We start from the raw sequence: 72,089 nt of genomic DNA, 5'->3' as shown, positions 1-72,089 counted from the left end.
TGGTCTTGTTTCTTGATTTCTTCATTCTCAATCATTGATAACCTATACATAACAATTTTAGGAATAGGGGAATCTTGCTACAATTGGTTCTTATATTGTATCTCTCTCTTGGGAGGTAATCCTTTGAGTCCTTGAAACACTTCATCATAGTTAGAATCAACCTTAATTGATTCATCTTTATATTTAGGACCACATCCTTTAAAAGCCTCATACTTATCATCATCCTCATCTTTCACAATCATGAGTACACATTTTTTGTTATCATTTACAAGCCTTTTCATCTAGCCTATGGTAACAAGCGACAAATTGGTATTCATTTGATAATATATCACAATATACTTAATCCCACATTTTATAATATGATACTTGTTCTCCTCCCTATAGAAGACAACATTCTTATCATATAAATATGTAATTCCAAAAATAATCCCACAAATATCAAGTGGTATGACATCTAACGCTCCCTCATGAGTGAAGGTAGATGTAATTACAAATCTAAGTTTGCATTGCTTAGGCACTTGTAACTTAGCATTTTCACATACCCATCCAAAAGGATATAGTTCTGGATAGGGCTTGGTTTCGAATCCTAATGTATTAGTAATTTATTTATAATAAAATTAACTTGTGAATCATTATCTAAGTGTGTATCAATATTTGTATGGCTTGAGATGAATCTCATTTGAAATATATCACTTCATTTCTTTTCATCGTGTATAGCTTCAAAATTTGAAGAATTATCACTAGAGCTAGAATCAACAACAGAAGATATACCTTGTATCCCCATGGTTGTGATCTTGGTTTCATCACCTAGATATATTCCAAGGTCTTATTGGAATATAGCAATGGTCTTCTCATCACCCTTCTTGTTCCTAAACCTCTTTGGTCTCAGTTCTTGATGAAGTTTCCAACACTTGGAATCATCATGTCCTTCCTTTTTGCAATTTGAATATGTGGGCTTCTCACCTTATTTCTTCAATTTAGTTCTTATTTTGACCCTACCCATTTCTTTGTTCTTTCCTACAACTCATCGATCTAGTTTCTTTCAAAAGTTCTCATAGATATTCTTTCCCCTTCACTCGAAGTGAGTAGCTTGGAAAGAAACTTCATCAATATTAGTTGGGTTAAAGATCACAATATTATGTCTCAAATAACTATGCAAATCTTCCAATATAGTTCAAAATAGTTTCACACGTATAAAGAGGAATGCCTAATTTTAATTCCCTCTTTCAAAACTCTTGAGTATAATCTTGCACATTTTTTCATCTTCCTTCTATTAGATTTTTCCAATCCGATAATGCTTGTTCCATATATCCTAATGGATATAATTGCTTCTTTAATTAAATATAAATTAATACGAAGAGGATGTCATTTTAGCTTTCATATGAAGCTCTTCTTGAACCTTACTCTACCACCATATCAATGTTGTGCCTCAAAGTTAGAGAGTATCTAGTGGAACCTTTGCTTCTTTATCCACAATTCTTTAAACCTTGCAGTATACTTCAATCTACTTGATCCAATTATCTAGCTTTTGAGCATCAAATTCGTCTTTATATATTGGCAAATCAAATTTTACATCTAATTTTAACAAATGTAATTTTGAAATGGCCTTCTCTAGTTTCCCTTTATGATATCACATAAATGTTCATCTCATACCAATATCAAGATTAAACACTTCAAGCCATACTTCTCCACACTTGAGCTCGAATCTGGTAAGCATTCAACACTTTGCAAAACAATAATCAAACCTACTCTAATATCAAACTTGATATAAAATTAAATGATTAAATTTCCTTTGTATTTATACAACTTTATTAAAATTTAATAAGCATCTAAAATACATAAATAATATACATCAAATAAGAAGAAAAAAAATGAGTTCACCCCTGATAGATTATATATCCACCTCCGCTTCAAAGGTATAATCGACCATTAAAATGATAAGAGTTACATGTAATTTCCCTCTACATTGAAAATTACTGTTAAACCTACAAAATTCACCTTTACAATTGTTCTTGGAAGATAGAAGCACTGCTGGAAACTTTCTCTAGCTTCCTCCCACAAACAAAAAGGTCATATAGCATGTTGTTTTCCAAAACTGCTCCAAAATATACTTTAAAAAATGTACGAGTAGAAAATATTATGTAATCAAGCTATGATGCAATGGTGAGGCGTGCAGTTTATCTAGGACAAATTACAGGTTCAATGCTCCTTTCGGGATAAACCCTTACTTAACACTCTTATACATTTATTTTAAAAATAAAATTTAGAATCGTTTTTCCGTTTTTTAAACTATGGTTTTTTTTATGTTTTCCTTAAAAAATATTTTTTAAAATAATTTAAGAATTTTTTTTCCTTTTTAAACTATGCTTTTATTTTAAAATTTAGAATCGTTTTTCTGTTTTTTTAACTATGGTTTTTTTTATGTTTTTCTTAAAAATATTTTTAAAAATAATTTAAGAATTTTTTTTCCTTTTTAAACTATGTTTTTATTTTTATTTTTGTAATGTGGCTTTTATTTTGAAAGTATTTTTTTTCCAAAACTTTTTAAGAAAATGTTCATTTTTATTATTAAAATGTAGTTTTTAGTTTGTCTTTAAATTATTTTTTTTCCTTTTTAAACTATGTTTTTATTCTTATTTTTGTAATGTGGTTTTTATTTTGAAATATTTTTTTTCCAAAACATTTTAAGAAAATGTTCATTTTTATTATTAAAATGTAGTTTTTAATTTGTCTTGAGTTAATACAATATTGATTTTTTTTTGTTTTTTTTTGTTATATATCCGGGGAGAACTTGAAAACCCTTTAGGACCAAATTTCATGTTATCACAGGATTGGGTTGCTTCACCTGGGCTTTGGAAATTTAATTTTTAAATAAGGGTTATTTTATTTTGTTTTGGGTTTATTTTTGTTATTTTTAAGTTTGTTATTTTGCTTTTGTTATTTATTCTTTTGTTTTTTTCTTTATATATTTTGTGATTTTGTTTATACTGACATTTTCTTTTAGGGTTGATTTTAGAATTTTGATTGCAAGGGTATCAATTGTCAAGGTGATGAATCTCCAAGAAGTTGTAATTTTAGCATTGAAAAAGAATTGTAGGAGCCACCAAGAATGTCACTTTCCAATTCCCATATTGATTTTATGTTTTTGGTTACAATGATACAAGAAGTTGTTACACTATGGTTTCAATCAAGTTGAAATTTTGGCCTTGATTATAAAAAATAACAAAAAACAAATATTGCTACTAGTGTCATTTCTCAATTTGGGGATTGATTTTAGGCTTTTCATTAACAATATTACTAGATTGTTCAAGACTTAGTTGCAAAAAGTGATAATTTTAACACCCTATAAAAAGGTGACTTTAGTAGTACCATTTTTCAAAATAATGATTGATTGTAACTTCGAATTATTCATGGAATCGATGTCAAGCTCCAACACCTTGTTGCAAAAATTAAATATAGAATCATATTAAGACCTTTAAAAAATGGGGAAATAAATGGTGACAAGTTGATTCATATAAAGTTTATACTAAATGTTAATTTAAAGTGGTTGAGGGTGAAGTCAAAATGGAAAATGTGGCTATATATAATAACTTCATTTCGAAAAATACTTTTGAATTCAATGATAACTTTGTTTACTTAAACTACAACTCTTAGAGACATGGCTTTAAGAAATAGTCTCAAACATCTAAGAGTTCTTTCACCAAAATACAAAGATAAACTATACAACATCTATTCTACTTTTGTAATTTTAACATTGTGAAATGAAATGTGCAAGCTCTTTTAACATTATCTCATTTCCTCACATATAACCCTATCCATGAATCCAATGCAACAAATCATACTATAAAAATTACAATAATATTTTGCATATAGAAAAGAATATGAATATATATATATATATATATATATATATATATATATATATATATAACTTTAATACTAGATTAAAAAATATATATAAAAGACTTTAATAATAAGTTTGAAAACTAGAGATGACATATTTCTAACTACTCTAGTAGTTTTGGAATAATGCATCATCCACCATGAACATAAAACACCTTTGTAGTTTTGGAATAATTCATCATCCACCATTAACATAAAACCCTTTAATTATTCCTTTGCTTTCTCGCTTTACATAACCATACAAATGTAAAAGTCACTTTCAGTACAAAGATAAGTGTGTTCTTTATAAGTATTGTGACATGCTCCATCAGTGACCAACTCTTATTGCATCCCAAAACGACAAGTTAGCCTCATTTCACTTTAACTATCTTTGAAAGCTGAAAACCAAGATTGGTGTTGGTGAAAATCCAAAGGACAGATAGATTCCCGATATGGAAATTATTCATGGAGGCTAAGTAACAAATAAATTTTATGGGCCAACCATATTTTTGTTGTAATTAATTTTAATGTTCATATTATACATATAACCTAGTCAACTTTCTCTTTTAAGCTTGTAAATTAAATATCCAATAAGACTTTTCTTAGCTTAGCATTTCCTATCTCATTAGCCCCAAACTCAAGCACACATAAAAAGTTTTTTTTCCTTGACACGTCATCACACAACCATTTCTCTATTAACGCATCATCACATTTGTGACGGCTACCTCTATTCAAATACTTTTATCACACATTATCACAATAGTAAAAAACTTTATGACACGTCATCAAAGTGCAACGCCGACCTTTATTCATCCATACCATCCCCTATTTTTTCATTAACCCCTTTGCTCATACAAAGAACTTCAAAAATATATTTCTCTAGTTTTCAAATCAATTTTTCTATCTGACTTATCATCACAATTGCACCCAAAGTGCAACGCCGACCTTTATTCATCCATACCATCCCCTATTTTTTCATTAACCCCTTTGCTCATACAAAGAACTTCAAAAATATATTTCTCTAGTTTTCAAATCAATTTTTCTATCTGACTTATCATCACAATTGCACCCATGGCCATTATTGGCACACCATGAGCAACATAGATTGCGACGATGACGTCTGCTGAAACATCATCACAATTTCACCTTCACTACTATTGTCATGTCATCATGACAATGACTTGCATTAAGGCGACAAACCATTTGTGACAACGACCTTTACTAAAAATATCAACATTTTACGAACTATCTAACAACCGAAATTGACAGTGTGATGGGAAGCTCCATTAACACGTCATCATTAGAAGTCAGTAATAAATGCTCAAAATTTCATTAACCAGAATATGAAAGCAAAATGACGAGCCAGTGTCACCAAATTCCCTGTATCCATACTTTCGGCTACATGGCTACTTTTTATTAGATAAAATCGATCACTTAAAATCACCCGCCGCAATCTGTTCCTACTGACTCGCTGGCTAAATCGTGTTCCCTGTACAGAGCCGTGGTGGCCACGGCCTCAATCCCTGTAGTCTCTAGGCGTTATGGACTCTGCATGTCGACCACGATACTCTCAGCCGGAACAGCGCCATCATTCACACCGTTGCTTTCCTTCCCCTCGCAAGCGGCGCTCCTCCTGCAAATGGGACACACAGAGCGCTTTGAGAGCCACGCATCCGCGCACTGCACATGGAAGGCGTGGCTGCATGCCGGAATCACGCGGCAACGGTCCCCGCGCTGGAAAACTTCGAGGCACACCGCGCAGTCGGCGTTGCTACTTGCTTCGCTCCCTGAGGAACGCTCGTCTCCCTTCTCTTCATTCCCGTACTCAATGATGGGCAGCCGCTGGAGCTCAGGTGCCGAGAGGCCCTGCTGCTTCTGAGGTTTACGGTTGCCCTCGGACAACCGTTGCCCCCAATTGTTCCTTTCGTCCGAGAAAACGTACCACCTAAGCCACAAATAGACCAAAGCCATGGCCCCCATGCCAGCAGGGAGCAACAAGAACGACATTACCACTACCATAAACATTTTCTGTAACATATACACAATTTTACAATTCTCTGTTCTTTCACCTCTGTAGAAGGTATTAAGAAGTATATCATATTCTAGAACATTCTAGAATTTATTGAATTAAAATTTTGGTTTCTAAAAATGAATCGCTCTAGATGATTCAAAACATCTCAACAAAAAATCAATATACATAATCCAGAAAATACCTAACAAAAATCTCTATACAGGTGGGTATTACAAATACTGGTACAGTCCCAGAAAGACGAAGAATTGGTGCCACGCTCTTTGCCGACCTCGCCAGTGGCCACGCCTTTAACCAACCGGCTCAAATATAAGCTTAAAGCGCGGTTGACATAAAATGGCGAAAATGTACAAAGCTGTTTTTGCCACGTGGATGGTCAAAATTTCTCTACGTGAAATCATCAGGTGTCTCCAGCTTAATGCATTGAATGCTTGCGCTGTACTAGCATTATAGCTCCTGATTGGTTTCACCAACTTTACGTGGCGTTACGGTATAGACTCCTGAATTAATTGTTTCAGTTAAGCTTGACAGCGTAGCCTAATTGCCCACTATCTTTCCCCATTTCCTGTTTCGTTTTCATGGGGAAGCTTTAATTCAAATGGCGGTTAATATATTCGGGCATTTTGAAACTGCAATTTAGGCATGATTTATGGTATTTGATTCTATTTATTTTAATAGATTTACAATTTAACTAACGAATTAATGAGATTGCAGATTTTTTTTGTTCTCTGAATTTGGACATATTAGTTGTTACATAGTGTACGACTAAGCTTAACCAAAGCAACGTTATTTGAATAAATAAATGATAAGTTGATTTGGTTGGATTAATTAATGTTTGTGTTGATTATTTATTTTTTTGGTTGAAATATAATTTCTTTTAGATTTTTGATAAAATATTTTTTAAATAAGAAAACAACATATCAATTAGAGTTATTTTAATGGTTTTTATTTTTTTAGTGACATTCAAATCCTAGTGAGTGAAATAATGAGCTATAATACCTGGATGAATATTGTTGTATTGCCTTTGAGCTTTGTAAGTGAGTATACCTCCAACTTCACTCTAGCCCTCAAGCTACTATAGCCTTAAGTTTAGAGGGTGGCATATTTCTTTCCTTCAAAAAAAGAATAATATTACTTATAGTAAAAAAAAAATAGTTTTAATTAAAAGCATTATAAAACATCAATAATTCTACTCTCATGTGCTTGCTTGGTTAGTTGGTGTGCCCTCTTGTATGAGGGAGATGTATATTTCCTTCCATGGTGAACCTTGACTTGAGGTGTTTTCTTTTTAAAAGAAAAACAAATTATTCTCTAAATATATCAACTATAATAAAAAACCAAAATGAATACTCCCACAGTTAGTTATTGATATTAAAGGAGATGTCTTAAAATTATTTCACTCTTAATCCAAAATAATTTTTCTCTATGTACATGTGAACTAACACAATTTTCTATCAACTTTAAAGAGAAAAATTGAAGTAATTAGAAGTTTAAAAAATAAATTTATATTTTCACCTTGAATGTGAGGAAGATGTATAATTTTTGTATTTTTAAAAATATTTTAATTTAAAACATAAAAAAGCTATTTGAATATATATATATATATATATATATATATATATATATATATATATCTATATATATATAAGATGATAGGTGATGATGACAATTAACGTCTACTAAGACCAATGTGGTTTAAGAATCTAAGAAATTAAACGAATTTTTTAACATATTATCTCTATGCTTAAAGAGAAGTGAGAGAAGTATTCTTCATTCACCATAGTTTTGTTCCCTTAATAGGTCAAGAAGGTTTGTGTTGTAATAGATATTTTTAAAATTAGAACAAATTTGAATATAAGTTGAGAAGTCTAATAGAAGGTTATTTTCATTTTCAACCCTCTTAGTATCGCACAAACTATTTCTTCCTTCCGAGGACATTGTGGGAATAGACCAATACCCAATTTCACTATGGAGCTCATAAAATTACTTCTTATCTTAGCAGTGTTCATTTTCTTCTCAACATTAGTCAAGCCACATAAGTAATTATGGTTTTCAAGATTAGAGTTTATCACCTCCTTATAATATCCTAGCTTCATTCTTCCCTCTAACTCTCTATGACTTCATAACTTCTCCTTAAAATTTGAAGTAATAATATTTTTAATATTATACTTACTCTGCAAGATGATCTCCTCATTTATTCCTGAATGGTCTAGCCAATATTGGGCATCCTTATGCCATCCTCGCTTGAGCTAAAAGTGGGGGTTTTGACTATAACTAGAATAAATTTTAGGAGCCCTCTTGGCTCCATGTTGTATAACGTCTTTTTATACATGATATACCTCATCATGGTCATGCTTTAAATAGGGGAAAGGCTAGCTTCAATCAAGAGGATAGGGTAAGGAGTACATCCTTTAATCTTGAGGTTGTAGGCTATAAAATGCTTTTCGATCTACTCAATATTCCTTTTTTATTCTTCGGATATATCATGAACCAAAACCTCATATCCATATAAAATAAGAGGGCGGATAAGAGTCTCAAAGAGGAGCTTTTATTATCCCAAATCCAAATATCTATTGACATTCAATTGTTTTCAAGCCCATAGTAAGCTTTCCACCCTCCACTCATCATTTTCTCAATGCTATAATTTCAATTGAACTGATGATTGACGTTGATTCCCATATATCTATATGAAGGAACTTCCCCCATGTAACCATTATCGTAAATGAAATTGTCATAATTAATATTTTTGGATTTAATTATCATGAATTTAGTCTTATCCATGTTAAGAATCATACCCATCTTGGAGAAACAATATTGGAAGATGCTTAGTTGTTTTTCGAGATCATCCTTGCTCTTTACTAAAAGAACAATATATTGAGCATAAAGGAGAAGAATTATGATGATACTAGTGAGCGGGCCAACACATATTGCATCTTTTAAATACTCTTAAAACTTATCAGTGTAAATGTCATAAGGGGTAGGGAATAATAGATACCCTGGCTTAAATCCAATATTGTAATGAATTTCTTGTGACCAACCTTCACTAGTCTTGTATGTACACTCACCATAATAAAATATTTCAATGTCTAATGAAAAGAAGTAAATAAGAGTCATTTAATTAAGAAGTAACACAAAGATGTGTATAATAATAATAATAATAATAAATAAAAAAATCAATGTAAATCATAAAGAAAATATTAATAATAATAAAGAAATTCAATATAAGTTATAAAGAAAGTAAAAAAATTATTCTACATTTTGGCACTATATTTTTAGGTCTACCCAATCCATGTGTTCAACTAAAATTTTCAAGGAATTGAATTTGTTCACACATTCAAAAGCCCATCTTAACTAGAAATCTATAAGTGTTGAAATTATTGAAGTGCAATATTTTTTTCAATTTTTGCACTCTAGAATCAATTTGCATCTCAAGATGTTTGATCCCTCTAGGCCCTTTCTAGATTCGTGGTTAAGATGGATCTATAACGGGTTGCAAATTATAAGAAAGTACCTAGACCATATATGCATATGCTCCTTTTCACAAAAGCTTAGTTCTTATTTTCACTGTGTAGATTGTGTTGAGATTTGCAACAAGAAATGCTAAAAATAGCACTACTATAAATAGTCGGGCTATAAATAGTAGTTCAGCCATTATGGATTTTAGCAACAATGAGTGAAAAGTGAAAGTGCTAAAAATAGGTTTTCTAAAAATAGCATTTCGGGATCCCTTCTTATTTAGTCAGTCCCTCGACTAAACATAGGAAGTAAAATTCAAATTTGATGTTAACAATTGTTTGTAAATTGGTTAATTAATTCATGTTGAGTTAATTAGTTAAGGAATTATGAACATGAAGTCTATGTGAGGACATGCAACAGTTTCTCCTTTGATTGAGGGATTTATCCATTAGTTAAAGAGATAAGAGTGAGTTGTAATATTGAGTTGTAATTAGTTGGCTCAGTTAACTGAATCAAATCCAGTTAGATTAATTTAAAAGTTTGTTAAATTAATGAGATTTCAGTTACTTAATGCTTGCATGCATGTAACTATGGTATATTAGATAACTGAGTATTCACTCATGGATAACTCATGTCAGAGACCCAGTTGAGATTAGATGGAGGGATGGTGTACTATTAGTTGCTAGAATATTCCATTGTGAATATTCCTTGCATGCAGAATGAATATTATTCCTTAAGAATTGAGCAGTTGGATCAGAGGTTACAATGAGTGTGATGAGGCTAATTCACACATGTGATATCATTGGACCCCAATCAAAACTGCACAAGGAAATGGGAGGCTTGGAGGGCTTGACTAAGATATATTCTATGTCTATTGAGTCTGTGAGCTGTATTGTTTGATTGCAAAGAGAGCAGAATAGCTTGAGAGCTAATTCTTTTTGTAACTTGAACAAGATTTCCACTTGTATGATAATACAGAGTTGGGGATTTAGGCTGGTGCTTTCCCCAGTGACATATCTTCTGTGTTATGGTTGATTACTTCTCATTCTCATTTATATTTGTTCTTGGTTAGTGTTGCTCATGTTCGATTACGCTTCCGCTAAATTGTTTGTAGAAGTAGATCAAGTGTTTTGCTTTAGTACATTGCATTACCCGGTGATCTACAGTGGGAATTTCTACATGGTATCAGAGCAAAGGTGATCAAGGAAGAACAGTATACAAGTAGGATAAGTTCGAAGTTTGGTTTTTGAATATTGAATTGAGTTCTTATCACATCTATTTCACCAATGGCATTCAGTGGTTTGAGACTCGAATATGCCCTTGATAGCAGTTCGAATTATATAGCCTGGAAGGATCGCATGGAGGCAGTATTAGAAGATAATGGTCTAAAAGACTTCATTGATCAAGAAATCCAAAAGCCAACTGATGCTACTCAACTGGCAGAATGGAAAAAGTGTGTGGTTAGAGCAAGGAGAATCATCCTAGAGGGAGTTCGAGATCACATTGCCTCGAGCCTCCATGGGAAGGAGACTCCATTTTCGATGTGGAAAACATTGAAAGATCTTTATCAGAATAGCAGCAATTAGAGGAAGATGGCGGTGAAAGATAAACTTTGAAAGATCAATTGTGAAAAGGGTGACACAATCTCTACGTTCCTGAACAAGCTCACCACCTACAAGGATGAGCTTGGAAGCATAGGTATCATGACAGTTGATGATGACATGGTGAGTCTTGCACTCCTCGGTCTTCCTAAGAGTTGTCATAGCTACCAGGACTCGGTTAATGGAAGAGAGAAACTGCCATATTCGGAATGACTTTGGTTGGATCTGATGCAGGAGGAGATAAGGCAAAGCACCAGGGATGCATCTTCATCAAAACAAGATGATGAAGAAAATCTAGCTTTAGTGAGTAAAGCTAAGAAAGGGAAAGGGAAGGCGTCCCAATCCAAATCTTCTAATGGTGGGAAGAAGGTTGACAAGTCGAAAGTACGATGCTTTCATTGTCATGAACTGGGCCATTATGCAATGGATTGTACACTAAAGAAATCCAAGAAGGATTCCTCGAAGGGATCTGATGATGATGCATTAGCCTCACAGTTTGAGTTGGATTTCTCGCTTATTGCATGCATGGTTTCATCCATGGTGGGATGTGTTTGGTACCTAGATAGTGGAGCTTCTTTCCACATGTCGGATGACAAGAATCTTTTCAGTACATTGGAGGAGAAGGATCTCCAGATGTAGATCGAGATGGGAAATGATGGAAAGTATTGTGTCTTAGGTGAAGGTACAATTGTGTTTCAGAGGGAGCGTGGTGCTCCTCTCACCCTATCTATTGTTAAGTATGTACCAGGTTTGAAAGAGAATCTTGTGTCTATTGCTATGTTAGAAGATAAAGGCTATGATGTAGTCTTTAGTAAAGGAAAAGTTTTCTTGAGGCATATCGGCACCGGACAGACCAAGCGAATAGGGATTTTAGTAAATAATCTCTACAAGCTAGAGGTAGATGATTGTGTTGCACTAAGTTCCAAAGCAGAGGTGGTGCAAGGCCAAGATGTTGGCAAGCTGTGGCATAGAAGACTAGGCCAATTGCATCATGGGGCCTTGAAGATCATGCAACAAATTTCTACTAGCTTACCCAAGGGAAAACTAGAGCAAATAGACACATGCAAAGGATGCACCCTGGGTAAGTATACAAAAGCTTCCTTTCAGGATCGGGATAGTAGAGCTGGAGCAATCCTGGAGTGAGTTCACTCAGATGTATGTGGACCATTCTCTATGGCCTCCACCGCTAAGCAAATGTACTATGTTATTTTTATTGATGATTTTTCTCATAGATGTTGGATCTACTTTATGCAAAAGAAGGATCAAGCCTTCTTGAGGTTTTGTGAGTTTAAAGCCTTGGCAGAGAAAGAATTTGGAAAGAAAGTAAAAGCCTTGCATAGCGATAATGGTGGAGTGTATGTTTCCTAGCAGTTTAAAGACTTCTGTGCTGCAGAAGGAATTAAACGGGAACTGAAGACACCTCATAACCCATAATAGAATGGAGTGGCCAAAAGGAAGAACAGATCTATTGTGGGAGCAGCTCGAGCGATGTTTCATGACCAAAGCCTACCACTTCATCTGTGGGATGAGGCATGCAATACAATAATGTGCCTTCAGAACAGAAGTCCTCATCGTATTTTGGGGATGAAGGCACCTATGGAGGCTTTTTCGGGGAAGCGACCAGATGTGAGTCACTTTCGCATCTTTGGATCACCAGTTTTCTGTCATGTGACCAAAGATGCTCAGAAGAAACTAGACCCAATAGTTGAGTTGGGGATGCTTGTGGGGTACACAGATACACCCCACAACTATTGTGTGTTTCTATCTACCAGTCAGAGGACTGTAGTGCACAGGGATCTGAAGTTCTATGTGTAGAGAGCCATGCGAGTGTCACTTGAGAGGGAGCTCAAGTTGCATGGAGATGAGGAACTTTTAGTTCCAAAGGAGGAGGAGCCTTTTGATGATGTGGATCAACCACATGTAGAGGATCCAGTAGTGGAGACCACCACTTCTGGAGAGTCTTCCAGGGACAGGCAGAAACACTCGCAGGAAGCTGACAGATTGATGCTATATTCGAGAGAGAATGTGGGGTAGCCATCCTCTCAGCGTAGATAGAGGAGATCTCCCAAGAGATACACTGGCTACATGGACCTAGTTGGGGAGTGTGTAGTGACCGAACCTTCATCTTTTCAGGAGGCAGTGCACCAACCAGTCTGGGTTGATGCAATGGTAGAAAAGTACGATTCTATGATACGAAACAGTGTGTGGGATGTTTTCCCTAGACCTGGGGACAAGTCAGTGGTTAGTTCCCAATGGCTTTACAAGGTAAAGCAGGCAGCTGATGGCAGTGTTGAGAAACACAAGGCAAGGTTTGTTGCCCGAGGTTTCTCACAGGTTGAGAGGATCGACTACGATGAGACCTTTGCTCCCGTAGCAAAGTACTCATCTATCAGATTGATGCTAGCTCTATCAGCTCAGATGGGTTGGAAGATCCATCAGATGGATGTGAAGACGATGTTCCTTAATGGGAAGATTGATAAAGAGTTATACATTGAGCAGCTCGAAGGATTTGAGACCTTCGATCGTGAGTCGCATGTTTGCTAACTCAAGCGAGCACTATATGGGCTGAAGCAAGCACCTCGTGCTTGGTATACCAGGAACAACAACTATTTCACCGAGTTAGGCTTCACCAAGAGTGAAGAAGATGTGAACCTTTACCACATCATGGTAGAAGGTAAGCCATTAATTATTGTACTTTATGTCGATGATTTGATTTTGACAGGTGATGATCAACTCATCAAATCTTGCAAGGAGGACCTTGCAAGAGAGTTTGAGATGAAGGACATGGGCCTCATGCACTACTTTCTATGAAGTGTGGCAGAAAGATGGGTAAGTATTTGTGTCTCAAGGCAAGTATGCCAATGAGATACTCAGGCGCTTTCACATGGAGAAGTGCAAACCCATGCAGATTCCTCCAACTGGGAACTGGAGGAAGGAGGATGCTACTTCAGGTGAGGTACTATCTACTACTATTTATCGGCAGCTAGTGGGTTCACTCATGTATTTGGTTAACACACGACCTGACTTATGCTTTGCGGTGAACCAGCTGAGTCAAGCTATGGTTCAGCCTACCAAGCTGTTTTGGAAGGCAACAAAGAATGTGCTGAGATATCTCAGAGGCACTACATAGTACATATTATGGTACAGACGGACAGAGGGAGTGAAGCTACAAGGTTTCACACCTGCGGATTGGGCTGGTAGTCCATCAGACCGGAAGAGCACTTCTGGAGGAATCTTCAACCTTGGTTCAGCTATAGTTTCTTGGTATAACAGGAAACAGAGATCAGTTGCACTTAGCTCAACAGAGGCTGAATACATGTTTGCAAGTCAGGCAGCATGCGAGGCCATTTGGATGCAGAAGATTTTAGTGGGATTGTTTGGTCAGATGATGGATCCTATAGTGATATATTGTGATAATCAGAGTTGCATAAAATTTCTTAGAATCCAGTGTTTCATGACAAGTCCTAGCATATAGATATTCGTTACCATCATCTACGTGACTGTGTGGTCAAGAGGATCATGATGTTGCAGTATGTTTCGACTGAGGAGCAGGATGCAAATATTTTGACTAAGGCATTGTCAAAATGCAAGTTCGAGTTCCAAATCTATGTGAGGACATGTAACAGTTTCTCCTTTGACTGAGGGATTTATCCATCAGTTAAAGAGATAAGAGTGAGTTGTAATATTGAGTTGTAATTTGTTGGCTCAGTTAACTGAGTCAAGTCCAGTTAGATTAATTTAATAGTTTGTTAAATTAATGAGAGTTTAGTTAGTTAATGCTTGCATGCATGTAACTACTATATTTCAAATAACTGAGTATTCACTCATGGATAACTCATGCATGTCAGTTCAGTCAGAAACCCAATTGAGATCAGATGGAGGGATAGTGTACTATCAGTTGCTAGAATATTCCATTGTGAATATTCCTTGCATGCAGAAGGAATATTATTCCTTAAGGATTGCATAGTTGGATGATGAGGCCAATCCACACATGTGATATCATTGGACCCCAATCAAAATTGCGTAAGGAAATAGGAGGCTTCAAGGGCTTGAGGAAGATATATTCTATGTCTATTGATTATGTGAGATGTATTGTTTGATTGCAGAGAGAGCAGGATAGCTTGAGAGCTGATTCTTTTTGTAACTTGAACAAGATTTCCACTTGTATGATAATACAGAGTTGGGGCTTTAGGCTGGTGCTTTCCCCAGTGATATATCTTCTATGTTATGGTTGATTACTTCTCATTCTCAGTTATATCTATTCTTGGTTGATGTTGATCATGTTCGATTAAGCTTCTGCTAAATTGTTTGTAGAAGCAGATGAAGTGTTTTGTTTAGTACATTGCATTACCTAGCGATCTACAGTGGGAATTTCTATAGGTTGATCTTGCAAATTATAAGAAAGTACCTAGACCGTATATGCATATGGTCCCTTTTACATAAGCTTAGTTCTTATTTTCATGGTGTAGTTTCATCTTTTTATCTTGTTTGCTTGCAGGTTTTAATGGACATATATGAGGTTTTAATGGACATATATGAGCTTAACTTGATTGCAAATTCTATAATATTCTAGAATTTAATGGACTAGACGAAGTGAGTCATTTGACCTCATTCACTCTTGTATATCCTTTGAAAGACATTTAATCAATCTTAAAATATAAATGACATAACATTTTGCAGCCTTGTATGAGGGCGATGTACCATTACATTTTAAGAACATAAAATAATACTTAAATTAACAAACTAAAAGATAGTAATAACACAAAAAAATCAATGTTGGCCATAAATAAAATACTTAAATTTTCACCTTAATTTTACATAAACTGTATATAAAAATAATGTAATTAAAGAAAAATCACTTTTTAGTGTGAGGGACATGTAATTCGTTCACTACTTAATATCAAGTTGACAAATATTAAAGGTATACATTTAAAAATAATAAAATAACACTTACATTAAGAAATTAAAAAATAGTGATAAAAAATCAATGTTGACCATAGATAAATACTTCAATTTCCATCTTAATTTTACATAAAGTAATAAACTTAAAAAATATATTTTTTAGTAGGAGAGATATGTAATTCATTCACTATTTAATATAGATTCGAGAGATATTATTGATATTATATGATATGTAATTGATTCTATGTTCAGTTGACATGTAATATTTAATAAAAATAGTTCAATGTCCATATTAAATAATATAATTTTATATCAATTTTATATAGAAAAAAATAAAGTAATTTAAATTTAAAAAATCTTGTATTTTTACTTTGAATACCATTAATGATTAATATTTAAAAAATACTAATAACTATAACTATAACTATAACTATATATATATATATATATATATATATATATATATATATATATATATATATATATCAGATTTTGAAATATTCTTTAAATATACAACATAAAATCAATTAAACTAGGGAAAACTCCACAGTTAAGCGCGCTTGAGCCAGAGGAGATCTGGGATGGGTTACGGGTGCAAGCCCCGGAAGTGATGATTGATGCTATGTGATTTATTTCACCAGTTTCAATCCCACTTCTTCACCCCTGTGAGCATCACCTAATGCAATGAGTGCTAAGTGAACTATTCAAATCATGAGAAATTAGTCACTTATGACTACCTCTCATGGAAATGGTCATACATGAATGACTTACTTAACGCAGTTGAATCCCCAAAATGATATCTAATATAATGCACTGTGTAAACACCCTATACTTAAATTCAAAAAAGAGTGAAGGGATCTCTACTTGAATGGTTCATGAGGCACAATACTTGCTAAGGTTTTGCAAATGGGGTAGCAAGCTAAGTGGGCTTGATTGTGGGGAAAACTCCATAGTTAAGCGTGCTTGAGCCAGAGGAGATCTGGGATGGGTGACCTCTGGGGAAGTCCTGGTTACCGAGTGCAAGCCCCGGAAGTGATGATTGATGCTATGTGATTTATTTCACCAATTTCAATCCCACTTCTTCACCCATGTGAGCATCACCCGATGCAATGAGTGCTAAGTGAACACCCAATGCAATGAGTGCTAAGTGAACTATTCAAATCATGAGAAATTAGTCACTTACGACTACCTCTCATGGAAATGGTCATACATGAATGACTTACTTAACCTCTCAGGGAAATGGTCATACATGAATGACTTACTTAACGCAGTTGAATCCCCAAAATGATATCTACATTGATATAGTTGAAAGCTTTATAAATATAACAAAAAAGAGTATATAATAAAAAAAAGTATTGCAACCTGAAGAATGCCTTACCAATGTCCACAATTCCCTGATTAACCATGTATAAAAAGGTTATGGGTCAACTTTAACTAGAGTAAAAAAAAATTACACATCTTATTGTAAAATGGACGATTTTGCTAAATAAAAATTGCTTATATATTAATTTCCCCATCTAATTAGAATATGAACTTATTAAAATTGGAATAATCTCAAATCCCTAGGAAATTTGTGGGTAGGGAGCCATGTAGGACAAATCTAATTTACTTTGAGGAAAAAAAAAAAGAATTACACATCTTATAATAAAATGGAATATTCTGCTAAATAGATTTTTCTCATATATTAATTCCCCTATCTAATTAGAATATGAACTTATTAGAATTGGGATAATCTCAAATCCCTAAAAAATTGGTTGCAAAAACAGATTAAGACTAAGAATAAGCTGAACATATTCCATTGAGAATTAAAAAAAAAAAAAAAAAAAATCAACAAATCTTCATCGAAAAAAATTGAAATAAAAACACAATTATAAGATTAAAAAAAAAAAATCCCAATTCAATTTAGTTTAATAATAAATCCACAATTCACTTTATTTTAATAGATAAACCTTGAATATAGATAATTGCTTTTTTTTTACCTCTTCTTCCAGCAAAGGCTTAATCTCGACTGACCTTGATAGCAGCGATATCTTGCCATCTTTCTTCTTGCAGAAGAGACTAAACTTAATATCCAGTGAGTTTATATCATGGATACTCTATGCCACCTACTAATACCGTAGTGAGTCAATGATCTTTTCATCAAATTTCTTTAATCTACACGGTGTTTCTAAAAACCTCTTCGCTAAGTTCGCTGATGAGCATAATTTCTTCACCGTGTGTGACATGACCTTTGATAGTTGTTTTCCTGGATCTTGCTCTTATGGTTAGTCGAAGTCCCTATGACATTACGGCATAAATTTAGAGCGGGTGAAATATATATATATATATATATATATATATATATATATATACCTACCTGCAAAATTTGAGTAATCACATAAATGTTCATCTCATACCAATATCAAGATTAAACCCTTCAAGCCATCCTTCTCCACACTCGAGCTCAGATCTGGTAAGCATTCAAGACTGTGCAAAACAATGATGAAACCTGCTCTAATATCAAACTTGATATGAAATTAAATGATTAAATTTCCTTTCTATTTTTACAACTTTATTAAAATTTAATAAACATCTAAAAAAACATAAATAATATACATCAACTAAGGTAAAAAATTGTTAAATAAGTTCACCCTCATAAATTATATATCCACCTCTTCATCAATGGCGTAATCGACCATTAAAATGATAAAAAATACATGTAATTTCCCTCTGCATTGAAAATTACTTTAAAACCTAGAAAATTCACCTTTACTATTCTTCTTGGAAGATAGAAGCACGGCTGGAAACTTTCTATAGCTTTCCCCAAAACAAAAACGCTATATGGCATGTTGTTTTCCAAAACTGCTACAAAATATACTTTCAAAAAATTACGAGTAGAAAATATTATGTAATCTAGCTATGGTGCAATGGTGAGGCGTCGAGTTTGTAAAGACCAAATTATAGGTTCAGGCTCCTTGTTGTGATGTTTTCGGGATAACCCTTTACAAAATACTCTTATATATTTATTTTCCAATTTATATATCTGTGAGATTGTATTTTTTTTTTTTATTTGCATTTTTAAAAATTTAAAAATATTTTTTTTTTAAATTATGTTTGTCTCTTATATATTTATTTTCCGATTTATATATCCGTGATTTTATTTTTTTAATTGCATTTTTAAAAATTTTAAAATATTTTTTAAAAAATTAAGTTCTTAAAAAGTATTTTAAAATGTAATTTTGAAAAAAATAATTTAGAATCGTTTTTCTTTTGTTTAAAGTATGTTTTTTTTGGTTTAAAAAAAAATATTTTTAAAAATAATTTAGGAAGTATTTTTCTTTTTCAAACTATGTTTTTATTTTTATTTTTTTAATGTGACTTTTATTTTGAAAATTCTTTTTTTCCAAAACTTTTTAAGAAAATGTTCATTTTTATTATTAAAATGTAGTTTTTAGTTTGCCTTAGCTTAATACAATATTGATTCTTTTTTATTTTTTTACCTAGTGCCGACTTGAACCCAGAACCCCTCTCTCGACCGAATTTCATATTATCAAGGGATTGGGTTCCCTCACCTGGCCTTTGAAATATTGTTTTTATTTTTAAATAAAGGTTATTTTATTTTGTTTTGGGTTTATTTTTTTGTTATTTTTAAGTTTGTTATTTATTCTTTTCTGTTTTTTTTATATATTTTGTGATTTTGTTTGTACTGTTATTTTTTTAAGGTTGATTTTAGAAATTTGGTTGCAAGGATATCAATTGTCAAGGTGATGAATCTCAAAGAAGTTGTAATTTTAGCATTGAAAAAGAATTGTAGGAGACTTTCACTTTCCAATTCCGATATTGATTTTAAGTTTTTGGTTACAATGATACAAGTTGTTACACTATGGTTTCAACTAAGTTGAAATTTTGGCCTTGATTACAAAAAATAACCAAAAACAAATATTGCTACTAGTGTCATTTTTCAATTTGGGGATTGATTTTAAACTTTTCATTAACAATATTACTAGATTGTTCAAGACTTAGCTGAAAAAAAATGATAATTTTAATGCCATAGAAAAAGGTGACATTAGTAGTACCATTTTTCAAAATAATGATTGATTGTAACTTGGATTATTCATGGCATTGATGTCAAGCTCCAACACCTTGTTGCAAAAATTAAATATAAAATTTTTAGAGTCAAATCAAAATGGAAAATGTGGCGTGTATAATAACTTCATCTAAAAAGAACTTTTGAATTCAATGATAAATTTGTTTACTTAAACAACAACCCTTATAGACATGGCTTTAAGAAATATAGTCTAATATCTAAAAGTGCTTTCACCAAAATACAAAAATAAACTATACAACATCTATAATATCTAAAAGTGCTTTCACCAAAATACAAAAATAAACTATACAACATCTATGCTACTTCTATAATTTTAACATTATAGAATTAAATGTGAAAACTCTATGCTACTTTTGTAATTTTAACATTGTGAAATTAAATGTGAAAACTCTTTTAACAGTGTCCCATTTCCTCACATGTAACCCTATCCATGGATCCAATGTAACAAATCTGTAACCCATCCATATATAAAAAAAAATTAATGTGATAGTAATTAAAGCTTTGAGATTCTATCTACTTACCATCATACTTACCATACAACTCAACATTGTTATTCTGTTTACGACTTTTGGCAATTATTTTCAGTCGACATGAATTAAAACCTTAGAATTCTAATTCCTATGGTCTTACGTACTCAATAGTGACATCTCATATATGCGAAGGTAGTCAACCTTTAATGCACTCATTTGCAATTTAATTAACTATCAGTACAATTGATTTCACCATAGATTACATATGCTTGAGGCTCGCCATTTGTCTATGCTTTATTAAAGGCCTTGGCTGTCCTCGCTTAGGTAGCGGACTGTTACACACCATGCGGGCTTCCTGCAGCAATTTTTTTTGGGATTGGCTTCCCTCATCAACGGATCTTATCACTTGGGGGGTGATCGTTTTGTTCTCGAGGGTTTTGACGTTTACCCTTCCGCGGTTTTGGTCCCGTTCATTGTTGTGCTTGATTAGGAACGTGTTAAGATGGAACTCCTTGCCTGATGCGAGAGCCTGCCTATTCTGCGGCTCTGTTGCTCAACTCCTAGTATGCTCCTGGTTTTGCTGGTCAATTGCCTTTAGCGCTCGGGCGAGCTGGAGTTCAGCTACGGCAACAGGGTTTCTGAGCGTTTATACAATGGTAACTATTTTATTTACATTCTGCCTATCTTGCTATATTACAGAAGCTTGTATATATTTCTGAGTTATTTCTAATCTCTGGTTTCTTTCTTGCTATGACTTCACAAATTCCCCTTTCAGGTATCGCAACCCTCAGAGGATAATGAGGCCGAGACTCCATTTCAGGGTTTGTCTTCCTGGAGGAAGAACCTGCCAAATACCGGGTATTTCAGTTATTGAGTTGTCTCATATTTAAGATTTATATGGCTAGAAAATCGGCTGGCTATATAGCTTGTTCTGTTTTTGTTAATGGTTGTACATTTTCGCTCTCGGTTAATGTAAGCCAGAGTCCCATCGTGATACTGGTTTTGTATTTAAAATTAAAATGGCCCAGCCATTGCTTGTAGTCCTGGTTCTGTCTTTTACATAGTTTTCACATACTAGAGTTTACATAAAAAGAATGTATTAGATTTATACCATTGTCAGTGCTCTGTCGAGACTCTCTTTTATATCTAGTCTGACATTAAGGACATTTACAGTGGAAATCATATGTATTTTTGATGCGTTATGGAATGATGATAATTGTCAAGATTGTTCGGTCTTTCTCTTTAAAAGAAGATCTCTGTTTTAATCTCGTTATAATGAAGGATTAAATGGTTTTCTAGCATTTATATGGTTTATAACGAAGCTGTATCAATTCAATTCTGGCTATGGCTCGGGGTACCTGGAATATTTGGCTTTTAATACTTCGCCTTTAGTTTTTTAGCATTTATGTACTAAGCCCACTAATCTTTCGTGGGTATTCCATCCACATGGAATCCCTCAGGGAGTGCCGGACTGAATCGACATACCTGCTAATTCTTCTGGCGTTTTGGAGTCAGGGAAGACAGCTTGGGTTTTAAATTCAAAAATCTTTTTAAAATGAAGATTTCACTATGGATAAGGTCTCGTAATTTCTTCAACTGAAATTTGCTTTCCAATCGCACTGAAGACAATATATATTTATCTGAGCTTGTTACTGAAATTACTCTGTTACAGTTTCCTCTATCATAGGGTTTATGTACACTGTATTTCTAGCTATTTTATTGCAATTCTAGACATTTACTATAATTTAGATATTTACAACAATCTTCATATTTGCTGCAAGATACATATTTACTGTAATCTACCATCTTACTGTATTCTACCTTAGGTAAAATAAAGTGCAATTCTAGGCATTTACTATAATTTAGATATTTACAACCATCTTCATATTTGCTGCAAGTTACATATTTACTTTAATCTACCATCTTAAGTGTTATTTTCTTTGATTCTCATTCATGTACTTTCATTTAAATAGTTTTGCACAGAATTCATTGCCTTTATAAAAGACTCTTTTCTAATGTAATAACCATTAGAAATTAAAACTTACTGAACAATACTTACATGATTTCATAGGTTAAAATTTACTAATCTATGTAAGTTGAAAGTTTTAAACAAAGAGCGTAGATCTCCTTGGTGCTATCCTTGTTCCAGGAAATTCTTTCTCATTCAAAGACTAAGAGTGTCTCCAGCCATTTGGTCTTAACCAGACTTGGGTAGCACAACTCCCTGACTTCTCAGCATAGTTCTCTTCCTCTTCCTCTTGATCTCAGATCCCCATCCTCTTGATCATTTTTCTCCTCAAATACTTTCTAAGATTTGGTTTTCTTTTCTTGGAATATGTAACTGCTTCTTTTAACTAATTAATTAAAGAGACATTCTTTACATTAATAACTGCAAAATTTCTTCTCATAACTTAATTCAAAAACAAAGTATGTTTTCAGAAAAATAATAATTTGTTTGGTTGCAATAAAAAATTAATATTTACATTAACAAAGGGTATTACAAAATCATAGTATGAAAATTACAATAGCATTTTACATATAGAAAAGAATATATATATTCAATTTAACTTTAATACTGGTTTGAAAACTAAAAATGACATATTTCTAATGACTTGTAGTTTTGAAATAATTCATCATCCATCATGGACATAAAACCCTTGTAGGTTTGGAATAATGCATCATTCACCAAACATAAAACCCTTTAATTATTCCCTTTGCTTTCTCTGTGTACAAAACCATACAAATGTAAAATTCACTTTGAGCACAAAGATAAGTGTGTTCTTCATAAGTATTGTGAAAGGCTCCAACACTAACTAACTCTTATTGTATCCCAAAATGACAACCCAAAACGACAAATTAGCCTCATTTCACTTTAACACTTTAACTATCTTTGAAAGTTGAAAACCAAGGTTGGTGTTGGTGAAAATCCAAAGATAGATACATTCCCGAAATGGAAATGACTTTGAGCACAAAGATAAGTGTGTTCTTCATAAGTATTGTGAAAGGCTCCAACACTAACTAACTTTTATTGTATCCCAAAATGACAACCCAAAACGACAAATTAGCCTCATTTCACTTTAACTATCTTTGAAAGCTGAAAACCAAGGTTGGTGTTGGTGAAAATCCAAAGATAGATACATTCCCGAAATGGAAATGATTGAAACAAGGTGAGTAACAATTAATTTTCATGAGCTAACAAAGCTAACCATATTTTTGTTGTAATTAATTTTAATGTTCATATTATACACATAACCTAATCAACTTTCTCTTTTAAGCTTGTACCTCAAATATCCAGAAAAAGGCTTTTCTTAGATTAGCATTTCCCTATCTCATTCCCAAACACGAGCACTCATTGCAAGTTTTTCCTTTTTTCCTTGACACGTCATCACACAACCATTTCTCTATTAACACATCATCACATTTGTGGCGGCTACCTCTATTCAAATACCTTCTTCACACACTATCAGAATTTCACACATTATCACAATGGTATAGAAAAAACTTTATGACACGTCATCAAAGTGCAACGACGACCTCTATTCATCCCTACCGTCTCCTATCTTTTCATTAACCCCTTTGCTCATACAAAGAACTTCAAAAATATATTCCTCTAGTTTTCAGATCAATTTTTGTCGAAGTTTCTATCTGACTTATCATCACAATTGCACCCATGGCCACTTTTGGCACACCATGAGCCACATAGATCAATATTCATACATCATCACAATAGCAAAGAAAACCTATACTCACATCATCAGAATTGTGACAATGACGTCTGCTGAAACATCATCACAACGTCACCTTCACTACTATTGACACATCATCATGACAATGACTTGCATGAGTTGCATTAAGGCGACAAACGATTTGTCAACGACCTTTACTAAAAAAATCTACATTTTACGAACTATCTAACAACCGAGACTGACGGTGTGATGGGAAGCTCCATTAACACGTCATCATTAGATGTCAGTAATAAATGCTCAAAATTTCTTTAACCAGAATATAAAAGCAAAATGACGAGACAGTCTCACCAAACTCCCTGTATCCATAATTTCGGCTACGATGGCTGCTTTTTATTAAATAAAATCGATCACTTAAAATCACCCGCCGCAATCTGTTCTTACTGACTCGCTCGCTAAATCGTGTTCCCTGTACAGAGACGTGATGGCCACGGCCTCAACCCCTGTAGTCTCTAGGCGTTATGGACTCTGCATGTCGACCACGATATTCTCAGCCGGAGCAGCGCCATCATTCACACCGTTGCTTTCCTTCCTCTCGCAAGCGGCGCTCCTCCTGCAAATGGGACACACAGAGCGCTTTGAGAGCCACGCATCCGCGCACTGCACATGGAAGGCGTGGCTGCATGCCGGAATCACGCGGCAACGGTCCCCGCACTGGAAAACTTCTAGGCACACCGCGCAGTCGGCGTCGCTTCTTCCTTCGCTCCCCGAGGAACGCTCGTCTCCCTTCTCTGCATTCCCGTATTCAATGATGGGCAGCCGCTGCAGCTCAGCTGCCGAGAGGCCCTGCTGCTTCTGAGATTTACGGTTGCCCTCGGACAACCGTTGCCCCCAGTTGTTCCTTTCGTCCGAGAAAACGTACCACCTAACCCACAAATAGCCCAAAGCTATGGTCCCCATGCCAGCACGGAGCAACAAGAACGACACTACCACTACCATAAACATTTTCTGTAACATATACACAATTTTACAATTCTCTGTTCTTTCACCTCTGTAGAAGGTATTAAGAAGTATATCATATTCTAGAACATTCTAGAATTTATTGGATTTAAATTTTATTAAATAATTATTTTAAAAATAAATCACACTAGATAATTCAAATTCAAATTCGAAACATGTCCACAAAAAATTAATATAAATAACCCAAAAATTACATAACAAAAGTACAAATCTCTATAGAGGTGGGCAGGGTTGGAATTTGGATTTCTCTTTACCCGTCATACAATTTTTTTTGACGTTTTGGGTCCTTATGCTTCCCGTCAAGAAACGTTATATTAAAAATTTTGCCCATCAAGAGTGATGTTACCGTTTGGGAAATTTTACCGTTTCCGAAGGTGATTTAATCATTGATGTATTTTTATTTGTTTTTTAAATTGATAATTACGCAGAAGGCTTCGTCTATATTGACTTGGGTTTAAAGAATTTCATATTTTTAAATTATGAATAGTCAAGATTTAATAATCTCGAAATATTTTTAATTCAATACATGATCTGATCAATAATATAGAAGATATCTAAATAGTTTTTCAGTGTCTAGATTATTTAATAATTTATATTTAATGATAGTTTCGTTTGGCTGATGTATGGGCTCTCTGTTTCCTCTACCTGGATGTCGCATCGACATTGGTATGATGGTGGGAGTAAAATGAAATGAGTGTCATACACATAGTTTTCAAAGTCAAATTTCGGTTGTTCTTATTGAATTTAATTTTTTTACGGTAGTTTTGGGCACAATAAATTCTCCAGTACAGGCATAAATTTTGAAAGCAATTAAATGGCAGCATGGGAATGTTTGCATGGAGAAATTGTGTTTTTTTTTAAGAACTGTTTACTGAAAGTATTTTTTTGTGGAAAACTGTTAAATGATAGCATGTTTTTTCAAGAACAGTTTATGTAAATTTGCTGAAACAAATCCGTGTTGTTTTTTAGAACAAGTTCCTATTTTTCAGAATCACAGTGGGTTTCTCTCGTACCAATTTCTAAAACTCTGCTGTTATCTAGTCGTCTCCTATACAACAGTATAATATATTATTTTTAGAGCAAGATTTGAAAAAAAAATGATTGTAAAATACAATAATCCATTGGGAATCGTGAACAACTACAATACCTTAAAATGCTAATAAAAAATTAAAAGCTAGCAACAATCAGACGGTAGACTCTTGTGAAATTTATGAAATAAAAAATTAAAAGCTAACAACAATCAGACGGTAGACCCACAGTGTTTGAAGAATAAAAAATCAATCACTAACCTGAACTTTGAAGCACAATTTGTAATTTCTTGGCAGTTTCCTTGGAGGCTGGAGCCAATTTTGAGCTGGGCGACAGGCGTAAGTTTGAATCGGCAATGCGTTGAGAGAGAGTGTGCACTGTGAATCATGAACTCGATTGTACAAAGAAAACAAGCCCACGGGCCACATTCGTTGGGTAAAAGACAGGGAGACCATGCAGTGGCATGCACAGATCTCAGAAATCATCCATGGAAAGATTCCAAATTTTCCCAGAGAAAAAATCTTCGACTAAAAGGGAATTGCCCATTCTCTACAAAAAACACTAAATCTCTGACTGAGAAAAAATGGCTATTGCCATTGGCTGCTCCCACATGCTAATTTGACAGCCTCCGCCCTCTTGAAATTTCCACAATTGCCAAGAGTTTCACGCAAAAGGAAAGAAACAGTGACGGCCCTGCACGCTGTGAGATAACAGAAACTATACCTAGGACGTGAGGTGACGTGAGGATGATAAGAAATAGCCATATTATAAGGAAACAGAACTATACCTAAGTATAAGAACGTTTTGGAAAAAATTCGAAACGTCAAAAAAAATGTTTTTAACTCTTCTGAGCACGTCAGTCAAAACGGGCATGGACAAATTCCAGCGGTCAAATACGTTTAAAAAAGCTTATGATGGACAAAATGCCCGTCAAATTCCATCCCTGGAGGTGGGTATTACGAATACTGGTACAGTCCCAGCAAGACGAGGAATTGGTGCCACGCTCTCTGCCGACCTCGCCAGTGGCCACGCCTTTAACCAACCGGCTCAAATATAAGCTTAAAGCTCGCTTGCATACTGAAAAAAAGAAGCTTAAAGCGCGGTTGGCATAAAATGCCGAAAATGTATAAAGCTGTTTTTGCCACGTGGATGGTCAAAATGTCTCCAGGTCAAATCATTAAGTGTCTCCAGCTTAAAGCATTGAACCCTTGAACTGGACGGCGATTCCTAAATCCACTTCTACTGCATAGTTAATGCCCCTCACATGCGGGGCGATAATAACATATAACACGCGCCCTGATGACTCGAGAAAAAAAAAACGTATCGCCGAACTATGCAATAAAGGTAGATGTATAGACTCCTGAATTAATTGTTTCAGTTAAGCTTGACAACGTAGCCTAATTGCCAACTGTCTTTCCCCATTTCCTGTTTCGGGAAACTTTAATTCAAATGGCAGTTAATATATTCGGGCATTTTGAATCTGCAATTTAGGCATGATTTATGGTATTTGATTCTATTTATTTTACTAGATTTACAATTTAACTAACGAATTAATGAGATTGCAGATTTTTTTTGTTCCCTGAATTTGGACATATTAGTTGTTACATAGTGTACGACTAAGCTTAACCAAAGCAACGTTATTTGAATAAATAAATGATAAGTTGATTTGGTTGGATTAATTAATGTTTGGGTTGATTATTTATTTTTCTGCTGAAATATAATTTTTTTTAAATAAAGATAAAATATTTTTTAAATAAGAAAACAACGTATCAATTAGAGTTATTTTAATGGTTCTTATTTTCTTTAGTGACATTCAAATTCTAGTGAGTGACATAATGAGCTATAATATCTGGATGAATATTGTTGTATTGCCTTTGAACTTTGTAAGTGAGTATACCTACAACTTCACTCTAGCCCTCAAGCTACTATAGCCTTAGAGTTTAGAGGGTGGCATATTTCTTTCCTCCAAAAAAAGAATAATATTACTTATAGTAAAAAAAAATTAGTTTTAATTAAAAGCATTATAAAACATCAATAATTCTACTCTCATGTGCTTGCTTGGTTAGTTGGTGTGCCCTCTTGTATGAGGAAGATGTATATTTCCTTCCATGGTGAACCTTGACTTGAGGTGTTTACTTTTTAAAATAAAAACAAATTATTCTCTAAATAATAAACCATGTCAACTATAATAAAAAACCAAAATGAATACTCCCACAGTTAGTTATTGATATTAAAGGAGATGTCTTAAAATTATTTCACTCTTAATCCAAAATAAATTTTCTCTATGTACATGTGAACTAACACAATTTCCTATCAACTTTAAAGAGAAAAATTGAAGTAATTAGAAGTTTAAAAAATAAATTTATATTTTCACCTTGAATGCGAGGAAGATGTATAATTTTTGTACTTTTAAAAATATTTTAATTTAAAACTTAAAAAAGCTATTTGAATATATATATATATATATATATATATATATATATATATATGAGATGATAGGTGATGATGATAATTAACGTCTACTAAGACTAATGTGGTTTATCCAAACTTAAGAATCTAAGAAATTAAATGAATTTTTTAACATATTATCTCTATGCTTAAAGAGAAGTGAGAGAAGTATTCTTCATTCACCATAGTTTTGTTCCCTTAATAAGTCAAGAAGGTTTGTGTTGTAATAGATATTTTTAAAATTAGAATAAATTTGACTATAAGCCGAGAAGTCTAAGAGAAGGTTATTTTCATTTTCAACCCTCTTAGTATCGCACAAACTATTTCTTCCTTCGCAGGACATTGTGGGAATAGACCAATACCCAATTTCACTATGGACCTCATAAAATTAGTTCTTATCTTAGTAGTGTTCATTTTCTTCTCAACATTAGTCAAGCCACATAAGTAAGTATGGTTTTCAAGATTAGAGTTTATCACCTCCTTATAATATCCTAGCTTCATTCTTCCCTCTAACTATCTCTAACTTCATAACTTCTCCTTAAAATTTGAAGTAATAATATTTTTAATATTATACTTACTCTGCAAGATGATCTCCTCATTTATCCCTGAATGGTCTAGCCAAGATTGGGCATCCTCATGCCATCCTCACTTGAGCTAAAAGTGGGGGTTTTGACTATAACTAGAATAAATTTTAGGAACCCTCTCGGCTTCCATGTTGTATAACGTCTTTTTATACATGATATACCTCATCATGGTCATGCGCTTCCATGTTGTATAACATCTTTTTATACATGATATACCTCATCATGGTCATGCTTTCAATAGGGGAAAGGCTAGCTTCAATCAAGAGGATAGGGTAAGGAGTACATCCTTTAATCTTGAGGTTGTAGGCTATAAAATGCTTTTCGATCTACTCAATATTCCTTTTTTATTCTTCGGATATATCATGAACCAAAACCTCATATCCATATAAAATAAGAGGGCGGATAAGACTCTCAAAGAGGAGCTTTTATTATCCCAAATCCAAAGATCTATTGACATGCAATTGTTTTCAAGCCCATAGTAAGCTTTCCACCCTCCACTCATCATTTTCTCAATGCTATAATTTCAATTGAACTGATGATTGACGTTGATTCCCATATATCTATATGAAGGAACTTCCCCCATGTAACCATTATCGTAAATGAAATTGTCATAATTAATATTTTTGGATTTAATTATCATGACTTTAGTCTTATCCATGTTAAGAATCATACCCATAGTGGAGAAACAATATTGGAAGATTCTTAGTTGTTTTTCGAGATCATCCTTGCTCTTTACTAAAAGGACAATATATTGAGCATAAAGGAGAAGAATTATGATGATACTAGTCAGCAAGCCAACACATATTGGATCTTCTAAATACTCTTAAAACTTATCAGTGTAAATGTCATAAAGGGTAGGGAATAATAGATACCCTTGCTTGAATCCGATATTGTAATGAATTTCTTGTGACCAACTTTCACTAGTCTTGTACGTACACTCACCATAATAAAATATTTCAATGTCTAATGAAAAGAAGTAAATAAGAGTCATTTAATTAAGAAGTAACACAAACATGTGTAAAATATTAATAATAATAATAATAAATAAAAAAATCAATGTAAATCATAAAGAAAATATTAATAATAATAAAGAAATTCAATATAAGTCATAAAGAAAGTATAAAATTTTTTCTACATTTTGGCACTATATTTTTAGGTCTACCCAATCCATGTGTTCAACTAAAATTTTCAAGCAATTAAATTTGTTCAGGCATTCAAAAGCCCATCTTAACTAGAAATCTATAAGTGCTGAAATTATTGAAGTGCAATATTTTTTTCAATTTTTGCACTCTAGAATCAATTTGCATCTCAAGATGTTTGATCCCTCTAGGCCCTTTCTAGATTCGTGGTTAAGATGGATCTATAACGGGTTGCAAATTATAAGAAAGTACCTAGACCATATATGCATATGCTCCTTTTCACAAAAGCTTAGTTCTTATTTTCAGTGTGTAGATTGTGTTGAGATTTGCAACAAGAAATGCTAAAAATAGCACTGCTATAAATAGCAGTTCAGCCATTATCGATCTTAGCAACAATGAGTGAAAAGTGAAAGTGCTAAAAATAGCTTTTCTAAAATAGCATTTCGGGATCCCTTCTTATTTAGTCAGTCCCTCGACTAAATATAGGAAGTAAAATTTGAATTTGATGTTAACAATTGTTTGTAAATTGGTTAATTAATTCATGTTGAGTTAATTAGTTAAGGAATTATGAACATGAAGTCTATGTGAGGACATGCAACAGTTTCTCCTTTGATTGAGGGATTTATCCATCAGTTAAAGAGATAAGAGTGAGTTGTAATATTGAGTTGTAATTAGTTGGCTCAGTTAACTGAATCAAATCCAGTTAGATTAATTTAAAAGTTTGTTAAATTAATGAGATTTTAGTTAGTTAATGCTTGCATGCATGTAACTATTGTATTTTAGATAACTGAGATTCACTCATGGATAACTCATGCATGTCAGTTTAGTCAAAGACCCAGTTGAGATCAGATGGAGGGACGATGTACTATCAGTTGCTAGAATATTCCATTGTGAATATTCCTTGCATTCAGAATGAATATTATTCCTTAAGAATTGAGCAGTTGGATCAGAGGTTACAGTGAGTGTGATGAGGCTAATTCACACATGTGATATCATTGGACCCCAATCAAAACTGTACAAGGAAATAGGAGGCTTGGAGGGCTTGAGGAAGATATATTCTATGTCTATTGAGTCTGTGAGCTGTATTGTTTGATTGCAGAGAGAGCAGGATAGCTTGAGAGATAATTCTTTTTGTAACTTGAACAAGATTTCCACTTGTATGATAATACAGAGTTGGCGATTTAGGCTAGTTCTTTCCCCAGTGGTATATCTTCTGTGTTATGGTTGATTACTTCTCATTCTCATTTATATTTGTTCTTGGTTAATGTTGCTCATGTTCGATTACGCTTCCGCTAAATTGTTTGTAGAAGTAGATCAAGTGTTTTGCTTTAGTACATTGAATTACTCAGTGATCTACAGTAGGAATTTCTACATGGTATAAAGCAAAGGTGATCAAGGAAGAACAGTATACAAGTAGGAGAAGTTCGAAGTTTGGTTTTTGAATATTAAATTGAGTTCTTATCACATCTATTTCACCAATGGCATTCAGTGGTTTGAGACTCGAATATGCCCTTGATGGCAGTTCGAATTATATAGCCTGGAAGGATCGCATGGAGGCAGTATTAGAAGATAATGGTCTAAAGGACTTCATTGATCAAGAAGTCCAAAAGCCAACTGATGCTACTCAACTGGCAGAATGGAAAAAGTGTGTGGTTAGAGCAAGGAGAATCATCCTAGAGGGAATTCGACATCACATTGCCTCGAGCCTCCATGGGAAGGAGACTCCATTTTCGATGTGGAAAACATTGAAATATCTTTATCAGAATAGCAACAATCAGAGGAAGATGGCGGTGAAAGATAAACTTTGAAAGATCAAGTGTGAAAAGGGCAACACAATCTCTACGTTCCTGAACAAGCTCACCACCTACAGGGATGAGCTTGGAAGCGTAGGGATCATGACAGTTGATGATGACATGGTGAGTCTTGCACTCCTCGGTCTTCCTAAGAGTTGTCATAGCTACCAGGACTTGGTTAATGGAAGAGAGAAACTGCCAGATTCGGAACGACTTTGGTCGGATATGATGCAGGAGGAGATAAGGCAAAGCACCAGGGATGCATCTTCATCAAAACAAGATGATGAAGAAAATCTAGCTTTAGTGAGTAAAGCTAAGAAAATATAGCTTTAGTGGGAAGAAGGTCGACAAGTCGAAAGTACGATGCTTTCACTGTCATGAACTGGGCCATTATGCAATGAATTGTCCACTAAAGAAATCCAAGAAGGGTTCCTCGAAGGGATCTGATGGTGATGCATTAGCCTCACAGTTTGAGCTGGATTTCTCGCTTATTGCATGCATGGTTTCATCCATGGTGGGATGTGATTGGTACCTGGATAGTGGAGCTTCTTTCCACATGTCGGGTGACAAGAATCTTTTCAGTACATTGGAGGAGAAGGATCTCCAGATGCGGATCGAGATGAGCAATGATGGAAAGTACTGTGTCTTAGGTGAAGGTACAGTTGTGTTTCAGAGGGAGTGTGGTGATCCTCTCACCCTATCTACTGTTAAGTATGTACCAGGTTTGAAAGAGAATCTTGTGTCTATTGCTATGTTAGAAGGTAAAGGCTATGATGTAGTCTTTAGTAAAGGAAAAGTTTTCCTGAGGCATATCGGCACCGGACAGACCAAGCGAATAGGGATTTTAGTAAAGAATCTCTACAAGCTAGAGGTAGATGATTGTGCTGCACTGAGTTCCAAAGCATAGGTGGTGCAAGGCCAAGATGTTGGCGATCTGTGGCATAGAAGACTAGGCCAGTTGCATCACGGGGCCTTGAATATCATGCAACAAATTTCTACTAGCTTACCCAAGGGAAAACTAGAGAAAATAGACACATGCAAAGGATGCACCCTGGGTAAGTATACAAAAGCTTCCTTTTAGGATTGGGATAGTAGAGCTGGAGTAATCCTGGGGTGAGTTCACTCAGATGTATGTGGACCATTCTCTACGACCTCCATCGCTAAGCAAATGTACTATGTTATTTTTATTGATGATTTTTCTCATAGATGTTGGATCTACTTTATGCAAAAGAAGGATCAAGCCTTCTTGAGGTTTTGTGAGTTTAAAGCCTTGGCAGAGAAAGAATTTGGAAAGAAAGTAAAAGCCTTGCATAGCGACAATGGTGGAGAGTATGTTTCCTAGCAGTTTAAAGACTTCTGTGCTGCAGAAGGAATTAAACGGGAACTGACGACACCTCATAACCCACAACAGAATGGAGTGGCCAAAAGGAAGAACAGATCTATTGTGCGAGCAGCTCAAGCGATGTTTCATGACTAAAGCCTACCACTTCATCTATGGGATGAGGCATGCAATACAATAGTGTGCCTTCAGAACAGAAGTCCTCATCGTATTTTGGGGATGAAGACACCTATGGAGGACTTTTCGGGGAAGCGACCAGATGTGAGTCACTTCTGCATCTTTGGATCACCAGTTTTTTGTCATGTGACCAAAGATGCTCGGAAGAAACTAGACCCAATAGCTGAGTTGGGGATGCTTGTGGGGTACACAGATACACCCCACAACTATAATGTGTTTCTGTCTACCAGTCAAAGGATTATAGTGCACAGGGATCTGAAGTTCGATGAGCAGAGAGCCATGCGAGTGTCACTTGAGATGGAGCTCAAGTTGCATGGAGATGAGGAACTTTTAGTTCCAAAGGAGGAGGAGCCTCCTGATGATGTGGATCAACCACATGTAGAGGATCCAGTAGTGGAGACCACCACTTCTGGAGAGTCTTCCAGAGACGAGCAGAAACACTCGCAGGAAGCTGACAAATTGATGCTAGATGCGAGAGAGAATGTGGGGTAGCCATCCTCTCAGCGTAGATAGAGGAGATCTGCCTAAAGATACACTGGCTACATGGACCTGGTTGGGGAGTGTGTAGCGACCGAACCTTCATCTTTTAGGAGGCAGTGCAGCAACCAGTCTGGGTTGATGCAATGGTAGAAAAGTACGATTCTATGATATGAAACAGTGTGTGGGATGTTGTCCCTAGACCTGGGGACAAGTCAGTGGTTAGTTCCCAATGGCTTTACAAGGTAAAGCAGGCAGCTGATGGCAGTGTTGAGAAACACAAGGCAAGGTTTGTTGCCCGAGGTTTCTCACAGGTTGAGGGGATCGACTACGATGAGACCTTTGCTCCCGTAGCAAGGTACTCATCTATCAGATCAATGCTAGCTCTATCAGCTCAGATGGGTTGGAAGATCCATCAGATGGATGTGAAGACGACGTTCCTTAATGGGAAGATTGAGGAAGAGTTATACATTGAGCAGCCCGAAGGATTTGAGACCTCCGATCGCGAGTCGCATGTTTGTTGACTCAAGCGAGCACTATATGGGCTGAAGCAAGCACCTCATGCTTGGTATACCAGGATCAACAACTATTTCACCGAGTTAAGCTTCACCAAGAGTGAAGAAGATGCGAACCTTTACCACATCATGGTAGAAGGTAAGCCATTAATTATTGTACTTTATGTCGATGATTTGATTTTGACAGGTGATGATTAGCTGATCAAATCTTACAAAGAGGACCTTGCAAGAGAGTTTGAGATGAAGGACATGGGCCTCATGCACTACTTTCTAGGAAGTGTGGCAGAAATATGGGTAAGTATTTGTGTCTCAAGGCAAGTATGCCAATGAGATACTCAGGCGCTTTCACATGGAGAAGTGCAAACCCATGCAGACTCCTCCAACTGGGAACTGGAGGAAGGAGGATGCTACTTTAGGTGAGGTAGTATCTACTACTATTTATTAGCAGCTGGTGGGTTCACTCATGTATTTGGTGAACACACGTCTTGACTTATGCTTTGTGGTGAACCAACTGAGTCAAGCTATGGTTCAGCCTACCAAGCTGTTTTGGAAGGCAACAAAGAATATGCTGAGATATCTCAGAGGCACTACATAGTATGGATTATGGTACAGACGGACAGAGGGAGTGAAGCTACAAGGCTTCACAAATGCGGATTGGGCTGGTAGTCCATCAGACCAGAAGAGCACTTCTGGAGGAATCTTCAACCTTGGTTCAGCTACAGTTTCTTAGTATAACAGGAAACAGAGATTAGTTTCACTTAGCTCAACAGAGGCTGAATACATGTTTGCAAGTCAGGCATCATGCGAGGCCATTTGGATGTGGAAGATTCTAGTGGGATTGTTTGGTCAGATGATGGATCCTACAGTGATACACTGTAATAATCAGAGTTGCATAAAAATTTCTGAGAATCCAGTGTTTCATGACAAGTCCAAGCATATAGATATCCGTTACCATCATCTACGGGACTGTGTGGTCAAGAGGATCATGATGTTGCAGTATGTTTTGACTGAGGAGCAGGATGCAGATATTTTGACTAAGGCATTGTCAAAATGCGAGTTTGAGTTCCAAGTCTATGTGAGGACATGTAACAGTTTCTCCTTTGATTGAGGGATTTATCCATCAGTTAAAGAGATAAGAGTGAGTTGTAATATTGAGTTGTAATTTGTTGGCTCAGTTAACTGAGTCAAGTCCAGTTAGATTAATTTAACAGTTTGTTAAATTAATGAGAGTTTAGTTAGTTAATGCTTGCACGCATGTAACTACTATATTTCAGATAACTGAGTATTCACTCATGGATAACTCATGCATGTCAGTTTAGTCAGAAACCCAATTGAGATCAGATGGAGGGACGATGTACTATCAGTTGCTAGAATATTCCATTGTGAATATTCCTTGCATGCAGAAGGAATATTATTCCTTAAGGATTGCATAGTTGGATGATGAGGCCAATTCACACATGTGATATCATTGGACCCCAATCAAAATTGTGAAAGGAAATAGGAGGCTTCAAGGGCTTGAGGAAGATATATTCTATGTCTATTGATTCCGTGAGCTGTATTGTTTGATTGCAGAGAGAGCAAGATAGCTTGAGAGCTGATTCTTTTTGTAACTTGAACAAGATTTCCACTTGTATGATAATACAGAGTTGGGGTTTTAGGCTGGTGCTTTCCCCAGTGATATATCTTCTATGTTATGGTTGATTACTTCTCATTCTCAGTTATATCTATTCTTGGTTGATGTTGCTCATGTTTGATTAAGCTTCTGCTAAATTGTTTGTAGAAGCAGATGAAGTGTTTTGTTTTAGTACATTGCATTACCTGGCGATCTACAGTGGGAATTTCTACAGGTTGATCTTGCAAATTATAAGAAAGTACCTAGACCGTATATGCATATGGTCCTTTTTACATAAGCTTAGTTCTTATTTTCATGGTGTAGTTTCATCTTTTTATCTTGTTTGCTTGCAGGTTTTAATGGACATATATGAGCTTAACTTGATTGCAAATTCTAGAATATTCTAGAATTTAATGGACTAGACGAAGTGAGTCATTTGACCTCATTCACTCTTGTATATCCTTTGAAAAACATTTAATCAATTTTAAAATATAAGCGACATAACATTTTGCAGCCTTGTATGAGGGCAATGTACCATTACATTTTAAGAACATAAAATAATACTTAAATTAACAAACTAAAAAATAGTAATAACACAAAAAAATCAATGTTGGCCATAAATAAAATACTTAAATTTTCACCTTAATTTTACATAAATTATATATAGAAATAATCTAATTAAAGAAAAATCACTTTTTAGTATGAGGGACATGTAATTCATTCACTACTTAATATCAAGTTGACAAATATTAAAGGGATACATTTAAAAATAATAAAATAACACTTACATTAAGAAATTAAAAAATAGTGATAAAAAATCAATGCTGACCATAGATAAATACTTCAATTTCCATCTTAATTTTACATAGAGTAATAAAATTAAAAAATATATTTTTTAGTATGAGAGATATGTAATTCATTCACTATTTAATATAGATTCGAGAGATATTATTGATATTATATAATATGTAATTGACACTATGTTCACTTGACATGTAATATTTAATAAAAATAGTTCAATGTCCATATTAAATAATATAATTTTATATAGAAAAAATAACGTAATTTAAATTTAATAAATCTTGTATTTTTACTTTGAATACCATTAATGATTAATATTTAAAAAATACTAATAACAAAATATATATATCAGATTTTGAAATATTCTCTAAATATACAACATAAAATCAATTAAACTAGTACAACCACATTAAAAATATTAATGTGGTTGATACATTGATATAGTCGAAAGCTTTATAAATATAACAAAAAAAAGTCTTGCAAGATGAAAAATGCCTTACCAATGTTCGCAATTCGCTGATTAACCAGGTATAAAAAGGTTATGGGTCAACTTTAACTAGAGTAACAAAAATTACACATCTTATTGTAAAATGGACGATTTTGCTAAATAAAAATTGCTTATATATTACTTTCCCCATCTAAGTAGAATATGAACTTATTAAAATTGGAATAATCTCAAATCCCTAGAAATTTGTGGGTAGGGAGCCATGTAGGACAAATCTAATTTACTTTGAGGAAAAAAAAAAGAATTACAAATCTTATAATAAAATGGACTATTTTGCTAGATAGATTTTTCTCATACATTAATTCCCCTATCTAATTAGAATATGAACTTATTAGAATTGGGATAATCTCAAATCCCTAAAAAATTGGTTGCAAAATAAGATTAAGACTAAGAATATGCTGAACATATTCCATTGAAAACTAAAAAACAAAAAAAATCAACAAATCTTCATCTCCGTAAAATTGAAATAAAAACACAATTATAAGATTAAAAAAAAAAATCCACAATTCACTTTATTTTAATAAGTAAATCTTGAATATAGATAATTGTTTTTTTTAACCTCTTCTTCCAGCAAAGGCTTGATCTCGACTGACCTTGATAGCAGCGATACTCTTTGCTATCTTTCTTCTTGCAGAAGAGACTAAACTTAATATCCAGTGAGTTTATCTCATGGATACTCTATGCCACCTACTAATACCGTAGTGAGTCAATGATCTTTTCATTGAATTTCTTCAATCTACACGGTGTTTCTAAAAACCTCTCCGCTAAGTTCGCCGATGAGCATAATTTCTTCACCGTGTGTGACATGACCTTTGTTAGTTGTTTTCCTGGATCTTGCTCTTATGATTAGTCGAAGTCCCTATGACATTACGGCATAAATTTAGTGCGGGTGAAAAATATATATATATACCTGCAAAATTTGAGTAATCACATAAATGTTCATCTCATACCAATATCAAGATTAAACCCTTCAAGCCATCCTTCTCCACACTCGAGCTCAGATCTGGTAAGGATTCAAGACTTTGCAAAACAATGATCAAGCCTGCTCTAATATCAAACTTGATATGAAATTAAATGATTAAATTTCCTTTGTATTTTTACAACTTTATTAAAATTTAATAAACATCTAAAAAAACATAAATAATATACATCAGGTAAGAAAAAAATTTGTTAAATAAGTTCACCCCTCATAAATTATATATCCACCTCTGCGTCAAGGGTGTAATCGACCATTCAAATGAAAAAAAATGCATGTAATTTGCCTCTGCATTGAAAATTACTTTAAAACTTAGAAAATTCACCTTTACTATTCTTCTTGGAAGATAGAAGCACGGCTGGAAACTTTCTATAGCTTCCCCAAAACAAAAAGGCTATATGGCATGTTGTTTTCCAAAACTGCTACAAAATATACTTTGAAAAAATTATGAGTAGAAAATATTATGTAATCTAGCTATGATGCAATGGTGAGGCGTGGAGTTTGTAAAGACCAAATTATAGGTTCAGGGCTTCTTGTTGTGATGTTTTCGGGATAACCCCTTACAAAATACTCTTATATATTTATTTTCCAATTTATATATCTGTGAGAGATTGTATTTTATTTTTTTATTTGCATTTTTAAATTTTTTTTTTTAAATTATGTTTTTCTCTTATATATTCATTTTCCGATTTATATATCCGTGAGAGATTGTATTTTATTTTTTTAATTACATTTTTAAAATTTTAAAAATATTTTTTAAAAAAATATGTTTTTTCTTAAAAAGTATTTTAAAATGTAATTTTGAAAAAAATAATTTAGAATCGTTTTTATTTTGTTTAAAGTATGTTTTTTTTTCTTTAAAAAAGTATTTTTAAAAATAATTTAGGAATTATTTTTCTTTTTCAAACTATGTTTTTATTTTTATTTTTTTAAATGTGGCTTTTATTTTGAAAGCTCTTTAAATCTTCCAAAACTTTTTAAGAAAATGTTCATTTTTATTATTAAAATGTAGTTTTTAATTTGTCTTGGCTTAATACAATATTGATTCTTTTTTATTTTTTTTACCTAGTGAGGACTTGAACCCGGAACCCCTCTTTGGACCAAATTTCATGTTATCAAGGGATTGGGTTCCCTCACCTGGCCTTTGAAATTTTTATTTCTAAATAAAGGTTATTTTATTTTGTTTTGGGTTTATTTTTTGTTATTTTTAAGTTTGTTATTTATTCTTTTCTGTTTCTTTATATGTTTTGTGATTTTGTTTGTACTGTTTTTTAAGGTTGATTTTAGAAATTTGGTTGCAAGGATATCGATTGTCAAGGTGATGAATCTCAAAGAAGTTGTAATTTTAGCATTGAAAAAGAATTGTAGGAGCCACAAAGACTGTCACTTTCCAATTCGAATATTGATTTTAAGTTTTTGGTTACAATGATACAAGTTGTTACACTATGGTTTCAATTAAGTTGAAATTTTGGCCTTGATTACAAAAAATAACAAAAAACAAATATTACTAATAGTGTCATTTTTCAATTTGGGGATTGATTTTAAGCTTTTCATTAACAATATTACTAGATTATTCAAGACTTAGCTGAAAAAAATGATAATTTTAATGCGGTAGAAAAAGGTGACATTAGTAGAGTACCATTTTTTCAAAATAATGGTTGATTGTAACTTGGATTATTCATGGCATTGAAGTCAAGCTCCAACACCTTGTTGCAAAAATTAAATATAGAATCTTGAGGGTCAAATTGAAATGGAAAATGTGTCTATATATAATAACTTCATCTAAAAAGAACTTTTGAATTCAATGATAGATTTGTTTACTTAAACAACAATCCTTATAGACATGGCTGGCTTTAAAAAATATAGTCTAGTATCTAAGAGTGCTTTCACCAAAATACAAAAATAAACTATACAACATCTATGCTACTTCTGTAATTTCAACATTGTGAAAACTCTTTTTAACATTGTCCCATTTCCTCACATATAACCCTATCCATGGATCCAATGTAACAAATCTGCAACACATCCATATATATAAAAAAAATTAATGTGATAGTAATTAAAGCTTTGAGATTCTACCCACTTACCATCATACTTACCATATAACTCAACATTGTTATTCTGTCGATTTTCGGCAATTATTTTCAGTCTACATGAATTAAAACCTTAGAATTCTAATTCCTATGGTCTTACGTACTCAATAGTGACATCTCATATATGCGAAGGTAGTCGACCTTTAATGCACTCTTTTGCAATTTAATTAACTCTCAGTACAATTGATTTCTCTATAGATTACATAGGAAAGAGCTAACCAGCCATATATTGGGTATTTAATGCTGAGCAGCACGTGACTTAACGCGATAACACGGGAGCGGGCAAATTCGGCATTAAATAATATTTTCCCGCTCCCGTGTTATCGGACTAAGTTGCGTGCTGCTCTGAGAACATTAAATACCCAATATATGACTTGTTAACTCCAGCCAATTACATATGCTTGAGGCTCGCCATTTGAGGCTGTCCTGGCTTAGGTAGCGGACTGTTACGCACCACGCGGGCTTCCTGCAGCATTTTTCTTGGGATTGGCTTCCCTCATCAACGGCTCTTATCTCTTGGGGTGATCGTTCGGTTCTCGAGGGTTTTGACATTTACCCTTCTGCGGTTTTGGTCCTGTTCATTGTTGTGCTTGATTGGGAACGTGTTAAGATGGAACTCCTTGCATGATGCGAGTGCCCGCCTATTCTGCGGTTCTATTGCTCAACTCCTAGTATGCTCCGGGTTTTTCTGGTCAATTGCCTTTAGCGCTCGGGCAAGCTGGGGTTCAGCTACGGCAACAGGGTTTCTGGGCATTTATACAATAGTAACTATTTTATTTACATTATGCCTATCTTGCTATATTACGGAAGCTTGTATATATTTCTAAGTTATTACTAACCTCTGGTTTCTTTCTTGCTATGACTTCACAAATTCCCCTTCCAGGTATCCCAACCAGGGATCAAAATTGAACACGTCAGAGCCCTTCAAAGTGTCTCTGGCAAGTCAGAGAAGTAAGAAGAAAATTTTACCAGTCAAAAAAATTTAAAAATTGATTTTTGTCATTTAAAAAAAAAATTGGAATAATATCTTAAAAAATTTTAAGAAGTGTTGTCAAATTGTCAATTTTTTTTTAAATTTCATTTTTCCTGAAATTAGAATTTTAGGAATGAAAAAATTAGAATTTTAGGAATGTTGAATTTGTAAATTTCTTTTCATGTTAAAACTTAAGTCCCATTTTAGAAACTCCCATTTGAAAAACAACAGTTTCCTTTTGAGTTGTTTTTTCTAATTGTGCATATGATGCAAGTTCTTATTACGCCGTAAGGCGTTTCCCTCTGAAATCAACTCCCCTCTCTGCTTACCTGTCATCGTGTAAGCCACACGATTATATGTTAGACGATTGCAACAATTTCAGCCGTTGATCGTTGATTCAAAAGGGTTGCCCAAACGGTTTGGGCGTTTCATTTGGCGGATCGAATAGTTTCATCAGGGTAGCTGAACCGGGCTCTCTAGTGCTACATGCGTCCCACTAACCCTGTTGGCGGGCTTTTCTTGTACTGTCTGTGGGTGGAGTTGATTGATCCCAAGGCTGTACTGAGCAGGCAGCACATTCTCACAAATCCCGGTGTTCTCAAATCCATCGTTGAGAAAGCGGACATGAGAGAAAGCGATACCGTCCTGGAAATCGGCCCGGGTACTGGAAATCTAACCCTAGAGTTGCTGCAGGCCGCCCACAGAGTCATCGCAGTCGAGATCGATCCCCGGATGATCGAAGTAGTTCACAAACGCATAAAGGGGACCGAAATGGCTCAGAGATTGGAGGTGAGTTCCAATTTCCTTTGCATCTTGTTTTTACATTCATTCACCTTATTTACCTCATTAACAATATGTCAATTCCACATGGATTATGACTCTTCATGACCACCCCAAGTTTCAAATCCTCAGAGACATGTTTTCCCTTCATGAGCTGTTGCTTCTATGCACCTGTGTAAGCAGCGGCTCAGGCTCCGGCTCCATGTGGATGGGGCAAGGTGTAGGTCTTCTGCCACAATCACTGAGACATATGTTTTCGAATATCTGTTGTCAGCCTGCTATAGTTCGTTGTGATATTCACATAATGGAAATGGGCATGCTTTCTTCATGACCTGACTTCAGTTCATCGTGATAATCCCATAATGGAGAAGGGTGCGCTTGTTGCATTTGTAAACTGGAAACATCAACCAAAAAAAAATCCTACATTGACAACAATACTGAAGAAGGTTTATTTGTGAAATACCACATACATTAAAACTTTTTCAAATCTTTGCCAATCTGAAAACTGGGTTTAGGGTGAATTTCTCATGCCTATGCGATGAAAATTGGCTATGGGGTGAAGTCCTCATGCTTATGTGATAGCAGCCTTCTTTTCTTCAATTACTACCTTTCTCCAATCTAATGATGCTTAGAAGTACCTGTGTGCTTTGGGAAGCCATAATCTTGTAACGTACTGCACTTTCTGTCTGGCAATGAAAAATGCCAATTTTGGCAATAAAACACTTCTTCTTTTTGCAAATTTGATGTTGCAGATGGATTCCCTACCCCCTTATGTCCAATTGGGCACCTCAGTATTAAATTTATGCAATTCAAACCTGTAATTCCAAGATTCTGGCAAAATTTCTGCCAAATTTACAAGGAAAATGCACTGGAAAGAGATTCTGTTTACTGCAAGGTTAGCCTAAGCTATGTGCTTTGCAGGTTCCCTTGTGATGTCTTCGTAATTGTCTCTTGCAATTCCTTTTTTGTTCCTTGTGATTGCTGTCTTTGGTGATACCTTATTAATTTTTGGGATTACGATAAATCAAAGTTGCTCTTCTCTAATATGACTATCTCCTTTTTCTTTTCTGTTATGGACAGTTGGTGCGAGGGGACATACTACGAACAGACTTGCCAACTTTTGACATATGTGTAGCCAATATACCTTACCAGATATCATCTCCGCTCATCTTCAAGCTTTTGTCCACCATGCCCAAGTTTCGAAGTGCCACCCTCATGCTTCAGAAGGAATTTGGCCACCGCCTCGTGGCAAAGCCTGGTGATTCCCTTTTCAATCGCCTGGCTGTCAATGTGGATCTTCTGGCCAGTACCAAGCTCCTTATGGATGTGAGCAAGAGGCATTTTACGCCATGCCCTAAAGTGGATTCCTCTGTTGTGAGAATCGAACCAAGGGCATGGCCTCCTCCAGTCGACTTGAGTGAATGGAATAGATTCACTCTGTTGTGTTTCACCAGAAAGAATAAGACTCTCGGTGCATTCTTCCTGTTCATCAAATTTAATCTTGAAGGCATATATCCCTGCTACTGTTTATTTTCTCCCCAAGATTATCTTCTTTAAAGGCATTTACAGCATGGATGGCAGCAATTTCTCAACAAACAGTATAGGTACATTTGCATTGTATGAGAAAATGGAGGAATTTTTCCTTTTTAGTTAAAAGGACGAATCATCTTCGGTTTTTCTTTGCAAGCAATACTTTAAGCAGACAGGCGTTTCAATATGAATTAGTTATGTTTTTTCGATCTCTTCATATTTATTTTCTTCAACATGTTTGAAACCTTTTCTTCTGGGAACTATTGTTTTTGCAAATATTTTACCTTGAATCAATTCGTCTCAGCATGCATTCAAGTTAGTTAGAATGGAATCACATAGGTTTCAGCAGTTTAGCCTAGTCGGTTGTCTCATTAGTCAGGCCTTATGAGATGTATGTTAAAAGACTGAAACCTGCTTATGTTAAGGTGAATTTGTGCTGAAAACAGTTTTCAATACTCACGGATCAGACCTTGATCCGAAGAAACTTGTGGGTTAATGGAAACTCATGATCACAGATATAACTGAAAAAGGGAAAAGGAAACCCTCCTATTGAACGATTTCCTCTGCGAAGTTTTTCTCAAGCTCTTGTCAAATACAAGGCAAACTCTTACATTCCAACTTAACAGAGTTCTTCGCAGAACTGAGGTTTTAAACATTTTTTTCGTAACTGACAGGTAAAAAATATCTTGAAGATGGATCACTTTCAGCTGCATAATTTTTTTAGTGTCTTGTACTCTAAAGTTGGAGTACGAGGGAAAATATTCCTTGCTCATTAAATAAAGCCTCATCTGTGACTCCGTCGGTAACAACCACTCTTTAGAAGGTAGGCCCCGATATAAATACCAACATTTTGAAAGAGAGTCTAAAATCCTGAAAGGCTCTAAAGGATCATAGTGTACAACGGTGACTTCCCCACAAAGATTAGTCTTGCACATTACACAAGACTTGATCGAAGGACTTTCTGCGTAATGAAAAAGGCAATATGGGAGATTCCAATCATGTTCCAAGGCATTTTTTAAAATGTGGATGTGACAAAAGGTTGTTGTGGAACGTGCTGTTTGTATATTTTAACACACTAACACCTTACAACAATGAACTAACAATATTCATGATGAAAATAGCAATAGGGAAGATTTATCTGCATAATGAAAAAGACAATATGGGAGATTCCAATCATGTTCCAAGGCATTTTTTAAAATGTGGACGTGACAAAAGGTTGTTGTGGAAGGTGTTGTTTGTATATGGGAAATTTCTTGATCATTGTGTATAATCCTAATGTTGATAGATATGTCTACTAAGTGGTTCCAGTTAATGGGGCATTGATTTGAGTGGTCAATATATTTTTATTATTTATCAAAGTAATCTTGTGTTGTATTTGTGTTCTTCAATTTATGCCTTACGGCGTTTCCTTTGCAACATCTGATGCAAATGCTAGTTAATTATTATGTCACAATTACCTTTTGATACCATTACATTTGGCAGTTGTTCCCATTTCAAAAACAACAGTTTCTTTTCGAGTTGTTTTTTTTAATTGTGCATATGATAGAAGTTCTTATTAATTATTATGTCACAACTACCCCTTGATACCATTATATTTGGTAGTTTCAATTGAGAGCGACTAGATGTCAATATGGGCCATGTATTAGGTCTGTAATTTCACTGGGTTGTGCTTGAAGGTTGCCTAAAGCAAGGTTTGATGACGATTTAAGTTGGAGAGGAGCATAGATTCATCATTCAACAAACGACTTTCAAGCAAGGTTTAAGCACGATTTATGCTTGGAGAGGAGCGCATTCAACAAGCTTCCTAACATACTGGATTTGATTTGTTTGCAGATTCCCAATTCCTGGTATGTTTTCATATTAAAAAAGGAGATACCAAAAACATATACACATTTGTACATTCGTTTGTTGAATCCTAAACCTGTTTAGAATTTTACTAAATTTTTTCGTTCATGCAATAAACTTAAATTTGATTGAGCTACTTGTATATTGGCTTGAACGTTTTGGTCACAAAAATTTCCTACAAAATTAATCCTTATCTAAACTGGAGCAGGAATATAGGTCTCATTTTTATCCATTAATGGTAAATGCATTCGATATATTAGTTGTGGCTCATATCAGACCTGCCTTATATACAACATCCATGGGGTTGTTGTTCCACCATTTTCCGGCTCATATCAGACCTGCCTTATATACAACATCCATGGGGTTGTTGTTCCACCATTTTCCTGTGAAAAAATAAAAAGAAATTTGAAAATAATTTACTGTTGTCAATTGAATTGCTATTTTTTTTATGCTTTTCATTATAGAAGTGCGACCTGAATATGTGCCCTTCTAAATGAAATTAAGACCTGCCCTTCAAATTTGATCACTGATCCCAACCCTCAGAGGATAATGAAGCCGAGACTCCATTTCAGGGTTTGTCTTCCTGAAGGAAGAACCTGCCAAATACCGGGTATTTCAGTTATTGAGTTATCTCGTATTTAAGATTTATATGGCTAGAAGGTCGGCTTGCTATATAGCTTGTTCTTTTTTGTTAATGGTTGTACATTTTCGCTCTCGGTTAATGGAAGCCAGAGTTCCACCGTGACACTGGTTTTGTATTTAAAATTATATTTAAAATTAAAATGGCCCAGCCATTGCTTGTAGTCCTGGTTCTCTCTTTTACATAGTTTTCACATACTAGAGTTTACATAAAAAGAATGTATTAGATTTATACCATTATCAATTCTCTGTTGAGATTCTCTATTATGTCTAGTCTGACACTAAGGACATTTACAGTGGAAATCATATGTATTTTTGATGCGTTATAGAATGATGATAATTGTCGAGATTGTTCGGTTTTTCTTTTTCTCTTTAAAAAAAATCTCTGTTTTAATCTCGTTATAATGAAGAATTAAATGGGTTTCTAGGGTTTATATGGTTTATAGCGAAGCTGTATCGATTCAATTCTGGCTATGGCTCGGAGTACGTGGAATATTTGGCTTTTATATACTGCGCCTTTAGTTTTTTAGCATTTATGTACTAAGCCCCGTAATCTTTTGTAGGTATTCCATCCACATGGAATCCCTCAGCGAGTGCCCCACTGAATCGACATACCTGATAATTCTTCTGGGGTTTTGGAGTCAGGGAAGACAGCTAGGGTTTTAAATTCAAAAATCTTTTTAAAATGAAGATTTCACTATGTATAAGGTCTCGTAATTTCTTCAACTGAAATTTGCTTTCCATTTGCTTTCCATCGCACTCAACACAATATATATTTATCTGATGTCTAGCTATTTTTCTGCAATTCTAGACATTTAGCAAAATTTAGATATTTACAACAATCTTCTTATTTGCTGCAAAATACATATTTGCTGTGATCTATCCTCTTACTGTGATCTATCCTCTTACTGTATTCTATCTTAGGTAAAATAAATTGTAATTCTAGACATTACTATAATTTAGATATTTACAACAATCTTCATATTTGCTACAAGTTACATATTTACTGTAATCTACCATCTTAAGTGTTATTTTCTTTGATTCTCATTCATGTACTTTCATTTAAATAGTTTTGCACAGAATTCATTGCCTCTCTTTTCTAATGTAATAACCATCAGAAATTAAAACTTACTGAACAATACTTATTTGATTTCATAGGTTAGAATTTATTAATCTATGTAAGTTGGAAGTTTTAAACAAAGAGCGTAGATCTCCCCGGTGCTATCCTTGTTCCAGGGAATTCTTTCTCATTCAAAGACTAAGAGTGTCCCCAGCCATTTGGTCTTAACCAGACTTGGGTAGCACAATTACCTGACTTCTCAGCACAATTCTCTTCCTCTTCCTCTTGATCTCAGATCCCCATCCTCTTGATCATTTTTCTCCTCAAATACTTTCCAAGATTTGGTTTTCTTTTCTTGGAATATGTAACTGCTTCTTTTTGACTAATTAATTAAAGAGACATTCTTTACATTAATAACTGCAAAATTTCTTCTCATAACATAATTAAAAAACAAAGTATGTTTTGAGAAAAATAATAATTTGTTTGGTTGCAATAAAAAATTAATATTTACATTAACAAGGGGTATTACAAAATCATAGTATGAGAATTACAATAGCATTTTACATATAGAAAAGAATATATATATTCAATTTAAGTATAATACTGGTTTGAAAACTAAAAATGACATATTTCTAATGACTTGTAGTTTTGAAATAATTCATCATCCACCATAGACATAAAACCCTTGTAGTTTTGGAATAATGCATCATCCACCAAACATAAAACCCTTTAATTATTCCCTTTGCTTTCTCTGTTTACACAACCATACAAATGTAAAATTCACTTTGAACACACAGATAAGTGTGTTCTTCATAAGTATTGTGAAAGGCTCCATCACTAACCAACTCTTATTGTATCCCAAAATGACAACCCAAAACGACAAATTAGCCTCTTTTCACTTTAACTATCTTTGAAAGCTGAAAACCAAGGTTGGTGTTGGTGAAAATCCAAAGATAAATACATTCCCGAAATGAAAATGATTGAAACAAGGTAAGTAACAATTAATTTTCATGGGCTAACAAAGCTAACCATATTTTTGTTGTAATTAATTTTAATGTTCATATTATACACATAACCTAATCAACTTTCTCTTTTAACCTTGTACCTTAAATATCCAGAAAAAGGCTTTTCATAGATTAGCATTTCCCTATCTCATTCCCAAACACGAGCACTTAAATATCCAGAAAAAGGCTTTTCATAGCTTAGCATTTCCCTATCTCATTCCCAAACACGAGCACTCATAGCAAGTTTTTCCCTTTTTCCTTGACACGTCATCACACAACCATTTCTCTATTAACACATCATCACATTTGTGGCGGCTACCTCTATTCAAATACCTTTTTCACACACTATCAGAATTTCACACATTATCACAATGGTATAGAAAAAACTTTATGACACGTCATCAAAGTGCAACGACGACCTCTATTCATCCCTACCATCTCCTATCTTTTCATTAACCCCTTTGCTCATACAAAGAACTTCAAAAATATATTCCTCTAGTTTTCAGATCAATTTTTGTCGAAGTTTCTATCTGACTTATCATCACAATTGCACCCATGGCCACTTTTGGCACACCATGAGCCACATAGACCAATATTCATACATCATCACAATAGCAAAGAAAACCTATACTCACATCATCAGAATTGCGACAATGACGTCTGCTGAAACATCATCACAACGTCACCTTCACTACTATTGACACATCATCATGACAATGACTTCCATGAGTTGCATTAAGGCGACAAACCATTTGTCAACGACCTTTACTAAAAAAAATCTACATTTAACGAACTATCTAACAACCGAGACTGACGGTGTGATGGGAAGCTCCATTAACACGTCATCATTAGATGTCAGTAATAAATGCTCAAAATTTCTTTAACCAGAATATAAAAGCAAAATGACGAGCCAGTCTCACCAAACTCCCTGTATCCATAATTTCGGCTACGATGGCTGCTTTTTATTAAATAAAATCGATCACTTAAAATCACCCGCCGCAATCTGTTCTTACTGACTCGCTCGCTAAATCGTGTTCCCTGTACAGAGACGTGATGGCCACGGCCTCAACCCCTGTAGTCTCTAGGCGTTATGGACTCTGCATGTCGACCACGATATTCTCAGCCGGAGCAGCGCCATCATTCACACCGTTGCTTTCCTTCCTCTCGCAAGCGGCGCTCCTCCTGCAAATGGGACACACAGAGCGCTTTGAGAGCCACGCATCCGCGCACTGCACATGGAAGGCGTGGCTGCATGCCGGAATCACGCGGCAACGGTCCCCGCGCTGGAAAACTTCTAGGCACACCGCGCAGTCGGCGTCGCTTCTTCCTTCACTCCCTGAGGAACGCTCGTCTCCCTTCTCTGCATTCCCGTATTCAATGATAGGCAGCCGCTGGAGCTCAGCTGCCGAGAGGCCCTGCTACTTCTGAGGTTTACGGTTGCCCTCGGACAACCGTTGCCCCCAGTTGTTCCTTTCGTCGGAGAAAACGTACCACCCAACCCACAAATAGACCAAAGCCATGGCCCCCATGCCAACACGGAGCAACAAGAACGACACTACCACTACCATAAACATTTTCTGTAACATATACACAATTTTACAATTCTCTGTTCTTTCACCTCTGTAGAAGGTATTAAGAAGTATATCATATTCTAGAACATTCTAGAATTTATTGGATTTAAATCTTGGTTTAGGAGGATAAATTTTATTAAATAATTATTTTAAAAGTAAATCACACTAGATAATTTCGAAACAGGTCGACAAAAAATTAATATAAATAACCCAAAAATTACATAACAAAAGTAACAAAAATCTCTATAGAGGTGGGTATTACGAATACTGGTACAGTCCCAGCAAGACGAGGAATTGGTGCCACGCTCTTTGCCGACCTCGCCAGTGGCCACGCCTTTAACCAACCGGCTCAAATATAAGCTTAAAGCTCTCTTGCATACTGAAAAAAAAGCTTAAAGCGCGGTTGGCATAAAATGCCGAAAATGTACAAAGCTGTTTTTGCCACGTCGATGGTCAAAATGTCTCTACGTTAAATCATCAAGTGTCTCCAGCTTAAAGCATTGAATGCTTGAACTCGAATAGCATTATACCCCTGATTGGTTTCACCACTTTACGTGGCGTGACAGTATAGACTCCTCAATTAATTGTTTCAGTTAAGCTTGACAGCGTAGCCTAATTGCCAACCATCTTTCCCCATTTCCTGTTTCGTTTTCATGGGGAAGCTTTAATTCAAATGGCGGTTAATATATTTGGGCATCTTGAAACTGCAATTTAGGCATGATTTATGGCATTTGATTCTATTTACTTTACTAGATTTACAATTTAACTAACGAATTAATGAGATTGCAGAATTTTTTTGTCCTCTGAATTTGGACATATTAGTGGTTACATAGTGTACGACTTAGCTTAACCCAAGCAACGTTATTTGAATAAATAAATGATAAGTTGATTTGGTTGGATTAATTAATGTTTGTGTTGATTATTTATTTTTCAGTTTAAATATAATTTTTTTAAAATAAAGATAAAATGTTTTTTAAATAAGAAAACAACGTATCAATTAGAGTTATTTTAATGGTTGTTATTTTTCTCTACTGACATTCAAATCCCAGCGAGTGACATAATGAGCTATAATACCTAGATGAATATTGTTGTATTGCGTTTGAGTTTTGTAAGTGAATATACTTACAACTTCACTCTAGCCCTCAAGCTACTATAGCCTTAAAGTTTAGAGGGTGGCATATTATTTTCCTCCAAAAAAAAGAATAATATTACCTACAGTAAAAAAAAATTAGTTTTAATTAAAAGCATTATAAAACATCAATAATTCTACTTTCATGTGCGTGCTTGGTTAGTTGGTGTGCCCTCTTGTATGAGGGAGATGTATATTTCCTTCCATGGTGAACCTTGACTTGAGATGTTTTCTTTTTAAAATAAAAACAAATTATTCTCTAAATAATAAACCATGTCAAGTATAATAAAAAACCAAAATGAATACTCCCACAGTTAGCTATTGATATTAAAAGAGATGTCTTAAAAATATTTCTCTCTTAATCCAAAAGACATTATTTCTATGTACATGTGAACTAACACAATTTTATATCAACTTTAAAGAAAAAAAATTGAAGTAATTAGAAGTTTAAAAAATAAATTTATATTTTCACCTTGAATGTGAGGAAGATGTATAATTCTTGTACTTTTAAAAATATTTTAATTTAAAACTTTATATATATATATATATATATATATATATATATATATATAAAAGATGATAGGTGATGATGATAATTAAAGTCTACTAAGACCAATGTGGTTTATCCAAACTTAAGAATCTAAGAAATTTAACGAATATTTTTAACATATTATCTCTATGCTTAAAGAGAAGTGAGAGAAGTATTCTTGATTCACCATAGTTTTGTTCCCTTAATAGGTCAAGAAGGTTTGTGTTGTAATCGATATTTTTAAAATTAGAACAAATTTGACTATAAGCCGAGAAGTCTAAGAGAAGGTTATTTTCATTTTCAACCCTCTTAGTATCGCACAAACTATTTCTTCTTTCCTAGGACATTGTGGGAATAGACCAATACCCAATTTCACTATGGAGCTCATAAAATTAGTTCTTATCTTAGCAATGTTCATTTTCTTCTCAACATTAGTCAAGCCACATAAGTAATTATGGTTTTCAAGATTACAGTTTATCACCTCCTTATAATATTCTAGCTTCATTCTTCCCTCTAACTCTCTACGACTTCATAACTTCTCCTTAAATTTGGAAGTAATAATATTTTTAATATTATACTTATCCTGCAAGATGATCTCCTCATTTATCCCTGAATGGTCTAGCCAAGATTGGGCATCCTTATGCCATCCTCGCTTGAGCTAAAAGTGGGGGTTTTGACTATAACTAGAATAAATTTTAGGAACCCTCTTGGCTTCCATGTTGTATAACGTATTTTTATACATGATATACCTCATCATGGTCATGCTTTCAATATGGGAAAGGCTAGCTTCAATCAAGAGGATAGGGTAAGGAGTACATCCTTTAATCTTGAGGTTGTAGGCTATAAAATTCTTTCTGATCTACTCAATATTCCTTTTTTATTCTTTGGATATATCATGAAACAAAACCTTATATCCATATAAAATAAGAGGGGGATAAGAGCCTCAAAGAGGAACTTTTATTATCCCAAATCCAAAGATCTATTGACCTGGAATTGTTTTCAAACCCATAGTAAGTTTTCCACCCTCCACTCATCATTTTCTCAACGCTGTAATTTCAATTGAACTGATGATTGATGTTGATTCCCATATATCTATATGAAGGAACTTCCCCCATGTAACCATTATCGTAAATGAAATTGTCATAATTAATCTTTTTGGATTTAATTATCATGACTTTAGTCTTATCCATGTTAACAATCATACCCATCTTGGAGAAACAATATTAGAAGATTCTTAGTTGTTTTTCGAGATCATCCTTACTCTTTACTAAAAGAACAATATATTGAGCGTAAAGGAGAAGAATTATGATGATACTAGTGAGCGGCCAACACATATTGCATCTTGTAAATACTGTTCAAATTTATCAGTGTAAATGTCATAAGGGGTAGGGAATAATAGATACCCGGGCTTAAATCCAATATTGTAATGAATTTCTTGTGAACAACCTTTACTAGTCTTGTACATACACTCACCATAATAAAATATTTCAATGTCTAATGAAAAGAGGTAAATAAGAGTAATTTAATTAAGAAGTAACACAAAGATGCGTATAATAATAATAATAATAATAATAATAATAATAATAATAATAATAAATGCAAATCATAAATAAAATATTAATAATAATAAAAAAAATTAATATAAGTCATAAAGAAAGTATAAAAACTATTCTACATTTTGGCACTATATTTTTAGGTTTACTCAATCCATGTGTTTAACTAAAATTTCAAGGAATTGAATTTATTCAGGCATTCAAAAGCCCATCTTAACTAGAAATTTATAAGTGCTGAAATTATTGAAGTGCAATTTTTTTTTTCAATTTTTGCACTCTAGAAATAATTTGTATCTTAAGATGTTTGATCCCTCTAGGCCCTTTCTAGATTCGTGGTGAAGATGGATCTATAATGGGTTGCAAATTATAAGAAAGTACCTAGACCATATATGCATATGCTCCTTTATACAAAAGCTTAGTTCTTATTTTCAGTGTGTAGATTGTGTTGAGATTTGCAACAAGAAATGCTAAAAATAACACTGCTATAAATCGCCGGTTTATAAATAGCAATTCAGCCATTGTGGATTTTAGCAACAATGAGTGAAAAGTGAAAGTGCTAACAATGGATTTTCTAAAAATAGCATTTCGGGATCCCTTCTTATTTTAGTCAGTCCCTGGACTAAACATAGGAAGTAAAATTCGAAAATGATGTTAACAGTTGTTTGTAAATTGGTTAATTAATTCATCTATGTGAGGACATGCAACAATTTCTCCTTTGATTGAAGGATTTATCCATCAGTTAAAGATATAATAGTGAATTGTAATATTGAGTTGTGATTAGTTAGCTTAGTTAATTGAGTCAAGTCCAGTTAGATTAATTTAACAGTTTATTAAATTAATGAGATTTTAGTTAGTTAATGCTTGCATGCATATAAATACCGTATTTCAGATAATTCAGTATTCACTCATGGATAACTCATGCATGTCAGTTCAGTCAGAGACCCAGTTGAGATCAGATGGAGGGACGGTGTACTATTAGTTGCTAAAATATTCCATTATGAATATTCCTTGCATGCAGAAGGAATATTATTCCTTAAGGATTGCATGGTTGGATCAAAAGTTACAGTGAGTGTGATGAGGCCAATTCACACACGTGATATCATTGGACCCCAATCAAAATTGCGCAAGGAAATAGGAGGCTTGGAAGGCTTGAGGAAGATATATTCTATATCTATTGAGTCTGTGAGCTGTATTGTTTGATTGCAGAGAGAGGAGGATAGCTTTCGAGCTGATTCCTTTTGTAACTTGAACAAGATTTCCACTTGTATGATAATACAGAGTTGGGGATTTAGGCTAGTGCTTTCCCCAGTGATATATCTTCTGTGTTATGGTTGATTACTTCTCATTCTCATTTATATCTGTTCTTGGTTGATGTTGCTCATGTTCGATTAAGCTTCTGCTAAATTGTTTGTAGAAGTAGATCAAGTGTTTTGCTTTAGTACATTGCATTACCTGGTGATCTACAGTGGGAATTTCTAGATGGCATTAGAGCAAAGGTGATTAAGGAAGAACAATATACAAGCAGGAGAAGTTCAAAGTTTGGTTTTTGAATATTGAATTGAGTTCTTATCACATCTATTTCACCGATGGCGTTCAATGGTTTGAGACTCGAATATGCCCTTGATGGAAGTTCGAATTATGTAGCCTAGAAGGATTGCATGGAGGCAGTATCAGAAGATAATGGTCTGATGCTACTCAACTCGTAGAATGGAAAAAGTGTGTGGCTAGAGCAAGGAGAATCATCCTGGAGGGAGTCGAGATCACATTGCCTCGAGCCTCCATGGGAAGGAGACTCCGTTTTCGATGTGGAAAACGTTGAAAGATCTTTATCAAAACAGCAGCAATCAGAGGAAGTTGGCGGTGAAAGATAAACTTTGAAAGATCAAGTGTGAAAAGGGCGACACAATCTCTACGTTCCTGAACAAGCTCACCACCTACAGGGATGAGCTTGGAAGCATACAGATCATGACAGCTGATGATGACATGGTCAGTCTTGCACTCCTCGGTCTTCCTAAGAGATGGCATAGCTACCAGGACTCGGTTAATGGAAGAGAGAAACTGCCAGATTGGGAATGACTTTGGTCAGATCTGATGCTGGAGGAGATAAGGCGAAGCACAAGGGATGGATCTTCATCAGAACAAGATGATGAAGAAAATCTAACTTTAGTAAGTAAAGCTAAGAAAGGGAAAGGGAAGGCGTCCAATCCAAATCTTCTCATGGTGGGAAGAAGGTTGACAAGTCGAAAGTATGATGCTTTCACTGTCATGAAGTGGGCCATTATGCAATGAATTTTCCACTAAAGAAATCCAAGAAGGGTTCCTCCAAGGGATCTAATGCTGATGCATTAGCCTCACAGTTTGAGCTGGATTTCTCGCTTATCGCATGCATGGCTTCATCCATGGTGGGATTTGTTTGGTACCTGGATAGTGGAGCTTCTTTCCACATGTCGGGTGCCAAGAATATTTTCAGTACATTGGAGGAGAAGGATCTCCAGATGCAGATCGAGATGGGCGATGATGGAAAATATTGTGTCTCAGGTGAAGGTACAGTTGTGTTTCAGAGGGAGCATGGTGCTCCTCTCACCCTATCTACTGCTAAGTATGTACCAAGTTTGAAAGAGAATCTTGTGTCTATTGCTATGCTAGAAGATAAAGGCTATGATGTAGTCTTTAGTAAAGGAAAAGTTTTCCTGAGGCATATTGGCACTGGACAGACCAAGCGAATAGGGATTTGAGTAAAGAATCTCTACAAGCTGGAGGTAGATGATTGTGTTGCACTAAGTTCCAAAGTAGAGGTGGTGCAAGGCCAAGATGTTGGCGAGCTGTGGCATAGAAGACTGGGCCACTTGCATCATGGGGCCTGAAGATCATGGAACGAATTTCTACTGGCTTACCCAAGGGAAAACTAGAGCAAACATACACATGTAAAGGATGCACCCTGGGTAAGTATGCAAAAGCTTCATCGGGATAGTAGAGCTAGAGAAATCTTGGAGCGAGTTCACTCAGATGTATGTGGACCATTCTCTATAGCCTCCACCGCTAAGCAAAGGTACTGTGTTATTATTATTGATGATTTTTCTCATAGATGTTGGATCTAATTTATGCAAAAGAAGGATCAAACCTTCTTGAGGTTTTGTGATTTTAAAGCATTGGTAGAGAAAGAATTTGGAAAGAAAGTAAAAGACTTGTGTAGCGACAATGGTGGAGAGTATGTTTCCCAGCAGTTTAAAGACTTCTATGCTACAGAAGGAATTAAACAGGAACTGACGACACCTCATAACCCACAACAGAATGGGGTGGCCAAAAGGAAGAAGATATCTATTGTGGGAGCAGCTCGAGCGATGTTGCATGACCAAATCCTACCACTTCATCTGTGGGCTGAGGCATGCAATACAATAGTGTACCTTCAGAACAAAATTCCTCATCGTATTTTGGGGATGAAGACACCTGTGGAGGCTTTTTCAGGGAAGCGACCAGATGTGAGTCACTTTCGCATCTTTGGATCACTAGTTTTCTGTCATGTGACCAAAGATGCTCGGAAGAAACTAGACCCAATAGTTGAGTTGGGGATGCTTGTGGGGTACAAAGATACACCCCACAACTATCGTGTGTTTCTGCCTGCCAGTCAGAGGACCGTAGTGCGCAGGGATCTGAAGTCCGACGAGCAGAAAGCCATGCGAGTGTCACTTGAGAGGGAGCTCAAGTTGCATGGAGATGAGGAACTTTTAGTTCCAAAGGAGCAGGAGCTTCCTAATGATGTGGATCAGCTACATGCAGAGGATCCAGTAGTGGAGACCACCACTTCTAGAGAGTCTTCCAGAGACGGGCGGAAACACTCGCGGGAAGTTGACAAATTGATGTTAGATGTGAGAGAGAATGTTGGGCAACCATCCTCTCAGCGTAGATAGACGAGATCTGCCAAGAGATACACTAGCTACATGGCCCTGGTTGGGGAGTGTGTAGCGACCGAACCTTCATATTTTCAGGAGGTAGTGCAACAACCAGTCTGGGTTGATGCAATGGTAGAAGAGTGCGATTATGTGATACGAAACATTGTGAGGGATGTTGTCCCTAGACCTGGGGACAAGTCAGTGGTTAGTTCCTAATGGCTTTACAAGGTAAAGCAGGTAGCTGATGGCAGTGTTGAGAAACACAAGGCAAGGTTTGTTGCCCGAGGTTTCTCACAGGTTGAGGGGATCGACTACGATGAGACCTTTGATCCTATAGCAAAGTACTCATCCATCAGATCAGTGCTAGCTCTATCAGCTCAGATGGGTTGGAAGATCCATCAGATGGATGTGAAGACAACGTTCCTTAATGGGAAGATTGAGGAAGAGGTATACATTGAGTAGCCTGAAGGATTTGAGACCTTCGATCATGAGTCGCATGTTTGCTGACTCAAGCGAGCACTATATAGGCTGAAGCAAGCACCTTGTGCTTGTTATACCATCGGCAACTATTTCACCGGGTTGGGCTTCACCAAGAGTGAAGCAGATGCGAACCTTTGCCACATCATGGTAGAAGGTAAGCCATTGATTATTTTACTTTATGTCAATGTTTTGATTTTGACAGGTGATGATCAGCTGATCAAATCTTGCAAGGAGGACCTTGCAAGAGAGTGTGAGATGAAGAACATGGGCCTCATGCACTACTTTCTAGGCATGGAAGTGTGGCAGAAAAATGGGGAAGTGTTTGTGTCTCAAGGCAAGTATGCTAATGAGATACTCAGGCGCTTTCACATGGAGAAGTGCAAACGCATGCAGACTCCTCTAGTTGGGAATTGGAGGAAGGAGGATGCTACTCCAGGTAAGGTAGTAGCTGCTACTATATTTGGTGAACACACGACCTGACTTATGCTTTGCAGTGAACCAACTGAGTCAAGCTATGGTTTAGCCTACCAAGCTATTTTGGAAGGCAGCGAAGCATGTGCTGAGATATCTCAGAGGCACTACACAATACAGATTATGGTACAGATGGACAGAGGGAGTGAAGCTACAAGGCTTCACAGATGCGGATTAGGCTGGTAGTCCATCAGACCGGAAGAGCACTTCTAGAGGAATCTTCAACCTTGGTTCAATTGCAGTTTCTTGGTATAGCAGGAAATAGAGATCAGTTTCACTTAGCTCAACAAAGGCTGAATACATGGTTGCAAGTCAGGCAGCATGCGAGGCCATTTGGATGCGGAAGATTCTAGTGGGATTGTTTGATCAGATGATGGATCCTACAGTGATATACTTTAATAATCAGTGTTGCATAAAACTATCTGAGAATCCAGTGTTTCATGACAGGTCCAACCATATAGATATCCGTTACCATCATCTACAGAACTGTGTGGTCAAGAGGATCATGATGTTGCAGTATGTTTCGGCCGAGGAGCAGGATGCAGATATTTTGACTAAGGTATTGTCAAAATGCAAGTTCGAGTTCCACAGAGATAGGATCGGGGTTACTAATAATCCCTTTCTTGTTGAGAGGGAGTGTTGAGATTTGCAACAAGAAATGCTAAAAATAGCATTACTATAAATAACCGTGCTATAAATAGTAGTTCAACCATTGTAGATCTTAGCAACAATGGGTGAAAAGTGAAAGTGCTAAAAATAGCATTTCGGGATCCCTTCTTATTTTAGTCAGTCCCTGGACTAAACATTGGAAGTAAAATTCGAATTTGATGTTAACAATTGCTTGTAAATTGATTAATTAATTCATCTTGAGTTAATTAGTTAAGGAATTATGAACATGAAGTCTATGTGAGGACATGCAATAGTTTCTCCTTTGATTGAGGGATTATCAGTTAAAGGGACAAGAGTGAGTTGTAATATTGAGTTGTAATTTGTTGGCTTAATTAACTGAGTCAAGTCCAGTTAGATTAATTTAACAGTTTATTAAATTAATCGAGTTCAGTTAGTTAATGCTTGCATGCATGTAACTACTGTATTTCAGATAATTGAGTATTCACTCATGGATAACTCATGCATGTCAGTTTAGTCAAAGACCCAGTTGAGATTAGATGGAGGGACAGTGTACTATCAGTTCCTAGAATATTTCATTGTGAATATTCCTTGCATGCAGAAGGACTATTATTCCTTAAGGATTGCACAGTTCAATGATGAGGCCAATTCACACATGTGATATGATTGGACCCCAATCAAAACTGCGCAAGGAAATAGGAGGCTTGGAGGGCTTGAGGAAGATATATTCTATGTCTATTGAGTCTGTGAGTTGTATTGTTTGATTACAAAGAGAGCAGGATAGCTTGAGAGCTGATTCTTTCTATAACTTGAACAAGATTTCCACTTGTATGATAATATAGAGTTGGGGTTTTAGGCTAGTGCTTTCCCTAGTGATATATCTTCTGTGTTATGGTTGATTACTTCTCATTCTCAGTTATATCTGTTCTTGGTTGATGTTGCTCATGTTCGATTAAGCTGCCGCTAAATTGTTTGTAGAAGTAGATCAAGTGTTTTTCTTTAGTACATTGCATTACCTGGTGATCTACAGTGGGAATTTCTATAGTTGATCTTGCAAATTATAAGAAAGTACCTAGATCGTATATGCATATGGTGCTTTTTACATAAGTTTAGTTCTTATTTTCACGGTGTAGTTTCATCATTCTATCTTGTTTGATTGCAGGTTTTAATGGACATATATGAACTTAACTTGATTGCAAATTCTAGAATATTCTAGAATTTAATGGACAAGACAAAGTCAGTCATTTGACCTCATTCACTCTTGTATATCCTTTGAAAAATATTTAATCAATTTTAAACTATAAATGACATAACATTTTGCAGCCTAGTATGAGGGTGATGTTCCATTACATTTTAAAAACATAAAATAATACTTAAATTAACAAACTAAAAAATAGCAATAACACAAAAAAAATCAATGTTGGCCATAAATAAAGTACTTAAATTCTCACCTTAATTTTACATAAACTGTATATACAAATAATGCAATTAAAGAAAAATCACTTTTTAGTATGAGGGACATGTAATTCATTCACTACTTAATATCAAGTTGATAAATATTAAAGGGATACATTTAAAAATAATAAAATAACACTTACATTAAGAAATTAAAAAATAGTGATAAAAATCCAATGCTGACCATAGATAAATACTTCAATTTCCATCTTAATTTTACATAGAGTAATAAAATAAAAAAATATATTTTTTAGTAGGAGAGATATGTAATTCATTCACTATTTAATATAGATTTCAGAGATATTTATTGATATTATATAATATGTAATTGATTCTATGTTCACTTGACATGTAATATTTAATAAAAATAGTTCAATGTCCATATTAAATAATATAATTTTATATCAATTTTATATAGAAAAAAATAAAGTAATTTAAAATTTAGAAATCTTATATTTTTACTCTGAATACCATTAATGATTAATATTTAAAAAATACTAATAACAAAATATATATATATTTTGAAATATTCTTTAAATATACAACATAAAATCAATTAAACTAGTACAACCACATTAAAAATATTAATGTGGTTGATACATTGATATAGTTGAAAGCTTTATAATTATAACAAAAAAAAGTATTGCAACCTGAAGAATGCCTTACCAATGTCCACAATTCCCTTATTAACCATGTATAAAAAGGTTATGGGTCAACTTTAATTAGAGTAAAAAAAATTACACATCTTATTGTAAAATGAACGATTTTGCTAAATAAAAATTACTTATATATTAATTTCCCCATCTAATTAGAATATGAACTTATTAAAAATTGGAATAATCTCAAATCCCTAGGAAATTTGTGGGCAGGGAGCCATGTAGGAAAAATCTAATTTACTTTGAGGAAAAAAAGAATTACACATCTTATAATAAAATGGACTATTTTGCCAAATAGATTTTTCTCATATATTAATTCCCCTATGTAATTAGAATATGAACTTATTAGAATTGGGATAATCTCAAATCCCTAAGAAATTGGTTGCAAAAAATATTAAGACTAAGAATATGCTGAACATATTCTATTGAGAATTAAAAAATAAAAAAAAATCAAGACATCTTCATCGACTTAAAATTGAAATAAAAACACAATTATAAGATAAAAAAAATCCACAATTCACTTTATTTTAATAGGTAAATCTTGAATATAGATAATTGTTTTTTTTTTAACCTCTTCTTCCAGCGAAGGCTTAATCTCGACTGACCTTGATAGCGGCGATACTCTTTGCTATCTTTCTTCTTGCAGCAGAGACTAAGCTTAATATCCAGTGAGTTTATCGCATGGATACTCTATGCCACCTACTAATACCGTAGTGAGTCAATGATCTTTTCATCAAATTTCTTCAATCTACACGGTGTTTCTGAAAACCTCTTCGCTAAGTTCGCTGATGAGCATAATTTCTTCACCGTGTGTGACATGACGGCATAAATTTAGAGCGGGTGAAAAATATATATATATACCTGCAAAATTTGAGTAACCAAATTGTTAATGCATTAAAGAATTTTTATATTTCTTATATCAATTTATTTTCTAATTTACTATAATTTTAAAGATAATTTATAATTTATTATTATATATTACATTAAATGAAATTTGGAAACTAATCTCTTGCCCAATCGCAAAAGAAGAAGAGAATCGTCAATCACCGACCTTGTTAATTGGTAGCTTATAACCCGAATTCATTTCATTATTATATTAAAGAAGAAAATGAAAATTTTGAAATTTTGATGAATTTTATTAGTTTTTAATGTGAAAATTATAAAATGTTTAATAATATTTTTATAAAAATATTAAAATTTTTAATAATTTTATATATAATCTCTATAAAATTTAAACCATTTAAAAAAAATTAATTCTACACTGTGAACTTAAAAATATTAAAAAAATTGTCCAATAGTCCATTCAACAGCTGTATCAAACTTTCAAATTATTGCGTATTTTCTCGCGAGCGAACTCTGTCGTTCACACCCATACGAGCCAGTGCAACGAGGAGAGGCCCCAAGCTTCTCGTCATTATCTTCATGTTGATTGTAGATTAGGGTGATTATCCTTTTTTTCAGAACGAAAAAGCATTAATATATTATATAAGAGATATAAGAGTTCTATAATAATTACATCTGAGATGATCTAAAAAAACTTTTGGTCAAATACATTGCTCATAAAAGGATTTGCATGTAGTTATATTTATCTAATGATAATCAGCGACTAATTAAACTAGCTCTGATAGCACTACAAAATATTATAATTCACATAATATAGTGACGCTATATGCATAATCACAAAATACATATGCAGGAAGACATGAAAACCAGCAAAGACTATGAGGGTGATTATCTTTATGTTGATTGTAGATTGAGAAAAGTAAAATTAACGATTTCCCTTTCTTAATATTTATTAAATTTTTACAATATTCTTGAATTCAGAACTTTGAACTTTGTGGTTTGTTTTCTTGTTAATGGAATGTGGTATCTTAAAAGCTTGATGGCTCATTTTTACATGAAGGGAAGAGTTTCCTAGCAATTAGGTTTACTAAGACTATGACTATGTAAGTGTGGTGTATGTTGTTTGTTTCTATTGATGTATTAGAAAATGTGTCTTTTTTAGTTATATGTTTAAATTCTTCTAGGTTATGCAAAGATATCATATATTATATTATATTTAGAAATTATTTTGATAATAATATTGAAATTATTATTATTATTATTTATTAAATAATTAAGTAAATAATTATTATGTATTTCATAACAAAATAAAGTGAAATATATGTCATTGTATTCAAAATATTTTGAAATGAAATCATATCTTATATATAAGAATGTTTTTTTATTGATTTCTTAATATATGATATTAATGTTTGTAAGAGATTCAAACATAGATGTGAGGTGTCACCTTTGAAAAGGCATCCCTTCTTATTTGGGAAGGGTCCTAGTCTTTACTAACATTCAAGATCAGATATGATATTAATGTCTGTAAGGGCTTCAAACATAAATGTTAGGCCTTATTGGTGAAAGGGCATCCATTTTCAGTTGTAAAGGGAAGTCATCCTCATTCACATTTTAAGTTCTCAAGTTGATTTGTAAGTGGAAGGCTTGTAGTACATCCATTTCATCAATATGGAATATTTGTAAACAAACAATATTTTCTTTCTTGTTCATCAAGCAAGTTTGCCCATGTTCTTAACGTTCATTGTTGATAGAACACTACTCTCTACTTCCTCAAATGAAAGTTGATTTGAGCATGTAATAGGCCAATCAACCAAAAGGGAATATTCATTAGATGAACCAATCGATGATGAGTCATGCCAATTGGGGGAGGTATAAACAAGAAGTCAACCAAAAGAGAGTCAAATTACTAGTTGAATGAGAAGAGTCCTCATGGGAAAAATTGACGAAGGTGAGTTCAACAAGCCACTACAATAATTTCTTAGGCACAAATTACATTAGCCAACAATAACTACATAATTCCGAGGATAAAAGGGGTGGTAAACTACAATGAATAAATGATGACTAATACTAAAGGAAGACATACAACTAGAAAACTCACAAGTGTGGATGTTCAAGGAATGGAAGGAGTTTGACAAACCATCCTCAACCAAATAACCTCTATGTAAATAACTAATAATGAACATTGATCACATTAATTACAAAATATTGGCAAGAAATAACAATGCAACCATTAGTTCATTATTCCCAATATTGTATTAACACACACAATGAAACATAATTTACCTCAAAAACTTAAAAACTAGCATTCAATTGGCATCAATCATGCTTTATACGTTTTAGCATGTGTAAGTTGCAAACCCTTTGGTTCAACTCTGTAATGTCCCATAATAATAATAATAATAATAATAATAATAAATAATATAATATAATATTATTTATAAGCATATAAATAATAAAGAAATATAATAATAACAAATAAATAAAATAGTAAATAATAGGTAAAACTATAAAATAGTAATAAAAGTAAAGTTAATAAAAAGTAAAATAAAATAAGAAAGAGTTAACTAAAAGAACTATAAAAATAGTAAAAAATAAGTAAAGTTTTCAAAAATTAAAAATGAATAAAATTAGGAAAAAAAAAAAATTAGGAGAGACTTTATCTTAAGTAAATCTTAAAATAAAAAAATAAAAGTTGCATGTTGAAGCATGGAATGTGTGCATGCGGTTCCGCTTCCAATGTTTGCTCTATTTAATACAATGAGGAAGATGAGAGATCATTCCATCATTCTATCATCTATTCTCTTGGGAGAAAAGTGTTGTGAGACAAATGATTCCCTTGCAGTAGTACATTTATTGAGGGCTCGGGGGTGGCTAGTTGTAAAAAGGTTTTGTACAACTGAGCCTATGGTTGGGTGGAGAGTTGTCCCCAAAACTATGTTGCGGTTAGCAGGACTCCGAAATGACAAGTAATGAATATCATGGCTACATGTAAGTTGCTTTTGCTTTTATTTATTAAAAATTCTATGCTAATTAATTGAAGAGAGGTGTGTTGATTGTAAATCACATAATTGATATAATTAGTTGCATGTTTTAATTTCGCGGTTGTTACATATGGTATCAGAGCAAGGTTTCCACTCTGTGTGACTTTGGGTAAAATTTCGATATATATATATATATATATATATATATATATATATATATATATATATATATATATATATATATATATATATATATATATATACTTAATTAAATTTATCCATAATTTTGTTTTTGGTAAAATTAAAATCAACCCAATTTCAAATTTTAATAATTGGCCTTCCATGACTATAACATTATAACATTATTGGTTATGTTATTTGTTAATGTTCATCCTATAATTTTTTTTTGAGAAAATACTTTCTATAAATACTATATATATATATATATATTAATAAAAAAATATTGATTCAGGTGTGAGAGTATGTGGTTCCATTCTCGAGAATGCTTAAGGGAAAGTGTTTAACACCTAATGGTTATTCCAAAACAAATAAAAAAAATGAAGATTCTCGAAAAGAGAGGATATCTCGCAGACTCCATTAGAACATGATCCAACGACTATGGCGTCCGCATTATTAGTCCCTGCCTGGGACTAATAGCGATCGATGGATCGTTGACCTACCATTACTTGATACTTTGATTGTTTTTTTTTTCGGTTTTTTGACATTTTAACCTAAGTTTGATGCTCCCAATTTTATTCAACAAAATTTTACCCAAAGTTTTTGGTTCGACAAACAATTGAGGTCTTATTGCAGCCTTCACATTGCCCGATGCAAAAAATTTGATGCAATCTTATCTTATCCAAAGTACGCCAAAGTTTTATTAAAATTATTCGATCAACCAAAATTTTAGCCAAAGTTTCAGTTTGCACCTCTTATTGCCTGAAATAATGTATGATTTCTGTGATTGTAATTAAAAGTTAGGATAACGTGCACTGAAGACTTTAAAACATTTATGGATTTGAACTAATGCTAACTTTCAAGTTAGCATTACCCTGAAACATTTAATGTCATCTTTTTTATACAAAGATAAGGATGCATGAACTTTTTGTTTATATACAAAATTATGGAGGCATCATCTGCCGTCCAACACCTGCCTAGTTTGGGCTCAACACCTGCCGTGGTTTCAATTGCTGCCTCGTTTGCGCTCAACACCTGCATCACTTCTCTGCTGCCTCAACACCTAACACCTACACCTGCCATGGTTGGGCAGGTTTGAATTGTATTGTCGCTCTGCAAGAAAGCTTTTCAAAGCTTGAAGATAGATTTTCAGAGCGTGAAGTGCATTGTATTGCATTGTATTGTCTCTTGAACTGTGAAGTGCATTCCAGGCTAGAGAATTTTTGTCCTCAAGGTTAGCAGGAACCTGGAATTCAAAGAGATTAATATAACATCTTCATAACTGGATTTCATGGCAGGAAATTAAATGAATATACGTAGTACGATCTCCTTCACTGACTTGTGAGAGCCTGCAGGTTAATGGAAGAATGATAGAAATGGAATGTTGATAGAGTTGGCCATGGTTTCCACCGCGAGAAGAGTATTAGACCATTGCACATCGGAAGTCCACTATAAGGAATGTGCATGCTACCTCACAGGCGGTTATGGCAGGTCTAACGTTGTGGGAGATTGCATGCTCTAGAAAGCATTTACAGGCCAGAACCATCTTTAGTTGCACGCCATTGGAATCAAAAGTTAATAACCTTAAATTATAGGATTTTGAGGTAAGATTTAACTATGGGATACTAGGGTTAATGGAATTACCTGTAAAGATGGAGAATATTATGCATAGCTTTAATCTCCATTCCCACCATTCACGCAGAGCACTTTCGCCGGGGGTTTCCCCATCTCCATTGGGTACACCTTCAAATTAACTTTGGTTGATTGATTCAGCGATTATTTCAAAAAAATGTGAAATTCGAACTGAATTATCAGCATAATTATTTGAGGGCGCTGTGATGACATGGCGTGTGGGGTTCAAACCATGAATATTTGAAGGAGGCATAACCCAGGCTAGGAGACCTGCCTCTAAATGAGACAAAGCGACCTGATGCTAAATGAGACATAGGTATCAGGTATTCTCTCTCAGTTATAAAATGCAGCTCACTGAACAATGATATTCAAGCTCATCAAATGTGTAATCTTGTTGACGAGGATGATGGTATGGGTGGCCAAAGGTATTCTCAAAACTGATATTGTCGTAGACATATTATACTGTCAAAATATATGATGAATTATCATGCTCGCTAATGGTAGAAGATTATTGTTGCTTTAAGATTATTCAACAATAGTAATCTCCATATTCACATAGCGCAGTAACTAAGCATATTTAATTGAAAATTTTCACAGAAGAGAACGAAACTTCAAGGTTGTTATTGAGTCTGAAGCTCGGGCTGATCTACACCATTTAGGTCAATTTTTATCAGGGAGGCAGGCAGATGCACCCCAGGAAGATCTACAGGTTCTCGATATTGTTCTGCGCGAATTGCCGACACATAGGTATGTTGAGATTAAATAGCATCGTTTGTTATGGAAAAAGAGAGAGTCAGCGTAATAGTTTTTGATCTAATTTTGTATTTCAGGTATTGGCTGGTTGGGATATCCTTCTATTCCCCTCATTTAGGAACGAGGAAACAGCTTGGGGAGGGCTTAGAGAGCTGCCGTGGATTTTACCATAGTATCAAACCCACTCAAATGGGTTTGTCGCTCAACATTGGTATGTATATTTTTTATTTGGATATTAGTGTACGTTTCTCTCTTCTGTCTCTTTAATTAGCTACCTGCTTGTAAGACCTATTGACAGTGTGCCCCTGCTAATTTATGCTGCAGATATGTCCTCAACCGCTTTCATTGAACCGTTGCCCGTAATTGATTTTGTGGCACAACTTTTGAATAGGGATATAGTATCAAGGCCATTGTCTGATGCTGATCGTATAAAGGTATCTTATTTCTACAGAGGGCTTCACTTAGCCTTGTGCTACAATTTGGACTGGCAACGTGCAATTGGAAGTATTCAAAGATTTAGTTCTTACTAAAAAGGTTTTAGAAAATGTGGTGAATGTGCTCCTAACTAATCCAAATTTGTGGGGCTTAATGAAAACCAGATTAAAAAGGCACTGAGAGGTGTTAAAGTTGAGGTGACACACAGGGCGAACATGCGTAGGAAATACCGTAGTAGAAGATGCATGGAAATGATTGCAGCGTCAAGACAGATGGATTTTATCAATGCCAGTGCATTGAAAAACATGTGTAAGCAGAAGTTACATTGTTTTTAAGAATTATGTTTTTAAAATGATAAATTAAATTTTACTTTAACCTTGTCATTAGCATGTGAATGGATCTTTACTTAATTAAATATTTTAAAAATCATTATTATCATTAGTTTATTAAATGCTTTATATTAACAATGATTTTTGGTAATATACTTACTCTTAATTTGACGAATTGTCCCTTGCTTTTGTACGAGTTAAATATTCGAACTAGTTCAGTGTAGAGCAATCAAAGGGGTTACATTGATCAAGCGTTGTAGCTACACTGGAGGATCCAAAAGAGCCTTCGGTGGATAGGTATCTTAATTTCTATGACTGCACTTCGAGGGAATTTTGTAGAAGCCAAACAACTTACTGTAGACATAGCATAGAAAAGATAAACAAAAAGAATGAATTGAAAGCGTGCAAATTTACAAAACTAACTTTCCTTACAAACAAAAAATAATTAGAAAGGCAGTTGGATGTAAGAATCGAGCTAATTTAATGGTAGGGGTTTGAACACCTCCCTGTAACAAACTAGATCTATTTCCTCCCTTCAAAGTGGGTGCAAATGGGTAGATGACACTTGAGACACCAGTAGAGTGATTGCTGATTGAAAGGCTAGATGGCCATTTCGGTAGGAAGACGATTCAACAGATCTGCTTAATAGAACTTCTCTTTTTCTATTTACTTATAACCAAATAAAATTACAACCGAATGGAATTCATGTATTAGTGTATATGTGAAGCCCACTTAAGACACGTTTCTTTAATTTTGAGTTGAGAACTGGAAAAGAAAAGGAAAACAAAAAATAAATGGATTCTCGATTACCTTTGTGGATTCGACTTGAGAGGATTAGCCTCATCCTCCCTTAACCTGAGTTTTGGCAAGATTCAAAACTGCAATTGAGGAGGTGTTCTATATTTTCTTTCCAACAACACTTAGTGCATGTACCCAACCAGGTAGTCCATCGATCTAATTTAAGTCAACCTGATAAAGCAAGAGCGTTGATCAAGTTGAAGAGTTAAGGGTTGAAGCCTAGCAAAGTATCTTTTATCGAGTATTCCTCTAACTCACAAGGATGGAGTCTAACTCACAAGGATGGAGATGAGGAGTGGAGATGAGGAGTGGTGGCTTATATGCCTTTTAAGGATGGAGATGAGGAGTGGTGGCTTATATGCCTTTTAATCTTGCAAGTAAACTTTGACTAATTATCTATTAAAGCGAGAGTTGCAAGTCTTGAAAATTAGTTAGTACTTTACCATGCATATTGGTTGCGAATACCGACATGAACTTTTGTCAATAATTCCATTTTTCATTCAAAGCCTAATGACAAACGCATTAGTAGTTGACTAACACATTAGTAGTTGCTCGTGCTTGACAAGCTCTTATATAATCTTCCATTTTCTAAAGACATTTATGGCTGCTTCAAGGCTGTTGGTTAGAATATAGTTGTTCTACTTTCAATGAAATTGTGAGACTTAACTTAATATTACAAACCACACTTATTTTTTGTTTTTTAATACACTGGAGATGATTGGCATTCATGTACAGCTAGCCCCGGCAGGGACTGCCGCTACGACAGTGGCTCCCTTGTTATAACATATTTTTATGGTATTATAAATGGGATTTGAGGTCATATTTTAATGTCAAATGAAATCGTTATTCGACCTCTTTTACTATTATTATCAAAATCCAAGGAAATCAAAAGTTAACATCTAGCGTATGTATTAATACCAACATATCTTAATGTCGTTGAACATCATGCCGAAAAAAACCAACAGAATAAAAAGAAAAAAAAGAAGGATTGTAGGCTGATATTACATGTTGTCCCTTATTGTCTTTCGTCATTAGCAAGTTTTCAGTTAGTGAAAAGTACAAAATTTCACATATTTTATTTTCAGAAATAAGAAATAAGACACATATAAAAAAAATAATAACAAAATTTAATAAGAACAGTGCCCGTAATATTTCTAGGCAGTGCCTAACGAGCCATATATAGGGTATTAAATGTCTTTGAAGATGCACGGGACATAACCCGTTAACACACGAATTACCTTTTTATATTTAGTGGCGAATTTCGCAATTCGTGTGTGAACGGGTTATGTCCCGTGCATCTTCAAAGGCATTTAATACCCTATATATGGCTCGTTAGGCGCTGCCATATTTCTAGGTCAGACTTGAACTTCTTATGAAAAGAATTAAATTTATAAAAAATATAATATCAACTATGATGCCTAGGATATTTAAGACGCGTGGTTGTGTGAACTTTTTATGAGAGAATTAAATTTATAAAAAGATATAATACCAACTATGATGAATAGGATATTTAAGACGTATGGTGGGGTATTTTGTAAGTTATCAATTTCAAATAGGGGGTTACTCAATTTCAAATATAAATTTTTTTATTTGTCATAATTAAAAAATATAGTATATAGAAATATGCCAAGATAAATTTGTTAAAGATTATTTTATTTAATATAATATTGTGAAAATAATAATATTGTGGAAATATGTGACATAATTATTAGGCGTAGCATCAAATAATTGACATAATAATTGACATATTATGGTTTGTCATATATAAAACATACAATAATACAATGTTATTTGAATTATTTTTAAACTATGATTAGTGAGTAAATTTCTTATTTTATATGGTGTATATAAAGTGTGAGAAAGAGAAATTTATACCTTTAAAATATGGGTGTGAATTAAATAAATTTATGGAGTAAATTTATAGTCATAATAGTCTTGCAAGATAGTGATATAAAAAAGGAAAAAAAAACAAGTTGTGTTAGGAATTGAAGGAAGATATCAAACATATGGAAAACAATAAAAAATAAAGGATGATAATGGTATTCATAATTTCTAGAAAATCACCAAAGAGAGTATATGACTAGCTCCAATAGTGAAGGGGAATAATCTAGAGTCCAACTAGAAGAAATGATCATCATGTGATAAAAGAAATGAAGGGTAGTAGTGAGTGATCAAAATAATGGACTTAAGCGCCCATAGCACACTAGGAATTACATTGAAGAAACCAGGATAGTGCATTGTATTAATAGATCATTATTCTAGAAGTAACCCATTGATATCTTATTATTATAAAAGGAATAAGTTATACCAAGTTCATTCTCAAGAAAGTAGACTTCCAAATTAATCCTTTAGTTGTAATAGTTTTGTGTTTATTGGAAGTGTCTAATTTGGACCATTATGTGACAAGGAAAATTAGAATACAACCAATTAAAATTAAATTGGGAGAGACATATTTAGTTGTAAATTTTGGGAAAAATTAAAACATAGAGGATGCATAATAAAGTTGACTCCCATTGATAGTGATATATAACTGAGAAAGATACCTCACGAAAGAAGAGAAAATGATGAATTTTCAATTTTCTAATAATGATAACCAACATGGAAGGGTGAAATGGGCATAAAAGAATAATATAGTGAATGACAGTCACAAATGAGTATAGGAAATCAACAAGAAGTAATACCTTATCCTAGCATAGGATGGAAGAGTTAGGATTGGAGAAGAATCATGGTTAAGTAACTTAACACTCTTGAGGTATTTGTGAATAAATAATATTCTGGAAAATGATCAAGAAATCACAGAAGTATTTAATTAATAAAGATCACTATAAGATCTAAATAAGGACGATGTCTTACAAGAAGGAGTAACAGTGGCATCCAAGTGGTGTGGATATGCCTTAGAGAATGATGGATTTCTACGAAATAGGGGTAAGACGTATGTGCCAACTGATGATGAACTTTAGAAATTTATAATGAAGGAAGCCAACCAAACCCCATATGTTGCAAATTCTGGAATCATGAGTTGAGCAAGTCAAGGTTCAAGGGACCCAATATAACCCAAGGTCAACTATGCTATTTTTCATGACTTTCCTTATTTTTTTTATTAAATTATGTGGTGAAATAGATATGATTGCATAACTTAGGTTAGATAAATACTTTTCTGGAGCATTTAAATCATGTTTTATTGTTTAAAATTTTTATTTCAATTATGGTTTCAGTTAATCGTTATGTCAACATAGGATTGTTGAAGTATAATGTTGGGATGAGGTTTCATGATATGATGGTATGAGGATAATGATGCACATGTGTTTCTTATTTATATAGTTGTTAT

The 72,089-nt window shown here is 34.3% G+C and overlaps 1 protein-coding gene and 3 pseudogenes across 1 annotated transcript; 1 reads left to right on the top strand and 3 right to left on the bottom strand.

Moving 5' to 3' along the window:
- Positions 1-5,421: 5,421 nt before the first annotated feature.
- On the bottom strand, positions 5,422-5,919 carry LOC149140070 (E3 ubiquitin-protein ligase ATL23-like). The gene has a single exon (XM_089450889.1). The coding sequence runs from the start codon at positions 5,917-5,919 to the stop codon at positions 5,422-5,424; it is 498 nt and encodes a 165-aa protein (XP_089307015.1).
- An 18,687-nt stretch (positions 5,920-24,606) lies between these two features.
- Positions 24,607-25,127, bottom strand: LOC149140069 (E3 ubiquitin-protein ligase ATL23-like; annotated as a pseudogene).
- A 1,903-nt stretch (positions 25,128-27,030) lies between these two features.
- On the top strand, positions 27,031-44,579 carry LOC149140068 (ribosomal RNA small subunit methyltransferase, mitochondrial-like; annotated as a pseudogene).
- A 4,935-nt stretch (positions 44,580-49,514) lies between these two features.
- LOC149140067 (E3 ubiquitin-protein ligase ATL23-like) lies at positions 49,515-50,035 on the bottom strand (annotated as a pseudogene).
- Positions 50,036-72,089: the final 22,054 nt, after the last annotated feature.

The sequence above is a fragment of the Pinus tabuliformis genome, chromosome X, assembly GCF_031772625.1.
Source record: "Pinus tabuliformis cultivar Carrire ecotype Pingquan chromosome X, CPIR1, whole genome shotgun sequence".
NCBI classification, from domain to species: Eukaryota; Viridiplantae; Streptophyta; class Pinopsida; order Pinales; family Pinaceae; genus Pinus; species Pinus tabuliformis.
Note: the sequence above shows the minus strand (reverse complement) of the source record. Positions and strands in the feature narration are given on the sequence as shown.

Bases quoted from the DNA above. Each gene is read 5' to 3' on its own strand.
- LOC149140070 (XM_089450889.1), bottom strand. From the start codon at position 5,919: ATGTTACAGAAAATGTTTATGGTAGTGGTAATGTCGTTCTTGTTGCTC.